The 72089-nt window shown below is 37.9% G+C and overlaps 2 protein-coding genes and 1 long non-coding RNA gene across 19 annotated transcripts in view; all 3 read left to right on the forward strand.

Moving 5' to 3' along the window:
- The first annotated feature begins 1353 nt into the window (after positions 1-1353).
- Positions 1354-49440, forward strand: zgc:85932. Of its 3 annotated transcripts, NM_212939.1 has the most exon segments (20): positions 1354-1687; positions 5879-5948; positions 8428-8546; positions 8617-8750; positions 12144-12315; positions 18697-18768; positions 21411-21502; positions 23252-23326; positions 23426-23562; positions 30418-30563; positions 31419-31618; positions 34394-34436; positions 36773-36847; positions 37142-37202; positions 37424-37488; positions 41099-41167; positions 44864-44942; positions 45414-45530; positions 47172-47230; positions 49216-49440. In NM_212939.1, coding segments are annotated over 20 exon segments (2016 nt in total). In that variant the 5' UTR covers positions 1354-1483; the 3' UTR covers positions 49243-49440.
- An 8036-nt stretch (positions 49441-57476) lies between these two features.
- Positions 57477-72089, forward strand: part of actn4 (actinin, alpha 4) — a 264894-nt gene continuing 250281 nt past the window's right edge. For 12 of the 15 annotated variants that reach the window (XR_015508353.1, XR_015508354.1, XR_015508348.1 and 9 more), the window contains exon 1: positions 57477-57820. Coding sequence is in view for 6 of the 15 variants with exons in the window: in XM_087282428.1 (XP_087138554.1) it covers positions 57689-57820 (132 nt within the window). In the remaining 9 variants the exon portion in view is untranslated. 15 annotated transcript variants of the gene reach the window in all.
- Positions 66811-71929, forward strand: LOC147840706 (uncharacterized). Its single transcript, XR_015510026.1, has 2 exons — positions 66811-67494; positions 67535-71929. It is a non-coding gene; the product is annotated as an uncharacterized LOC147840706 (long non-coding RNA).

The following is a 72089-nucleotide window of genomic DNA, read 5'->3' on the forward strand; positions in this document are numbered from 1 at the left end:
CACTCACATTCACACACACTGTCATTTTTCCCAATTCCCCTATAGCGCATGTGTTTGGACTGTGGGGGAAACCAGAGCACCCGGAGGAAACCCACGCCAACACGGGGAGAACATGCAAACTCCACACAGAAATGCCAACTGACCCAGCCGAGGCTCGAACCAGTGACCTTCTTGCTGTGAGGCAGAAATGCTACCCCCTAAGCCACCTTTTTGTATCATAATTTATTTAGTAAACAAGTTTAAAGTACATATACTGAGCTTGAGAGGTGATGCAAAAAGGCTGGATTGCACTAAAATATATATAATATTAAATACAAGCAAAACCAACCACTGGGTTATTTTAGTTTTATTAATTTAATAGGACCACATTTAACCCATTGTTTGGTTTTGTCCATATTTTTCTGACTTTAAATGCTTTAAAAAAATAATAAAATGTTTTATTGAACCCCCTGAAAAAATATTGTTAAGCTATATGTTTTATTATTTTTTTAACCCTTGTTTATTGTTCAAATTGACTACCCCTTGTTAATGTTTGTTTTGTTTTCCCCCCATTGACTTCCATTATAACGACATTTTTTATTGCAAAGGTTTTCTCTGTTGGGAAGAGATAAAATTTTCATTGTTACTGTTTATCATCAGTTAGCAGCATTAACCCGGCTTTTGCAAAATGTTTCTGACTTTTATTTAGAGTAAAACAGCAGATTATAGTGTGTGTGCATAAATAGACTTACTATGTTTACCATGTTCTGAGAGCTGAACTGCTTATGTAGATTTTCTCAGACATATAAAAAAAAAGCCAGACTCTTTGAGCCAAAAGCTTTTCAAAAAACTAGCAACAATTAAGAATATACAGTAATAATATGGTGTCATAAGTTTGCAACCAAAAATGTGATTATAATGGAAGTCAATGGGGCAAAACAGCAAGCAAAATAACGAAAGGACAATTCAATTGCAGGGTTTGTTGAGTTTTTGGAATAATTCAAAGCATTTTCCTAAAATTTGTGTCAAAGATTTATCACCAAAAATCACTCCATTTACTGAAACACAGAGAAAGTTGAGGCAAAATTAAGACTCAAATTCACCCCAGTGTGGACAAAAACTCTCAAAACAAGCATACAACAATGGATATATAATATATCAGAAAGCAAGGCTCATCATCGCTTTTCTATCATTCTATCTCTTAATCCGGGAGTGTTTATATTTGTCGCTACTGAAACACAAGTAAAAATAACCGCGCCATGTTTAAGGAAGAAAATAATATTGGCGGCGTGTGTTTGTTTTGCACAGGTGAGGGAGGAGCTGGATAAAGGTAAACGCGTTAACTTGAGGAAGCCCATTTTAACGCCCACCTCCCTTCACACCACCGACTCTTTGACAGTTTTGGCATTAGGTATTAGTTCAGTCGTGAATCTGTGCATTCATACTCAGAACTTCAGCTCACACACACACAGTGGCTCACACACTCTGACAGAAGAACCGCGCGATGAGTCGAGCCCCGAGGCAGGAGATTTTCACGCACTCCTCCGGTGAGTCCGGAAATAAGAAGCCGCAGAGCACATACTCGAACCCACGGACCGGTCTGGGCGCCCCTGCACCACCGGTTCCCGCCACCGGGCTGTACCTGGACACCAGATTCCCGGTGCAGAACATGCCAGTTCAGAACGACCTAGTTTGGAGACGACCGAAGGTGAGGCAAAGTTTACCACACACACACACACACACACACACACAAAATGTACAGCTATTTTTATGAGTAACGATTTTACACTGTCCAAACTATTCTGTCATCATACCCCTAAAAACAATCCTTATAGAAATAACCTGCATGTTTAGATTGTCAGAATACTCAATGTGTGATTTATAATGTGGAAAAAACGTCCCCACAAGGTCAACATTTACTAGTGTTGCTGTAGTAGATATAGGAATACAGTACGCTATAGGTAAGGTAACACTGTTGTGGACGCAGGGTTTTTGTGTTTTCAATGTCAATGTTTCAAGTAAAAAGTAGGCTAATTAATCAATATTTGCAATCAAAGAAAATATAGTATAAAAGCAAGTGGCATTCATTTTAATAACTCTTAATTTTGATATATATTTTTTAATTGAATTGTTTATTGAACCTTTAAAATATTCATTCGTTAATTTTTTTTCTGGCTTAGTTTTTTTTTTAATCATTTGTCGCCACAGTGGAATGACCCGCCACCTTATCTAGCTTATGTTGTATGCAGCGGATGCCCTTCCAGCTGCAACCCATCACTAGGAAACATCTATACGCACTCATACACACACATACACTACAGACAATTTAGCCTACTCAAATCACCTATACCACGTCTTTGGAGTTGGGGAAACCAGAGCACCCAGAGGAAACCCACGCGAACACGGGAGAACATGCAAACTCCACACAGAAATGCCAACTGACCCAGCCGAGGCTCGAACCAGTGACCTTGTAAAGAAAATCAATGAAGAAAAGCTGAAAAAAAATGAATGGATGTTTTAGATGTTTGGTGAGATTATTCCAGGGAGGGACTGGGACAAAAAATCAGCCCTGGCACTATAGCCACACCAACCCACATTACCATACGTACTGTTTGTTTCACATTCTTGCCAGATTTTGATTATGTCCGCGTAACCTTTGATTAAATCGGCCCCTCTTGAAACCATCACCGATTGGGCCACATGCTTAACATTTACTATTATTATTACTATTACTACCATCATCAACGTTATCATAATATTCACATGTTGCACGAGATAAAAGCTGCCTGCATGTAAAAACAATACATATAAATAAAAATAATAATAAAATAAAAATAAAAAACTGATCGGTCCACATTTAAAAAAATGGTCCAGCCCTTCTGGCATTTGCCAGAATTGCCAGATAGCCAGTCCGACCCTGGATCATTCCATCACTTATGAAAAGTGAAAATAAAGATTTAGCAATAAACATTCCTTACAAATGTTTTTGAATGCTTAGAATCTATACCAGGAAGATGGTTCCGGCTCTATGAACAGTACAATGGTCTAAAACAACTCTGTCACACTCTATAGTGCATTTAAAGCAAGATGCGTGAAGCTGGGGTGGGTGGGGAATTGTAGTTTGAAATGTCAAGGTTTTGTGTTTGTATGAATGTAAAGAACTGTCCAGGCTTGTCTCTGCAGCTGCTACACACAAACTGCCCAAAGGAAGACACAGTTTACTGGAATGTTTCCAGCTTTAAAATGATTTTTCTGACTTTTTTTAATCTTAAAAATAAAGGTTATTGGCATTGATGGATCCAGGAAGCTTTAACATCCACATAACTTTCATATCCTCAATGTTCTTCACACCAAGAAAAAAAAAAGTTTATTTTAAGAACTGTGGACTGAAAGGGTTTTTACAGAATCGGAAAGGGATCTTATTTACGCCTATGGAACTTTTACTGTTCTTGAGTCAGAATTACTTCTTCCAACACAAGTTTTTACTTTTGGGTTCTTAAAAGCACTTGCAAGTAAGTGAAGTTTATTTATAAACTAATTTCGAGAGGATCACGTGCTTATGATTGCTTGCAGCCGGTCCCACATTATTCAATTTATGATTCTCCAATCAGACAATTCCTAAGCCACTATAAACACCCTAAGTTCCATATCATAGCCATCTTCGTTTTGAAGAATCCCACCTTACACCCCTACACCTCCATTTCTAGATGGGTGGCACAGTGGCCCAGTGGTTAGCACTGTTGCCTTACAGCAAGAGCGTCACTGGTTCTAGTCACCAAGCCAGCCGACGTTTCTGTGCGGAGTTAACACATTCTCTTCATACTCACGTAGGTTTTCCCCGGTTTCCTCCCACCGTCCAAAAACATGCAACTTAAGTTAATTGACTAATTCAAATTTGCCCCATAGACATGCTCATAGTGAGTAGTTATCTCTTAAGAGCAATCACTATCTGTTCATTAGCTACTACAGCAGGGGAGTTCTCAAGATCTACCTGAGCTCAAACTCACCTCTCGTCTTGCAAATGGGAGGGAGCCCCAGGCTCGAGGATTTTATAAGCTCAGGGCTCTCACTTGGGACAGCATGCCAAGCAAGCTTTATAGTCAATCATCAGTTAAGTGTGAACTCTTGAAATGAAAAATAACACTTTATAATAAGGCCCTATGAGTAGGCCCACACGGAATCTGCGAGTGCAGAAACACAGATTTCCGCAGATTTTTAGCCCATCCTCGAGTCAATATATTTACTTGTGTAAATGTACGTAAATTTATATTTATTCAGCTTTTAAATTAATTTCAGTAATATTAACAAATATGAAAATATTCACATGATTTATTTACCATACAGTTTGTAAAGTAATATTTTCTGTCTTCCCTGCTAAAAAATCCAGCTAAAACCAACCTAGGCTGGATGGCTGGTTTTGGTTGGTTGACCAGGCTGGTTTTAGAGGGGTTTTGGCCACTTCCAGGCTGGTTTCCAGCCATTTCCAGCCTGGTCTTAGCTGGTCAGGCTGGAAAATGACCAGCCAAATCCAGCTAAAACCAGCTTGACCAGCCTGGTTTAAGCTGGATATAGCTGGTTTTGGCTGGACTCCCAGCTTGGCTAGGCTGGTCAAGCTGGTTTTAGCTGGTCATCTCCCAGCCTGACCATCTAAGACCAGGCTGGAAATGGCTGGAAACCAGCCTGGAAGTGGCCAAAACCCCTCTAAAACCAGCCTGGTTGACCAGCTAAAACCAGCCAACCAGCTTAGGCTGGTTTAAGCTGGCTTTTTTAGCAGGGTTTTGGTAGATGTATTATTTGAGAGACTTGTTTTTTTTTTAACCAAATAAGTAGATCTCATTGTAAACATTGAAGTTAAAAATTTACTTTTTTTATTTCATATTTAGTAATGATACAAAATCATTCTGCATAAATCCGCAGATTTTTTTTTACAAAATTTAGTGCAGAAATAGCTAAAAATGTCAGCAGATTCTGTCTGGTCCTACCTATGAGTTAATAATAATGTGTGACCTATAAACAAAAAACAACCGTCCCAGATGGGCTTGATCACAATTATTTCATGGCTACGTGCCACAATACATCAAAATTAGACACAAGACATTGTTCTGAGCTGTAATAGTTTATAAACTCTTTAATTAAATACGAAACTGACAGAAATGAAAATAGCTGATGGAGTATACTCTAACCTGCACAATTTTTCGTCACAAGATGGCGTCAAACAGGCAAAAAGCTGAAAGAAACAAAAACAGCTGATGGAGTATACACTAATCTGCTCATTTTTCAGTTACAAGATAGCGCCAAATAGTCAAAATCGCAAAGCAGACTGAAACGAAAACAGCTGATTGAGTATACACCAACCTGCGCATTATTCAGACACAAGATAGCGCCAAAAACTGAAAGATAACAGAAACAAAAACAGCTGATGGAGTATATACTAACCTGGGCAAGATGCACAAAATGGCGCCAAAGAATGGAAAACACAAAGCTGACACTAATGAAAACAGCTGATGGAGTATGCACTAACCTGGACATTATTCAGTCACAAGATGTGCCAAACAGTCAAAAACACAACGCTGACAGAACCAAAAATAGCTGATGGAGTATACACTAACCTGCAGATTATTCAGTCACAAGATGTGCCAAACAGTCAAAAACACAACGCTGATGGAGTATACACTAACCTGCAGATTATTCAGTCACAAGCTTTGGAAAAGTAAGTTATGTGGCTTTGAACATATTCACAGGCATAAGCAAAATGATTCAAGGATCCTGGATTAGCCTGTTTTATTTAGAGGTTGTTATCTCAAAATAACATAGCTTGGAATGTCACGACTGACCAATTAGATTATATATATATATATATATATATTTTATAATTTTATCATTTTTTTGTCTTTTGCAGGAGATCTGTCTGTTTCCCCAGTTTATTGTGGATGGAGCCACTCGTATGGACATCTGCCAGGGAGTTTTGGGTGAGATTTTATTTCGGAATCTTTTTGAACAATAATAATAATAAAGTTGTTTTACATTGCTGGTGCTTCATAAAGCAACATGTTTTTGTATCAAATAGTTTATTGTTTAGGAAATAGCTTTGGAGTAAAGCAGTGGTGCTCATCTGGGTCGCAGAATTACACAAAGGTTAATGCAAATAATACAGTGCAACACTTCCTCTATTTCTTTTGTTGTTACGGTAGACTCAATATGCACTGCACAATATGTCATCAAACTCTATAGCAGATTGAGCTGTGACTTAGAAACTCATTAAAAATCTAACATGAGGAGATTATGCTCTCTGTCCTGAGAAATATCAACAAGAACAACGTTGTTATACAGTATGTTATCATAGTAAAAATGTGTATTAGTTGGTGAGCTGTTATTATTGTCACATTAGTCTCATACTTTTGAAATAATCAAAAAACCTTGTGAATTAAATTAATTAAACAATAATTTGTAATGGTAACACCTTAATTTAAATACTATTAACTTGTAGTTTATTAACTGAGTGTTATTGAGATATGGGCAGTTTATTTGTACTTATATAGCACATATTTTGCATAATGTTATTCTATATTCCTAATTCTACCTAATACTTCAACCAACTACTGCCTTAATAACTATTATAACTATTATTAAGAAGCAAATTAGTTGTTTATTTTGGAAAAAGTAATAGTTAATGGCTTGTTAATAGCTACAATACTTAAAAACAATTTTGTTAAAACAGGAAGCAATATTGCTAAGAAACGAAATATATAAAAATAATCATTTTAAAAACTTTATTAAATCATCTTTGTAATTTCTGAAGAATCGTATGACAATGAGAACTGGAGTAATATTGCTGAAAAGTTAGCTTTGCATCACAGGAATAAATTACACCCTACAATATAGACAAACAGACAACACTTTTAAAAAACTGCGAGCTTTAGTTGTCTGTCATAAAAAAAATCCCTAATTTTAATTAAGAGTATTTTTGTTATGACTATTTTTTTGTACACATTTGATGAAATTAAGCAAAATACTTTAAAGGACCAGCGTCAACTTCTTTTAATGCAAACTATTACAACCCAACCCCCCCCAAAAAAAAATGTTTTACATGGATTAAGTTAGGGATGAAGTGCATCCTGGAGGTTATCACAGAATAAAGCTCAGCAGGATTGTTGGCAATCAGACACAAAGCACTGTTGTATAAAACTGAAAGACTGTTTCTGCAAAAACAATGTGGATGTACTTTATCCTGCCTATAACAGAACTGCTTGCCACAAAACATCAAAATTAGAAACAAATTTTTGTTCTGAGCCACAATAGTTTTATTTAAATTTTTAACTAAATGCAAATCTGACAAAAATGAAAACAGCTGATGGAGTATACACTAACCTGCACATTATTCAGACACAAGATGGCGCCAAATAGTCAAAACAGCAAAGCTGACAGAAACAAAAACAGCGGATGGAGTATATACTAACCTGCACATTATTCAGTCACTAATGAAAACAGCTGATGGAGTATACACTAACCTACGCAATATTCAGTCACAGGATGTTGCCAAACTGTCAAAACCGCAAAGCTGACAGAAACGAAAACATCTGATGGAGTATACAATAACCTGTGCATTATCCAGTCACAAACAAAAACAGCTGATGGAGTAAACACTAACCTGCACATTATCCAGTCACAAACGAAAACAGCTGATGGAGTATACACTAACTTGTGTAATATTCACACACAAGATGGCGCCAAACAGTCAAAACAGTCAAAACTGCAAAGCTAACAGAAACAAAAAAGCTGATGGAGTATACACTAACCTGCATAATATTCAGACACAAGAGTGCGCCAAACAGTAAAAACCACAAAGCTGATAGAAACTAAAACAGCTGATGGAGTATACACTAACCTGCGCATTATTCAGGCACAAGATGGCGCCAAACAGTCAAAAACACAAAGCTGACAGAAACGAAAACAGCTGATGGAGTATACACTAACCTGTGCATTATTCAGCCACAAGATGGCGCCAAACAGTCAAAACCACAAAGCTGACATTAATGAAAACAGCTGATGGAGTATACACTAACCAGCACATTATTCAGTCACAAGATGGCGCCAAACAGTTAAAAACGCAAAGCTGACGGATACAAAAACAGCTGATGGAGTATACACTAACCTGTGCATTATTTATTCGCAAAATGGCGCCAAACAGTAATAAACACAGCTGACAGAAACCAAACCAGCTGAAAAAGCATATACTAACCTACATATAATTCATTCAGATGATGAAACCGTGGGGTGACAAGACAAATTTGAACATATTCACTGACGGCCAATGTAACTTCCAGATTCATATGTTATTTAGAGGTTGTTATCTCAGAATAATATACCTTGGAATGTCTCAACTTACCAATCAGAATCAAGTATTCCAGACAGCCGTGTAAAAACTTGTTTTATCTGTCTCTCTGGCAGGTGATTGCTGGTTCTTGTCTGCGGTGGCGTCTCTTTCTCTCTATCCTGCCCTTCTGGATCGTGTGGTTCCCGCAGGCCAGGGTTTTCAGCAGGGATACAACGGCTGCTTCTGCTTTCAGGTTAACACTGTGCGCTGCTATACAGAATAAAGCAGCTAGGACGGTCCTAATGCAGTCTCTCTGTCTGTAGTTTTGGCAGTACGGCGAGTGGATAAGTGTGAAAATCGATGACCTTTTGCCGACATGCAACAATCAGCTGATCTACCTGCACTCCGCCAGCAGAGATGAGTTCTGGAGCGCGCTGCTGGAGAAAGCTTATGCCAAGTCAGTGGACTATTTGCATGTTTAAAGGGGCAGTTCACACACAATCTTTATTTTGTCATCATTTAATCTGTCTTTTGTTAGTCAAAACCCATTTGAGTTTTGTTTTCTTCTGTTACAAAATAAGAGTGGTGGGTGGCTTAGTGAGTAGCACGATCGCCTCACAGCAAGAAGGTCGCTGGTTCGAGCCCCGGCTGGCAAATTGGTATTTCTGTGTGGAGTTTGCATGTTCTCCCTGTGTTGGCGTGGGTTTCCTCCAAGTGCTCCGGTTTCCCCCACAGTCCAAACACATGTGCTATAGGGAAATTGAATAAACTAAATTGGTCGTAGTGTAAGAGTGTGAATGAGTGTGTATGGATGTTTCTCAGTACAGGGTTGCAGCTGGAAGGGCATCCACTGTGTAAAACATATGCTGGATAAGTTGGTGGTACATTCCTCTTTGGCGACCAGTGGCGGTTCTAGTTTAATAGGCATCTTGGGTGAACTACCCCATTTTTCAATAAATATAAAAATGTATTATTATTAATAATATTATACAATTATTTTTCTGAATAAATTACAGAAATCAATCCTAAAAATGACTGGAAAACATGTAACAACTGGAGTGATATGCTAAGATCACTTACGAAATATTTTGCATGAATATTAATTATGACAATTCTATAAAATACCAAAAAAAAGAAAAATGTTTTATAGAATTATCTGTTAAGACCTGACCCATGGGCAAGAATGAATGTCATGAAGTCTTACCTTCCTGACTCTTTATACCTACTTTCTGCTTTATAGCTATGCTTAGTGAAAGTAACATCATCATCATATTACATAAACTTTAGTTTTGTTGACTTGCAAAATTCGCAGCGTGCCGACACCCTTGCACAAAAGGCTGTTTTCGTGGCATGTATTTTATCTGAGTGCATGCAAACAACCGGGATTCACACAGGAGCGTGTGTGAGGCATGCGGGAATGGTTTTCTGCAGGCATGCATCAGTTTGCTTTCACCAGTATTGTTTCGATTGCACATACAGAAAAACAGTCTTGCTCGTGCAAAATATGGCAAATTTTAATGCCCCCTAACGTCTTTATTCTGGGATTGCCACACTAAATTAATACGTTTGCATAAAGTAAATCGTATCTCAATACTTGTAACTCGTGGCTGAACTATCATAGTACGATGCATCATTTGGGAAAAGAACTATGTAGTGACGAGGGTTTCCCAAAACCCATAGTTTTTAGTCGTAGATCCATCGTTTGAACCACGTTAGTTAACGTAAAACACCCATAATGATGCTCTAAACTGGGCGAAGGAACTACTTCTTTAGAGAAAAACAATATTAGATTTGTTAAAACATGCACTCGCTTTTAATTTAAATATATGTAAATGGCACATAGGGTTTGCTTTACTAATATTATTGAGAAGTTGGACATTACATATTCTGTTCTAAAACATATCACTTACAAAAGCTAACACGTATTCTAATATGATATAAATCATATAAATAAATAAATAATGAGGCTTTTTATTATAAAATGAAATGTAATATTTATTATTTATTGGAAATGAAAAAAATCATACTTTAATAATAATATTAATGATATTAATGATGATGATGATGATGATGATTATTATTATTACTATTATTATTAAGTAGGATTTTAATTTTTTTTTCAAAAGTCTACTTTTACAATTTGTAAACCACAGCAGAAAGTTCTATCCAGCAGGCCCGTGTCATATACAGTACAGTTACTTAATAAATAACCCACTGTATTTTAAAAGAATTAACGTATGCTATAAAGTTTTGTTTTCACAAGCTTTGTAGACGTAACATAAATTCCGCTTTTAAATAATTTGTTTATTTAATAATTTAATAATTTTTTAATAATTCATTTAAAATGAATTTACTTTCATGAGGCTGTGTTTAAAATGACATTAATGTTTTCAAAGTGCACTGCGAAGGGAGCACAACTGTAAACATGAAGATCGCTAAAACTGAACTGTCAAAATAGTTTGAAAGCAAATTACACCTAAGAGAGATGACCTTAAAGCTTTTTTTATTTTTAATAATTCCAGCTTTGAATGTCAGAATGTTCAAAATGAATGGGGCATAGGGGGGATAAGTGGAAATAGAACACAGCCAGGAACTATGTTTCTAACAACAGCTCCAGAGCTGTAGTTTCAAGAGCTCAAGTTTGCGACGCAGTTTGCGAATGTTCGTTGGAGCGATGGATTTGGGAAACGGCAAATCAACAAACTATGTATGTAACAATGGAACTTGCGACCTTAGTTTGCTAACGATGGTTTTGGGAAACGCACCCCTGGGCGATTACCCATATTGCCCATGACTAAATCCACCACTGGTGGCGACCCCTGATTAATAAAGAGACTAAGCTGAAAAGAAAATGAATTAATGAATTTGACCTCTTTGGCTATGATCAGGCAACAAACTTAAGACTTACGAAGTTTTGCAATTTTGTGGAAATTTAAAAGACCAGAATTAATTTTGAAAACTAAAACCCATTGTGACGTTATAAGTATCTTTATTGTCTCGTTTTATTGCATTTTTGCCAAATATTTCTTTTAAATAATCTTGCCCTCAAACTTTTGCAACACAGGCTCATTCTGAAAACGTAGTCCCATGTACGATTCTGGAGACCGCGAATTATGTAGCCAAAGGTACGTATGGCTGCATTATATTTTTTAAACGAACGCTATGGGGCGGTATGACGGCCTTCCTTTTTGCGCTTACTGTCTGACTGCTTACCTCCGTGTGGACGGCTGTCCTGCTCTAACCAGTTTGTTCAGTTAGCTCGTCATGTACGTTGGCAGACTTGAAACGCAGAGAGAAGACGACCACAACGACGGGGTTCGAGTCTAGTGAAGAACAGTTTCAGAAATCAGGTAAGACAAAAACAGAATATAAAAAATAAAAGAAACAAGTAAACAATAGGGTGAGAATGTAGTAAAATCCGAAAACGTGGTAAAAATCAGATGAGGGCTTTTCTTTTTCTGGATGGCTTTTGTAAATTGTTGGTTGGGTTTAGGGAAGGAGGAGGGTGGGTCAGTCGATTTGTCGGTCAGTCAGTCATTCAGTTAGCCAGACAGTCAGTTAACAGCGGCCTCTGGTGGGTTTACGCGAGAACAGCAGGTGCGAACAACACTCGCAAGAGAAATATGAGATATGAAAAAGCATACACAGCAGCCTCTTGTGGATTCGTAAAAACAAAAACTGCAAAAATATGTACCTCATGGGACGTATTTCGCAGTCTCCAGAAACCTACATGGGTCAACGTTTTCAGAATGAGCCAGGGTTGAACTTTGGAATAATTGCATGTCCAAGTAGCAATACGCACTCCGCTTTCCTTAGTCACTGTTATTGCTCCTGTTTTCTTATTTCACAGGCTGAAGGGAGGTTACAGTGCTCTGAATATGGGTTTCCCTCATGAGGCAATGGTGGACATGACAGGTGGGATTACGGAGGTTTTCATGGTGGCGTCTCTGCCTCGGGCACTGGGTTCATTCCTGAGGTCTTTACTGGAGAAAGGAGCTCTGATCAACTGCGCAAACTCACAGGTTTACATACTCTTCATTCATTCACTTGTTTTTCTGCTGCTTAGTCTCTATTTCAGAGATTGCCACAGCGGAATGAACCACCAACTATTCCAGCATATGTTTTACACAGCGGATGCCCTTCCAGCCCGTCTTTAAAATATTTTTTTAGCTATCAAAGTATCCTGGAAAATGCATTACATTTTCCATAGATATCTTGATAATGATGGTCAAACTACTTACTTAAAGGACACCTATTTTACCCCATTTACTAAAGGCAAGATAAGACTTTGGTGCTTCCAGAATGTGTCTGTAAAGCTTCAGTTTAAAATACTCGTCAGATCATTTATTATATCTTTCAGAATCTGTCAATTTTGCTGTCTGAGTACAGTGTAGCTGTTTTTGTAGCCTGTGGCTTTAAATGCAAATGATCTGCTTCTCCCTGCCCACCCCTCCCACGTGCGTGTCTGCTTCTCCTGCGTTACATCAGATAAACAGCCGCCAATGACAGAGACAGACATGGATGAAGCTGAAAGGCAGCTCATTAGTCAAAAATAACAAGTATGTTAATTTCATGTATTTGCATTGGAGTGTATTCAAGCCTTTCCGAAATGATGAGTCACACACAAATGTCATTTGCTAACCTATTTATTGGCCAGTTTCTACTGAGTGGTACAGTACGGTTCGGTCTACTTTTATGGCAGTTTGAACTGTCAAAAGGTATCAAAAAGTGAACCGTACCACTTTTAGGTACCCTTTTTAGAAGGAGAAGAGCAGAATCTACTCTGTGCCCTATAGTTGTTTACAAGGCCATCTAGGCGCGAGCGTCTGCGTCTACATTTGAAACAACAACTTCTTAAGCTGTTGATAATAACGTACGCATGATTATTGAAGTGCTTCTGACATCTGATCCTTTCAGAAATGGACAAATGTGAGAGTGAAGCATAAAAAAACAAGAAGCCAGACAAAAAAAACCCACATTGTTTCAGCAACCCGAATCATAATCAAACTGCAATGTTTAACTATTATCATCTCCTTTTAAACTATTATGAACTCGGAATCACTGATTTACTCTCTAACAGAGGTTACATGTGCTGGTGAAGATTAAAGACACAGATGAGAGGTTTGCACTGACTGTAGGCTATACATTGCATGTTGTTTTTGAACCCAAACAAGGACTAAATGTCTGCTGTGTGCAGTTTTTTTGTAATTGGTAACATATCGGAGACTGTAAGGGGCTGTATGTGTTCATATATGTTCATTTATTTATTTATTTTATATAATAACATGACGTTACAGTCATTGATCTGCAAATATAATTAAATAATGTTCATAGAAACGTTAGTAATAAACATTTATACACAGGTATTTATGTGTATATGAGCAACGCAGTGCAGTAGGTAGTGCTGTCGCCTCACAGCAAGAAGGACGCTTGTTCGAGCCTCGCCTGGATCAGTTGGCGTTTCTATGTGGAGTTTGCATGTTCTCCCTGCGTTCGCGTGGGTTTCCACTGGGTGCTCGGGTTTCCCCCACAGTCCAAAAGACATGCGTTACAGATGAATTGGGTAGGCTAAATTGTCCGTAGTGTATGAGTGTGTATGGATGTTTTCCAGAGATGGGTTGCAGCTGGAAGGGCATCCACTGGGTAAAACATATGCTGTATAAGTTGGCGGTTCATTCCACTGTGGCGACCCCAAATTAATAAAGGGAGTAAGCCGAAAAGAAAATAAATAAAAGAATTTATGTGTATAAGGCATCTGTTTTGTGAGAAATGCTTCTTGTATATGTGAACGACCCATATAGCTTTACTTTGAGCGAGATTTCTTCGAGCGAGAATGACGTCGACTGAAACTTTCTGTCGTACACCACGCCCACCATTGGTATCCTTTTGGCAGTGGAAATGCAAGCCTGATAAAGGTGACCCATACTGACCCGTACTGTACTGTACCACTCAGTGGAAACGGGCCACACATATGGGCGTTTACCAAGCGGCAACCTCCCGCTCTCCCTCAGGAAGCCAATACGGAAGTAACTAAAACTGCTATTCATCCGAAATTCCGCTAGTCCTGGCCGCTCCTGGCTCCAGAATAGAGCAAATTTCAATTGAGCCCACTGTTAGAATGGCCAACTTTACAGCAGAAAAAAAGGTGTTTACAGCCTGGTACAAAAAAAGATTTTGGTTAATACAGCTAATATTACCCTTCATGACAACTCTGAGGGGGGTGAATTTTTTTATAACTCATCCGTTTCCTTTATATTATACTTTATATTATACTTTATACTTGTTTCCTACAATTATTAGAGGGCATGGCATGCTGAGTGCACTTAATTGTGCTCACAAACCATTCACGTGGCCTCCGTTTTCCATGTGAGTAAAGTTATTTACTTGTATACCATCTCTATACATGTATTTGTTTTATTTAAGATCATTTATCGTTTATATTTATATTTAGAGCTGTAATGCACTCCAGAATCTGACGAATTTATTAACGTTAGCTGTAGGCTGTAGATCAGTCATCTGAAGCGTTGTTATACAGTGTTATGCTGGATTTCATCAATAGTCTTACATTAGCTAACACAGACTATTTCTGAAGTGTTTGGAAGTAATTCGCGTTTTCCTCCTGTTGAAAAACGTCATAAGAACAATGTTTAGTGGCTCAATGTATTACAGCAGTGTTTTTAAAAGTCTGAACACTTTATTGATATAGTGTACAGCCAAGCACAAGTGGTCAGAATACAACGAGTCGCAGGTGATAAAGTATTAAGCGTTCTCCCTAAGTAAAGTGTGTCTGAACCAGGTCCAAGCAAAATGCCAGCAGGTGTCTGTAGCTCCGCTCACTCTCCGCCTCTTTGCCCTTGTTTGGTATCCCGCTGTGGGTGTGATGACGCGCAAACAAAATGGCGACGGTTGGCCACGCCTACTTGTGGCTTCTTTTGCGCTCTATAGAAACCTATGGGTGACGTCACGGACACTACGTCCATATATTTTACAGTCTATGGCGTTTACTGACAACATGTGGCTGTGGTGATTATAGTTGTTACATAGCAATTTTACTTTCTTTATTACAAACAGGCCCTGTTTTAAAAACATTTTAAACTTATAAAAATCACAGAGTTGGAACAGATCTTTTAATCTCAGTTTCTTTGCAAAAAAAGTTCTGTTTACATGTTGTGTATACATGATATTATAGAAACATGCTGCCTGCCAATTAATTGCGGTCAGCCTCAAAATGGGAGGCATTTGGATCCTAGTTTAACGTCTGTTAATTTGAAACTTGTGTTTATTTTATTCCAATATGACTGTGGACATACTATACCTACACACCGTTCTGTCCAAACAGCTTACAAAAGTTGGTTTTCACCATAGGTGCGCTTTAATAAACTAATTTAATTCCATCATTTTGTTCCAACACAAATTGATTGTATGGATGCCACCATTTTTTTTACAGTCTACTATTACAAATGTCTTAACTTCTACAGGAATGTATAACTGCAATGTGGCTGTATTAAATGACATGTTTAGTACATCTGCATTGACCCCAGGCTGAGTTTCCTGCTCGAGGGGACATTAGTTACAGCTCATTGATCAAAACCTGCATGTTTGAGCCTGCAACCTTTCAGTCAGCAGTCCAGCTCTTCAACCAGCAATGTGTGTTGAGTATAATCATAAGATTGATAACGTAAGCTTCATTTTCCAACTCTTTATCAAAGTTTAAATAGCCAAAAATTACATATTCATACAGTAAACAAAAAATAACAAGGCAAGGCAAGTTTATTCATATAGCAAGCAGTGGCAATCCAAAGTGCTTTACATAAACAGGATTAAAAGAGACAACTATAAGAAAAATAAAAACAAATAATATAAAAACAGATTAAAATGTGTTAAACAGGTTATAAAGGAATGAAAAAGAAAAGAAAGACACAATAGTGCGATCTGGCGGATGTAGCACAGTGCTCATTCAGTAAAGGCACAGCTAAACAGATGTGTTTTCAGTCTTGATTTGAATGTGACTAATGTTGGAGCACATCTGATCATTTCTGGAAGCTGATTCCAGCAGCGGAATTCACCGTTTTGACTGAACTCTTGGAACTTCTAGTTTATATGATCCTAAAGATCTGAATGATCTGTTGGGTTTGTATTCAGTGAGCATATCTGTAATGTATTGAGGTCCTAGGCCATTTAGTGATTTATAGACAAGTAGTAATACTTTAAAATCTATTCTGAATGTAACTGAGAGCCAATGTAAAGACCTGAGGACAGGTGTGATGTGCTCTGATTTCCTGGTTCTGGTCAGAATCCTGGCTGCAGCGTTCTGAATGAGCTGTAAATGTCTGACTGTCTTTTTAGGAAGACCGGTGAGGAGGCCATTACAGTAATCCACCCTGCTGCTGATAAAAGCATGAACAAGTTTCTCTAAGTCCTCGCTGGAAACAAAGCATCTGATTCTTGCAATGTTTTTGTGGAAGCACTTTATTCTTTATAAATTTAGATATCTTCCACCAGAAACTTTTTGTATATTGACAATGCCAGAAAATATGATGTACTGTTTCTTATGCTGCGTTCACACCAGACGCGGCACGCACGTCAAGCGCGAGTGATTTACATGTTAAGTCAACGCAAACGACGAATAGACATCCTGCGGCGCGATACGCGCGAATGGCGCGGAGCGAATGACGCAAATTGCGCGAATGTCGCGGTGCATATACCGCGATACGCGCTAGGCGAATTGAGCGTTTTGCGCGTTTGAGCGCTTAACGAACGTTTCGCGTGAATCTCTCGAGTTCGAAAATCGGAACTTCAGCAGACATTTGCGCCGCGTTAACCTATCAGAAGCTTGCTCTTGTGGGGGCGTGATTGTGACGTAGAACCTGTTGATGGTGTCCCGGGGGAAATCCTCCAGGCGACACCGACAACAAGTCATCAAACTGGGCTTGGCTCAGTCAGAAGCAACGTTGAAAGCCTCCGTCATCCAGGTTCAGTTTTTGGAGGAGTTTATGAGCTCACAGAGCTGGATTCACCCCTGAAAGGATGTAGTGGACTCAGACACGACCCTAAACGTATCGACACTGTTTTTCAGTCTTTATAAAGCACATAAACACTGTTATTTTCTTAATAAAATCCATGTTAGCCATTTAACTATGAAGCAAGAGTCACCGGGCAGACAGAAGCCCTGCCCATCACGCGAATCCGCGTCTGTTTTGAAGTGAATTTGACAGGCGAATGAAGCGGATTTGACGCGGGAATGAAGCGGGGGTTGACGCGCGAATGAAGCGAGTAAACTCAAATGTTCACGCGGCTATTTACGCGCGAATAGCGCGATTTATACGCGCGTTCCGCGTCTGGTGTGAACACAGCATTAGTATAATGAATAGAATGAACAACTGGCATACATGTCTTCATTAAATCTGGTAGGCAAACAGTTCCTTTTCGAAGTCCGGTGTTTTCTTAAAGGGATAGCTCACCCTAATATTCAAATTTACTCACTATTTGCTCCTGCAACATGTGATTTCAAACATTTATTAGTTTATTTATTCTGATAAACACTTTTAAGCCCTGCTCACACTAAGATTTCAGCCACGATTTGAGACAAATTTGCGAAATCCTAAAAGATTCCTGAAATCCTCAGCTAAAATCTGTGATCTTTGATCGTGGGTTTGACATGTTCACTGACAGCCCGTCACGATCAGGTTTTTCCTATGATGAAGTTCTGGCAGTGTCAGAAGATTTCAGACACTTTCATTGACAACAGCTGCGATGAGCATCAATACAAGAACCAATAGGAGCGCAGAATCTGATAGCGCAATCCATGCGACAATTCAAATGAGCGAGCGGAAATGTCAAAACAGTGTTTTCTTCCTGGTTTTATTATTGAGACACTCCGCGTGCAAAATTGCCGCTACAGATTGTTTGTTTGCTGTGAGGAATCATTTCAGAACATGGGATAGTGAAAGTGTCACAGGTGGATTTCTTCATTCATTGTCGTTCACTCCGACTTTATGACAGCTGAGATCTTACAGTGTGACATGAGAGCCATGTTCATGCAGTCTGACATGCTACAATCGTTCAGGATTATAAAAAAATCACACAGTGTGAGCCGGCCTTTAAAGATATTTTGAAGTAAGCTGAAATCCTGTAACCGTAGACTGTAATTCGAAAGCGAATACTATGGAAGTCAGTGGTTACAGGTTTTTAGCATTCTTCAAAACATCTTCTTTTGTGTTCAACAGAAGAAAGGAGGTCAAGCAGGTTTGAAACATAAACGATGACGGAATTTTCAGTTTTGGGTGAACTTTCCCTTTAAGACAGGTGTTGTTTTGTGAAGGTATTTCATTGTCTTGTGTCTTTTGTGTGTTTGTGTGTGCGTGTGCGTGCGTGCGTGCGTGCGTGCGTGTGTGTGTGTGCAGGGTCCCCTTGAGAAGAGTAATGAGTTTGGGATTTTGTTCAGACATGCCTATTCTGTGACCGCTCTGGAGACGGTGAGGAGAAATATCTACCATAGTAGTTCAACACTATTTTTCTTTCCCTGTTCTTTGTCAAAGCAGCTCTTGAGTTGTAGTTAAAGGCAAACATATTAGCCCTTCTGTAAAATATGTAATCCAATTATTTCCCATGTGCCTTTTAATGGAGAGAAGATATTCCAGACACATTTTTAAACATAATATTTGCAATAAATAATTATTAATAACGCGCTTTTATACTATTTATACAAATACGAATACAAATTTTTGCTATTTCTGCAGTAGGCATGGGATGATAACCGTGTTTAAGGTATATTTTAATTTTCTGCTATACCGTTCATGAGGTATAAATAAGATTTGGTATTTACGTTTTTTTTTTTTTCTCCCAGCAGAAAAGATATCCAAAGGTACCATTTTAAATATTTAAGAAATCTGTGTTTTTGAAACTAGTAAAGACAGCCGAAGTCAATTATTGATTTGAATTATTCAGCCTGACATGTTTACTGCTCCATAATATTATGAATGTTTCTCAAAATAAAATATATTGTGTTCAAAGGGGAAAAAAGGTTTTGTTTTTTACACATACATTTAAAAAGAATATATTTTAGAGCAATATTCACAGCACCGTGATATCTTTATCTGAGGTTATCATACCATCAAAATCTTATACCGGCCCATGCCTATTCATCATTCAGCACATCGTTTTGTAAACAGAAATAAATCTGTGGATTTATGAAGAATGATTTTGGGAGTATAAAATTGTAACTAAAAACTTAAAACATGAATTAATATAATAATAAAAGTAAATAATATTAATAATATATTAATAATCATTATAATTATCTCATCTTATCTCATTTTCGTCCACTTATCCGGGGCCGGGTCGCGGGAGCAGCAGTCTTAGGAGAGAACCTCAGACTTCCATCTCCCTACTCCCTACGACAGAGCTCCTTACCCTATCTATAAAACTGGATTCATACTTTCGCCTTGCACCACATCGCGCACCTCCGCTGACTGCGCTTACGAAATGGACAAGGCTCTTATACTTGCTGCGTTCGCGGTTGTGATATTCTTTAAAACGGCAGAGAGCGATCAAAAGAAACTGACTGTAAAGTCAGACAGATAAACAGAGAAGTAGGAAGTTTCCGGAACTACGTCATATTATTAATATCATTCAAGATTTTTACATTTATTGTTTTTATTTTAGTGATTGTAAGGATTTTCGTAACCATTAAAGATTTTTTTTATTTAACTTTGATCCATCAATTGCTTTTGTTCCTGTCTTGAACAGTTTTACCTAGTATAATTTATTAAAATATTACTGACTACAGAACATGGGTTGCTCTACAAATATATGTTTATTATGGCAAGAATAAAAGCATAAAAGTAGACTTACTAAAAAATACAAATGTTTTTTTTTTTAGATTTAGCCCGCTGAGCCCCGCTCCACAATTCACACATTACTGGCTGGCAAGTTTCTGTCCTCTTCTTATGCTAAAAGGGCAATAATGGTCCAACATTCCTGACCATGATCACCAATAAAGTCTAGTAAAACAGGCCATCAGTATTGTAAAGCGACAGGTTCAGATATTCTTTTCCAGTCATCAAAGAAATTATTTGTTCCTTAATTATAGTTTTGTAAGTATTAAATTGTTTTAAATTCTAAATTAACCAAATACATCAGTGTAAAACCCATGAATGGTGGAAAAACATATTTCTGTAATTGTGTAGCTGGGTTTCCGCTTTTGTCATGGCCTCTTTTGGCTTTAACAAACTTATCCCTCAAGTTTTTTCCAAACTTTTTAACACAAGCTTTCCTCCTTTCTCACGGCTGTTGCAATTTCTTGCCAAGAGTTATTGATCATCTGGTTATCTCTATGATTACAGATCTTAAAAATGTCTGTGTACAGTCATACTATTTCACACAAAGTCTCTTCAATTATTGTTTTTTTAATTTTAGACTCTTAGTCCATATTCAAAAACATAACAAAGAAAAAAAAAACCCACACAACACACACACACACACACACACACACACACACACACACACACACACACACAATCATAAATATAATTATCATCATTTAAAAAAAAACGTGCAAATATTTTTTCCAGTGTTTCAGATACCAGGAGTGGTGTCACTTAGGTAATAAAATGAATCAAATAAACGTTTTGCATGATAGTTAATAAAGTTATTGAAATTAATATAAAAACTAATAAATAAATATTAACACTCATTTACATAAACAAATAAATAGACTCAATGATGGGCTAGAAAATCCTAAAAACTGTGGCTTATTCTGCAGCCATAATCATTTTTTCTTAAGAGGGCTAATAATATTGACCACAAATAAAATTAGTTTTGATTTTTCATTTAATTAGTTTATCAGTTAGTATCCCAGCCTATTTTTCTCCAGAAGAAAAATATAATCATTAATACCGCAAAAAATGTTCTTGCTTTGTTAAACAGCACTTGGGAAATATATTAAAAAAGGTCAAGAAAATTTACAAGCTAATAATTAAGTCTTCAACATAGTTTCAAAAAAGGTGTCTGAATAATGATTAGCGATCCACAAGAGGGCGCTATCTATCAGCTTAACCGCACTCTAGGTCTGTTTCCTGCAAAGTTAAGCTGAGTTTGATGTATGTGTGTATTTCAGGTAAAGAGCACTATTGGTCCAGTTCAGCTGGTGCGGATCAGGAACCCGTGGGGTAAAGCTGAGTGGGAAGGACCCTGGAGTGACAATAAAGGGTACGAGGACTGTGTGTAGACCCTATAGTTTGTTCATTCATTTTCATTTTGGCTTAGTCTCTTTATTGATAAGGGGTCGCCACGGCGGAATGAACCGCCAACTTATCCAGCATATGTTTTACGCAGCAGATGCCCTTCCAGTCGCAACTCAACACTAGGAAACACTCATACAGTCTCATTCACACTCATACACTACGGCCAATTTAGCTTACCCAATTCCCCTATAGCGCATCTGTTTGGACTGTGGGGGAAACCGGAGCACCCTGAGGAAACCCATGGCGACATGGTGAAAGCATTCAAACTCCACACAGAAATACCAACTGACCCGGCTCGAATCAGCGACCTTCTTGCTTTGAGTAGACAGTGCTCACCACTCCGCAATCGTGCCGCCATAACAATAATATATTACAGAATATTTCTGTTTTTTGCAGTATTTTCCGGTTAGATCAATCGAGGTTTTGCAAGTATAGAGACATTTCTAAAACAGAAACATGACATAACTTATAAATAAAAGCAAATGAACTGTTTATTTATTTAACTATTGGGAAAAAACTGTTTATGACAAAACCTCTCCAGCATTTCAGAGGAAATTGATCTTTCTTTTAATCAATAATGTTTTTTTTTTATATAAGCTAAACAAATAGTCTAAATGACTTTATTTTAAACAATAGAATCTTATGATATTTACATATAAATAGGCAAGTAAATGGCCACCTATTTATGTGTATTGCTCTTTTTATTTATACTTCCTGTATGTTTTTTTTCTGTGCATACAGTTGAAGTCAAAATTATTCGCCTCATGTGATTTATTTAATTTTTTTTTCAAATTTTTCCCACATGATGTTTAAAAGACCAGGGAATCTTTCACAGTATTTCCTTTAATGATTTCTCTTCTGGAGAAAGTCTTTGTTTTATTTCGGCTTAAATAAAAGCAGCTTTAAAAAAAATATTATTATTATTTTATTTATTTAGAGAAGAGGAAAGAAAAAGAACAGGGACAAAAGTGGTTGTCGTAAGGGTTAGAGAATCAAGCCATGATAAATTTGACATACATTATCACAAATTGTTCACAATGACATATTCAGACCATTTTTTCCCAGTATTTGGTACACTTTTTTTTTTAAATCCAATCTTAGATTAAAAGTGAGTCTCTCCATACAGTGTATTTCCTTTACATTTCCTAGCCATTGAGCCCTTGTTGGAGGATCAGCCTGAAACCATTTTCGAGGTTTGGCTTTTCTGCTACTTACCAAGAGGATTTGAATTAAGTACTTGTCAATAGTTGGAATAACTTCTGGTATTTATTTTCCCAAGATATAATGGTATAAATGAGTAGTCCAATTCTTCTCCAGTTATCTTTTTTATTTCAGTTGCTATTTCACACCAGAAGGTTTGAGTTTTTGGGCAAGCCCAAAAACATGAAAATGGTTAGCCATTGAGGTTCCACATTGTCTCCAACAAGAGCCCAAACTTTCTTCTTTAAAAACCATTTTAAGGTCAATATTATTATCCCCCTTAAGCATTATTTGTTTCAGATTGTCTTCAGAACAAACCATCATTATAAAATAACTTGCCTAATTAATAACCCTAACTAACCTAGTTGCACCTTTAAATGTGACTTTAAACTGTATACTAGTGTCTTGAAAAATATCTAGTCAAATATTATGTGCTGTCATCATGGCAAAGATCAAATAAATCAGTTATTCAGCTGTATAAGTGTATCTGTAAATGAGTGTGTTTTGTGTTCAGGATCGAGTGGCATATGGTGACCGCTGAAGAACAGCGGCGTGTGCAGAGAATCCAGCAGGAAGATGGAGAGTTCTGGTCAGACAGCTTTCTCTATTCTGATTGGCTCATTCACAATTTTGTTGTTCTCTGATTGGCCGTTCTGATATCTCCTCTGCGTGGATTCTCTCGTTTTAGGATGTCTTTGGCAGATTTCAGACAAAACTTTGAGCTGATGGAGGTTTGTCACCTGAGTGAAGATACGTTAAGTGAAGGTGATGTGAAAAAGCCATGGAAATGTACATCTCATCACGGACAGTGGACTCCTCTGCAGGGTACATGAGCATCCATATTCATCATAGGCCTCCTGCAATAATAAATCTATATCCACTAATTTTGCAACACAAAACAGAATAACTAAATATAATAATCAAATAAGCGAATTTTGCGAGATGACTTGAATAGCTCTATTTGGAAAGAATTAATCATTTTAGATTGATTGGAGTGGGAGCTAATTGATTGGATTATATGGTGCGCTTATCTGGGCACTCTCACATGCATTACACATAGTCATCCACCACCAGTGTGCAGCATCCACCTGTATGATGCGACGGCAGCCATTTTTGCACCAGACCGCACACCACACATCAGCTGATTGGTGGAGAGGAGACAGTGATGAATGAATGATATTTTGAAGAATGTTGGAAACATGTAAACTTTGGCTTACGTATTAGACAACAAAAATACTATGGTGGTCAATGGTTACAGGTTTCCAACATTCTTTAAAATATCCTCATTTGTGTTCAACAGAAAAAGGAAACTCATAAAGGTTTGAAACTAATAAAGGGGAAGTGAATGATAATTTTTGGGTGAACTATCCCTTTAAAAACACATGCAGATGATAAACCTTAACTGTTATTATGGTTAAACTTCAATGACTCCACAAATCGGATGAAATATGATATCACTGAGCAGTATAGAGTCCCTGTCACTATACTGGGGCATTAGGATCCACACAGAGCGCAGGTAGGGCGCCCCCTGCTGGCCTTACTAACACCACTTCCGGCAGCAGCCCAGCTTTCCCATGTGGTCTCCCATCCAGGTACTGGCCGGGCGCAGCCCTGCTTAGCTTCAGTAGGCGACCATGTGAGAGCTGCAAAGAGCTAGCTGTAATCACATTCTGTCATGATCATTCTCTGAGATATTTAATATGCTAATGATAACTGTATATTAACTGTAGTCATTTTTGGGTGTACTATCCCTTTATAAACATGCATATGATAAATGTTCACTGTGCTATTATGGTTAAACTCTGCAAATCTGACTGAATTCAATAGAATTAAAATGTATTAAAGCTTAAAAAGGTATAGTTTCTGTGCCTGAATGTGGCATCGGGTCCGTGATGTCATTTACTTCCAATTTTTTTTTATTTTAAAGGTCCGTAATGGCCCATTACTATACAATAAGAATAACTTTTGCATAGATAATGGTAGAGACATTTTTCTTTTTTCTTATGATAACTGACATGTGCAGGAACCAGCAACATTAACTACAGCAACCTAGACCACACAGAACCTAAAAGTACACTTTCAAATTTGAGTTTATAGAAATAAAAAAGCGCCTCTTTTTTGGAGGGGTTTATTATAAAACAGACAATATATGCAATTACTGTAATCACTTTCAACAGTGTTTTATGAAAATTCAAAGGGTTTTCTTTTAAATGATACCAAACGTTTGCATTTACATCTCTGCATGTGGATTTGGGGAGCCTTTAAATTTAGGTAGGCAAAATCCAGGTGGAAACCCCAAAATAGCACTGAAGTTTAAGAAGTGAAATTCTTTTGAAATACTTAGTCACAGGCCTTAAAGGGTTAGTTCACCTAAAAATGAACATTTACTCAATATTTGCTCTCCCTGAAGTGGTTTCAAACCAATATAAGTTTCTTTGTCTTGTTGAACACAAATGAGGACATTTTGAAGAATGTTGGAAACATGTAACCATTGACTTCCATATTAGACAACAAAAATAAGTTTCAAACAAGTAATGGGGAGTAAATGATCCTTTTTGGGTGAACTATCCCTTTATAAACATGCATATGATAAATGTTCACTGTGCTATTATGGTTAAACTCTGCAAATCTGACTTAATTCAATAGAATTAAAATGTATTAAAGCTTAAAAAGGTATAGTTTCTGTGCCTGAATGTGGCATCGGGTCCGTGATGTCATTTACTTCCAATTTTTTTTTATTTTAAAGGTCGTACTGGCCCATTACTATACAATAAGAATAACTTTTGCATAGATAATGGTAGAGACATTTTTCTTTTTTCTTATGATAACTGACATGTGCAGGAACCAGCAACATTAACTACAGCAACCTAGACCACACAGAACCTAAAAGTACACTTTCAAATTTGAGTTTACAGAAATAAAAAAGCGCCTCTTTTTTGGAGGGGTTTATTATAAAACAGACAATATATGCAATTACTGTAATCACTTTCAACAGTGTTTTATGAAAATTCAAAGGGTTTTCTTTTAAATGATACCAAACGTTTGCATTTACATCTCTGCATGTGGATTTGGGAAGCCTTTAAATTTAGGTAGGCAAAATCCAGGTGGAAACCCCAAAATAGCACTGAAGTTTAAGAAGTGAAATTCTTTTGAAATACTTAGTCACAGGCCTTAAAGGGTTAGTTCACCTAAAAACCTAAAAACATTTACTCAATATTTGCTCTCCCTGCAGTGGTTTCAAACCAATATAAGTTTCTTTGTCTTGTTGAACACAAATGAGGACATTTTGAAGAATGTTGGAAACATGTAACCATTGACTTCCATATTAGACAACAAAAATAAGTTTCAAACAAGTAATGGGGAGTAAATGATCCTTTTTGGGTGAACTATCCCTTTATAAACATGCATATGATAAATGTTCACTGTGCTATTATGGTTAAACTCTGCAAATCTGACTTAATTCAATAGAATTAATATGTATTAAAGCTTAAAATGGTATAGTTTCTGTGCCTGAATGCGGCACTGGGTCCGCGACGTCATTTCCCTGACGTGGTTTCAAACCATTATACATTTCTTTGTCTTCTTGAACAATATTAAGGACATTTTAAAGAATGTTGGAAACATGTAAACTTTGGCTTCCATATTAGACAACAAAAATACTATGGTAGCCAATGGTTATTGTATATTCTTTAAAATATCCTCATTTGTGTTCAACAGAAAAAGGAAACTCATAAAGGTTTGAAACAAATAAAGGGGAAGTGAATGTTAATTTTTGGGTGAACTATCCCTTTAAAAACACATGCAGATGATAAACCTTCACTGTGTTATTATGGTTAAACTGCAAATCTGATCAAATATGGAGCTGATCGACTATAATCCAGACTAAACATCGCACATTCTGTCTATTGCTGATGCACACACTGCGATATCGATGCTAAAAATGATATATTGTGCAGTCTTGTCACCCGTCATGTTCACTTAAAAATGAACGTCAGCACTATTTTAGCTGAATTTGAGCTCTCATCTAATCTCTGATGTAGGTGTCAGCAACCTCAACACTCTTCTTTGCTTACTCACAGTTGAAGAAAAGACCAATTTTCGCATCTTCCTGAAAAAACTGCTGACAGATTGGAAGAAGCTGTCAAAGTGACCAAGCGAAAATGATAAGATAAATACTGGGTGGTACGTTAGGATGTTTCTAAGGGCTTACGCATTTTGAGGGCCCTCAGAGATCTGCTTTTTAGTGTTAACAGTATTAGCTGAAAACGGTCTTCAATGGATCCAAATGATTCAATTTAGGAGGTGATGAAGTTTAAGTATGTAAATTTGCCATACTTACAAAGCATTTCTGTATGGAGTTTGCATGTTCTCCCTGTGTTGGTGTGGGTTTTCTCCGGGTGCTCCGTTTTTTCCCACAGTCCAAAAACATGTGCTATAGGTGAATTGATGAACTAAATTGGTCATTGTGTGTGTGTGTGTGTGTGTGAGAATGTGAGAGTGTATGGGTGTCTGGGTTGCAGCTGGAAGGGCATCCATTGTGTAAAACGTATGCAGGAATAGTTGATGGTTCATTCCGCTGTTCTGTGGTGATCTCTAATAATTAAGGGACTAAGTTGAAGGAAAATAAATGAATATAGTGCTGGAAAAGTTAGAAAATGCACATGTAAAGTGGTTCAAATAATGTTTAAGAAGCCTAAAAATGACATTAAAGCCATTTTGCTGGGATATTGAAATGAAACCGCTTGAAAATACAGTTTTGTTGAATTCAAAATAAGTCAAGTTACTGAATCATTAATAATAAAGTATTTAATTGTAATAGATTAAAGTAGAGTGATCAAGAACAGAAACAAAAATGGGTGTAGAATCCAAGTGCAGTTTTAATTGATGTATAGTGCAGAGAAGTTAAAAAAAAAAAAAAATCCAAAGTGCAAAGTAACAAAATGGTAGGGATGGCTGACGTGAAACTGACGTTTCGACACAGTGTCAAGATCCCGAAGCGCAAGTGTTTCGAAACACTGCACCGAAGCATGATCCGAAACACCCAGGTCACGTGACTAAAGTGTTTCGAAACACTTGGTCACGTGACAAAAGCGATTCAAAGCATCGATCATTTCAGAGGCGTTTCAAGACCCGGAGAATCTGCATTTGACTAGCATGATCTTCATTATAACTCTATCTAGTATGGCCTAGTGGACTGTGCGGGTGCACTATGGTGCTGAATTTCAAATTTATTTTGGGTTCGAATCTCGACTAGTACAAATACTCCAAAATCATTTTTTTATGTATTTTAATCATGTTACTGTTTTATGGTGTAGCCTAGATAGGATAGAGCTGCGGATATGCCATCAATTTAGCATCATTTTTGTAATACTGTAAAACAATAATTCATATTTTTACAGTACTGTGATGGGTTTAGGTTTTGGATAGACGTTAATAAAACACAATAGAAAATTTAATTAATAATATAAATAATTGTTGTTAACTTCTGGCCACAACTTTATCTGATCTAGTAACAACCCTGTTTTATGAACAAAACAATACAAATTTATTTACAAGGTGTTTATTCGGATGTCAGAGCAATGTTGAAACAAAACGATACAATAACAAAGCATTACCAACTGGTAATAAAGCATTTCAAAACAATTGTGTCAGCCTGGATTTGAACCCATTATTCCCACAAACTCTAACCGCTCGAATAAACCATTTCATTATTCAAGGCTACAAAGTGGAGTTTGTTACCTCAATTTGCTCAACAGTTCTTTGCTGAAGCTGCTTCAGTGCAATACAAATAAAATGACCACTAGGTGTCACCGTAGAGTGGTGTTTCGAAGCTTCGACACATTTGCTTCGATAGTTTCAGTGTTTCAGGAAGCCTCGCTTTGCCCACCACTACAAAATGGCAAACAAACAAAACAAGAAGCTAAGACAGATTAACGCGAACTAGACCATAACAAGATACAAGATCAGGTACAACATACCAAGGACAACAACGACCAACAGAGGATAAATGACTGAATATATAGTCCAGGTAATCAACGGAGAACGGAGACAGCTGTGGTTGTAAATCAGTGTAGATGACAGACCGGGTGTGTGCGCGAAAGAATGTATGGAAATGTAGTTCTATAGCCACTGTAGTTCGCTGGGGGTTGCTGGCGAACTACAGTGGCATCTGGTGGACAAACACAGTCATAACAGAAAGTTTGCGCATGTGCCTCTAGCTTGATCTGTCTTATTATTTTTTATTTCCTTTGCTAATGAATATGGGAGAATACAATAGAAACTACTTCATGAGGGAACAATGCCACGGTTTGGGGTCGAATGAGAGTTACATCATCAATAACCAGCAGGCTGAAGTTTGCTCACAGGGTTGCGAGAAAATAAACAAAAACAGTGGAGCTGCGGCAAAATAATGAATAAAAAGAGTGAGGCTATTGTCAAATAAATACATAAATGAAAAAAGTGCGACTGCTGAGAGTGCAAGCAGCTAGAGACACCAGCCCTAACGGCCAGAAAACGGACTGGCCCACCGGGAATATCCTTGTAAAATGGCTTTAATGTCATTTTTAGGCTTCATACCAGGGCCAGAGTGGGACTCCTGGAGTTTTAAGCCTGAGACCGGCCCACCTCAGTTCACGACTGACTGATATAATAATAATAATAATATTACCTTTTTTTTTGGGCGCCTTTCAAAGCACTCAAGGACACCTTACAGCAGATTACAAGTACATCATAAAAATACAAGCAGTAAAAATGACAATCAGCATAAAATTAAACCGGCAAATCATTAAAAGCTATCCTAAACAAAAACGTCTTTATCTGAGATTTAAAATTGGAAATAGAGTCCATCTGGCGAATGTGCAAAGGCAGGGAATTCCATAACTTTGGTGCTGTACAACTAAAAGCCCATTTACATTCTGTGTCACTGCTATTGGAGTTTATATCAGGCCATTTACTAATTTAACATCCAATTACTGAATACCTTTATAGAGTTAGTTCACCCAAAAATGTCAAATATTGCATGATTTTTTGTTATTCTCCAGGCATCCGAGGTACAAGTCAGAATTATTAGCCCCCCTTTGAATTTTTGTTTTCTTTTTATATATATATATATCCAAAATGATGTTTAACAGATTCAGGTAATTTTCACAGTATGTCTGATAATATTTTTTCTTCTGGAGAAAGTCTTATTTGTTTTCTTTTATCTAGTATTAAAGCAGTTTTTAATTTTTTTTAAACCATTTTAATGTCAAAATTATTAGCCCATTTAAGCTATGTATTTTTTCGATAGTCTACAGAACAAACCATCATTATACAATAACTTGCCTAATTACCCTAACCTGCCTGGTTAACCTAATTAACCTAGTTAAGCCTTTAAATGCCACATTAAGCTGTATAGAAATATCCTGAAAAATATCTAGTCAAATATTATTTACTGTCATCATGACAAAGATAAAATAAATCAGTTATTAGAAATGAGTTATTAAAACTATTATGATTAGAAATGGGTTGTAAAAATCTTGTCTCTGTTAAACAGAAATTGGTGAAAAAAATCAACGGGGGCGAATAATTCAGGGGGGCTAATAATTCTGACTTCAACTGTATATGCATATGTGTGTGTGTGTGTGTGTGTGTGTGTGTGTGTGTGTGTGTGTGTGTATGTATGTGTATGTGTGTGTGTAGGTTCACCTCAGTATAATCTGACCCTGTTGGAGGAGGACGACGACCCTAGTGACCCTGAACTAACGTGTTCATTCCTGCTGGCGCTCATGCAGAAACACACTCGGCAGAGAGGAACGCTGCTCTCCATAGCACTGCACATATACAAGGTAACACACTCCACATGTGTGTGTGTTGTTGGAGACACTCGCTGCATTCTGATTGGTTCACTTTACGCAATTTCCGTGAGGCACAGAACACGGCTTTATATCCATCCGCTGGGCAAAACTGATGTTTACAAGTTTCCGTTCTGAACTCTTTGAAGTGGTCGGTAATAAAAGTGTGATGTATTAGTACAGGCAGGTGGCTCAGTGGTTAGCACTGTCGCCTCACACCAGTAATGTTGCTGGTTCGAGTCCCAGCTGGGCCGGTTGGCATTTTTTGTGTGGAGTTGGCATGTTCTTCCCGTGTTGGCGTGGGTTTCCTTCGGGTGCTGCGGTTTCCCCTACAATTGGCTGTAGTGAATGAGGGGTCGCCACAGCGAAATTAAACGCCAACTATTCCAGCATTTGTTTTACGCTTCCAGACACAACCCAGTGCTGGGAAACACCCATACAATCTCACATTCACACACACACTCATACACTACGGCCAATTTAGTTAATCAAATTCACCTATAGCGCATGTGTTTGGACTTCTGGGGGAAACCGGAGCACCCCAGAGGAAACCCACGCCAACAGGGGGAGAACATGCAAACTCCACACAGAAATGGTCAAGCTGGGACTCGAACCAGTGACCTTCTTGCTGTGAGGCAACAGTGCTAACCACTGAGCTGCCTAATAGTTATGTGTGTGTGTGTGTGTGTGTGTGTGTGTGTGTGTGTGTGTGTGTGTGTGTGTGTGTGTGTGTGTGTGTGTGTGTGTGTGTGTGTGTGTGTGTGTGTGTGTGTGTGTGTGTGTGTGTGTGTGTGTGTGTGTGTGTGTGTGTGTGTGTGTGTGTGTGTGTGTGTGTGTGTGTGTGTTGAGGCCCGTGATCATGGTGTCTCCTCCCGGGAGTCTCCGCTGCTCAGCTCCACTAAAGATCAGGGATTTCAGCAGCGGCCGGAGCTGGTGCTGCGCGGTCGCCTGGCACCCGGCCATTACATCATCATTCCTGCCATACAAGAGACCAATCAGAGCGGAGAATTCCTGCTCAGAGTCTTGACTGAGAAAGGAAACACAACCACGTGAGTGAACACCTGACACAGCCGACTTAGTATCACCATGGTAGTCTTATAGAGGAATGTTTGTAAAATTAGAATTAGTAACACAATCAAATTTCCCCTGTCACATTTAAGCCTTAATAAATGATTTATTTGATTGTAAATTGTATATTTGTTGTATAGCGTAGCAGCTCGAGGAGAATGAATGTAAAATGTTTGAAATGTACCTGCAGTTCTGGAAAGAGCATAAGCTTATGTGCTTCAAAACAGTGGCAAAATCTGTGTGTAGAAGATATTAGCATTCAAAACTTTCAGCAATTAGAATTAATGATATTTTACACTCACCGGCCACTTTATTAGGCACACCTTACTAGTACCATGTTGGACCCCCTTTTGCTTTCAGAACTGCCTTAAACCTTTCTGGCATAGATTCAACAAGGCACTGGAAATATTCCTCAGAAATTTTGCTCCATATTGACATGACAGCATCACGCAGTTGCTGCAGATTTGTCGGCTGCACATCCATGATGTGAATCTCCCGTTCCACCACATCCCAAAGGAGCTCTATTGGATTGGGATCTGGAGGCTGTGGAGGCCATTTGAGTACAGTGAACTCATTGTCATGTTCAAGAAACCAGTCTGAGATGATTCACGCTTTATGACACAGCGTGTTATCCTGCTGGAAGTAGCCATCAGAAGATGGGTACACTGTGGTGATAAAGTGATGGACATGGTCAGCAACAATACTCAGGTAGGCTGTGGTGTTGACATGATGCTTAATTGGTACTAATGAGCCCAAAGTGTGCCAAGAAAATATCCCCCACACCATTACACCACCAGCCTGAACCATTGATACAAGGCAGGATGGATCCATGCTTTCATGTTGTTGATGCCAAATTCTGACCCTACAATCCGAATGTCGCAGCAGAAATCGAGACTCATCAGGCAACATTTCTCCAATCTTCTATTGTCCAGTTTTGGTGAGCCTGTGTGAATTGTAGCCTCAGTTTCCTGTTCTTAGCTGACAGAAGTGGCACCCGGTTTGGTCTTCTGCTGCTGTAGCCTATCTGCCTCAAGGTTGGACGTGTTGTGTGTTCAGAGATGCTCTTCTGCAGACCTCAGTTGTAACGAGTGCTTATTTGAGTTACTTTTGCCTTTCTATCAGCTAGAAACAGTCTGGCCATTCTCCTCTGACCTCTGGCATCAACAATGCATTTGCGCCCACAGAGCTGGATATTTTCTCCTTTTCTGGTCATTCCCTGTAAACCCTAGAGACGGTTGTGCATGAAAATCCCAGTAGATCAGCAGTTTCTGAAATACTCAGACCAGCCTGTCTGGCACCAACATCCATGCCACGTTCAAAGTCACTTAAATCCTCTTTCTTCCCCATTCTGATGCTCGGTTTAAACTGCAGCAGATCGTCTAGACCATGGCTGTTTCTCAATTCCAAGAACGCAGAGAACGGACTTGTGTTCTTGTGGAGACCGGTCTTGCCAGGTGTCCTCGGAAGAACGAACTCAGGAGACCGCGAGAACAGAGAACGCGTCCTGTGAGAAATGGGATGCTGCGTTCTTTCTGATGGTCACATGACCTTTACGTTTTTTAAATGGTAAATTATTTAAACATTACAGCATTCATACAACGATTTATTGTTTTTCCCCTCTTCAAAATATATACTTAGCATAAAAACATTATATATATACTCTGCACAATATAAATAAAACAAATTTTAATACGAATTTCAGCAAACACCCTTAATGTGTTTATTCTTTTATTAAGATGTCCATGTTAATGTTTACTTTCACCGTTTCATTTAGGGAAACTCCTGAGATAAATAAGTGATATCTCTGAACTTTAATAATAAATCTATATAAAATGCTGCACTTCCCACCTCCAGTCGCAATGACTTCTGGGACTTCCAGAGCGAGTTCGGTGTTCAAGTCTGCATCAGTGCGTCCTCGATATCAAGAACACATCCGGGAAGTTTCACGCGTCCTCCGTACTTGCGGTCTTGAGTACTGGAACTGAACTTAGGCAGCTGATGCTGACGTTGCACGAGAACACGAGGACGCAAGACTGCTGAAAAACGCTTATTGAGAAACAGCCCATGTCTACATGCCTAAATGCATTGAATTGCTGCCTAGTGATTGGCAGATTAGAAATGAATGCATTAACGAGCAGTTGGACAGGTGTACCTAATAAAGTGTATCACATAACTAAACACTTCAGCTTCTCATCTTGTCTTTGAATATGTAAAACCTCTTGTTCTTGTTGCATCAAATTTATAAAATTATACCAATTACCACATATTTATGTATACATTTAGCTGGAAATCAAAACCAACATTTATCACCAAAGGATTCATTGATTTTCTTTCGGCTTAGTCTCTATTTTAGAGGTCGCCACAGCGGAATAAACTGCCAACTATTCCAGCATATGTTTTGTGCAGCGAATGGCCTTCCAGCTGCAACCCAGGACTTGTAAACACCCATACCGTCACATTCATACACATACACTACGACCAATTTAGCTTAATCAATTCACCTGTATCGCATGTCTTTGGGGAAACCAGAGCACCCAGAGGAAACCCACGGCAACACAGGAAAACATGCAAACTCCACACAGAAATGCCAACTTGCCCAGCCGATACTCAAACCAGCGACCTTCTTGCTGTGAGGTGACAGTGCTAACCACTGAGCCCTACCAAAGACCTAATAAGCATAATAAATATGAGCATTACCTAAATATGAAAATAAATGTGTGTGTTTATATGTAAATATAAATGTGTGTGTGTTTCAGAGCTGCCGAGAGAGCTGGAGTAGCCACAGACTCCCTTACACAGGTAAACAACACAACCTGATGGAGCTTTGCTGCGCTGAACTCTTATTATTACTGCATCTAGTTTTAATCCTTTATGCACGTGTGTTTTTGTGTGTTGGTGTCTACGTGCTGTGTGTGTTTGTGTCTGTGTTTGTGTTGTGTCTTTGTGTGTTGTGTGTTTGTGCTTTTGTGTGTGTTTGTGTGTGTGTATGTTTGTTCTTATGTGTGAGTTTGTGTGTGTTTGCTTTTTTATGTGTGTGTTTATGTGTGTCTGTGTGTTTTGTGTGTGCTTGTTTCTCAGTCTGTGTGTGCGTGTTTGTGCTTATATGTCTGTGTGTGTTTGTGTTTATGTGTGTGCTTGTTCTTATGCGTGTTTTTGTTTATGTGTGTGTGTTTGCTTTTTCTCTGTGTGTGTTTATGTGTGTCTGTGTGTTTTGTGTGTGCTTGTTTCTCAGTCTGTGTGTGCGTGTTTGTGCTTATTTGTGTGTGTGTGTTTGTGTTTATGTGTGTGTTTGTTCTTATGCGTGTTTGTGTTTATATGTTTGTGTTTGCTTTTTCTCTGTGTGTGTTCATGTGTGTCTGTGTGTTTTGTGTGCGCTTGTTTCTCAGTCTGTGTGTGCTTGTTTGTGCTTATATGTGTGTGTGTTTGTGTTTATGTATGTGTTTGTTCTTATGCGTGTTTGTGTTTATGTGTGTGTGTGTTTGCTTTTTCTCTGTGTGTGTTTATGTGTATCTGTGTGTTTTTTGTGTGTTTGATTTTCTAAATATGTGCTTGTTTCTCTGTTTGTGCGTGTTGTGCTTATATGTGTGTGTTTGTGCTTATGGGTGTGTTTATGTGTAAGTGTGTTGGTGTTTATGTGTGTCTGTGCGTGTGTTATGTGTTTGTTAGTATGCGTGTATGTCTGTGTGTTGTGTGTTTGTTTTACTGTGTGTGTTGGTGTGTGTGTGTGTGTCTGTGTTTGCATGTGCTTATGTGTGTACGTGTTTGTGCTTATATGTATGTGTATGTTTATGCTTACGTGTGTGTGCTGCGAGTTTGCCTGTGTGTGTGTGTGTTTGCATGCGTTTATGTCGTTGTGTGTTTGTGCATATGTGTGTATTTGTGCATATGTGTGTGTTTGTGTGAGTGTGTTTGTGTGTCTGTGTGTGTGTGTGTTGTATGTTTGTTTGTATGCATGAATTTCTGTGTGTTTGTTTTTCTATGTGTGTGCGTGTGTCTGTGTTTGCATGCGTTTATGTGTGTGCATATTTATGCTTATGTGTGCGTGTGTGTTTGTGTGTGCATGCTTGTACTGCTTGTGTGTGTGTGTGTCTGTATTTGTTTATGGGCGTGTGTACATGTGTGTTTGTATATACAGTATTTGTTTGTTTATATTTGTGTGTATATATTTGTGCATTTATCTTTGTGTGTATATATTTTTGCTCATTTCTTTGTGGGTATATACTTTTGCGTATATGTTTGTGCATATATAATTGTGCATATATCTTTGTGCGTATATAATTGTGTGTGTATATTTGTGCGCATATTTTTGTGTGTATATTTTTGCGTATATCTTTGTGCGTATATCTTTAAGGGTATATATTAGTGTGTATGTATTTGTGCATATATCTTTGTGCGTATAAATTTGTGTGTATATCTTTGCATATATCTTTGAGGGTATATATTTGTGCATATATGTTTGTGCGTATAAATATGTGCGTATATCTTTGTTCGCAAATATCTTTGGGTGTATATCTTTCTGCATATATATTTGTTGTTTGTATATATTGGCATATATCTTTGAGGGTATATATTTGTGCATATATATTTGTGCGTATATCTTTGAGGGCATATATTTGTGCATATATATTTGTGCGTATATCTGTCCGTATATCTTTGAGGGTATATATTTGTGCATATATATTTGTGCGTATATCTGTCCGTATATCTTTGAGGGTATATATTTGTGCATATATATTTGTGCGGATATCTTTGCAAATATCTTTGAGGGTATATATTTGTGCATATATATTTGTGCGTATATCTGTCCGTATATCTTTGAGGGTATATATTTGTGCATATATATTTGTGCGGATATCTTTGCAAATATCTTTGAGGGTATATATTTGTGCGTATATCTTTGAGGGTATATATTTGTTTGTATATCTTTGCTTATATCTTTAGGGGTATATAATTGTGCGTATTTCTTTGACGGTATATATTTGTGCATATATCTTTGAGGGTATATATTTGTTCGTATATCTTTGCTTATATCTTTAAGGGTATATAAGTGTGCGTATATCTTTGACGGTATATATTTGTGCGTATAACTTTGTGCGTATATATTTGTGTGTATCTTTGTGTGTGATTGTGTGTAGCCACTGTCTCCAAGACTTACTGGCTTGCCGTCTACAAATGAAGCAAGAGATCTGTTTGTGAAACACTGTGCAAAGGTAAAACACACACACACACATAACACTCAGACAAATGCGCACACATTAACACAAACAGACACACACACACACAGATTTACATGCACACGAATAGAAACCAAACATATGTATTGCATGTGGAACTGTACTGTGTGAGTTGACCTAGTATTTGTGAGTGCTGCAATGTTTGTTTACTGTGTGTGTGTGTGTGTGTGTGTGTGTGTGTGTGTGTGTGTGTGTGTGTGTGTGTGTGTGTGTGTGTGTGTGTGTGTGTGTGTGTGTGTGTGTGTGTGTGTGTGTGTGTGGTCTATGTAGGGCCCTTACTGTCGGCCTCTGGATCTCTATAACCTGCTGACCGAAGCCATCTCAAAGGGAGGTGCGCACATGTTTATTCACGAGCTGTTTCTCAGTCATTTCTCTTTTCCAACATTTGCATTTCAATGCAAAGCACAGTAGCGCAGCAGAAGTGCTGTTTACTGTTCCTCTGCGCTACCGTTATATTCATAATGCAAGGCGAGTTGAACAACATGCAGGATGTGATGCTGTAACCAGTGAGGAAGTGAGCTGGAAGATATTGTTTCTGCTTCCTGTTTTCAGTCTTTGCAGGGAGCGAGAAGATGCTGAGTCTGGAGCACTGCAAGAGCTTCGTAGTGCTCATGGATGTATCCTGCCTATCTAGTGCACTTAGAAGTCAAAAACGATTTAGAATAATTCAGTTTTTGTTTTTAAATCTCTTTTGCTCACAAAGACTAGATTAGTTTGATTATGAATACAGTAAAAGCAGTGATGTTAATTATTATTGCTATTTAAAACTAGCTGTTTTCTGTGTGGTTAGAGCAAAATGTATAAATAATAATTACAGAATTGGACGACACAGTGGCTCAGTCTCTGCACAGTAAGAAGGTTGCTGGTTTGAGTCCCAGCTGGGGCAGTTGGCATTTCTCTGTGGAGTTTGCATGTTCTCCCCGGGTTTGGCGTGGGTTTACTGTGGGTGCTCTAGTTTCCCCCACAAACTAACACATGTTCTATAGGTGAATTAAATAAACTAGATTGTCCATAGTGTATGAGTGTGTGTGCGTGAATGAGAGTGTATGGGTGTTTCCCAGTACGGCAAATGAATGAAAGGAAAATGAATGAATTACAGAATAACAGAATTTTTCCACACAATTACCCAATTCTCCAGTGTCACGCGATCCTTCTGAAATTAATCTAATAATTAAATGGAATACATTTAAGTTGAACCAACTCAAAAACTTAAATTGAATTAACAGTATTGTACATTCATTCATTTTCTTTTCAGCTTAGTCCCTTTATTAATCAGGGGTCGCCACAGCGGCATGAACTGCCAACTTATCCAGCAAATGTTTTATGCAGTGGATGCCCTTTCAGCCTTTTCAGTCTCCACCAACACGGGGAGAACATGCAAACTTCACACAGAAAGGCCAAATGACAACTGTGAAAAGTCTTGGTGTCATCTTTGACTCTGAGCTCAAATTTGATCGGCAAATTAATGCGGTTGTAAAACTTTTTTTCTATTTTAGATATATTGCCAAGCTGAAGTCTGTCCTCTCTTTCAGTGATTTGGAGAAGGTTGTTCATGCTTTTATCTCTTCTCGTCTGGACAATTGTAACGCATTGTATCTGGGTGTGAGTCAGGGCTCTCTCTCTCTGGTCCAGAACGCAGCTGCTAGGCTCTCAACAGGCACAAAAAAACGAGAACATATTACACCTTTACTGGTTTCTCTACACTGGCTGTCAATCCAGTTTAGAATACAGTGCAACGTTCTGTTGTGTTGTATGTTTTTAAATCCCTCCATGGCCTGGCCCCTGACACTATTTCTGAGCTAATTATTATACACCAACCTGTGAGATCTCTTTGCTCTAAGGATCGTCTCTACTTGCAAGTTCCTAGATCACGTTTAAAATGTTGAGGTGATAGAGCTTTCTCAGTAGCAGCTCTAAGACTTTGGAACGATCTTACACTCTCTTTATGAACAGCTCAAACTTTTAAGTCTTTTCAGAGGTCACTGAAAACACACTTCTTTTCTTTAGCTTTTAATCATGTGATGTGAGTTTATGTATTTTGGTTTTGTGGATATTTGCATGTGTTTTATATGTTTTATGTACAGCACTTTGGTACACATTGTGGTTTGTTGAAAGTGCTATAGAAATAAAGTTGAGTTGAGTTGAGAACTGACCCAGCCAAGACTCAAACTCGCAACCTTCTTGCTGTGAGGCGATCGTGTTACCCACTGCGCCACCTTGACCCCCAACAGTATAATAATGTGAAATTAAAATATTTTAAAAATGAATGACAAAACAAATTGAATACAAATATAAAAAAATAATAAATTATATATATATATATATATATATATATATATATATATATATATATATATATATATATATATATATATATATATATACACGTGTGTGTATGTGTGTGTGTGTATACAGTATATGTATATATATATATATATATATATATATATATATATATATATATATATATATATATATATATATATATATATATATATATATATATATATATATAAAATAAAATCTGATATACATTTACATCTGGAGCTGTGTATATTGGTATTTTGGAATAATTCATCTTTTTTTATGATTTAAAAGAAATATCAAAGGCTGCATCGATTTTCGGAAATACAGTAAAACTGTAATTATGTATTTCGGATGAGACGTTAAACCGAGGTCCTGACTCTCTGTGGTCATTAAAAATCCCATGGCACTTCTTGTAACAATCAATAATTTATATTTGTTAATTTGAACATTTCCAGCATAGTTACTTTAATAATCAGTTACACATGAAATATATATAACTGAAATTATTTTAAAATATTAAAATTAATATTTGAAAATAGGTGTTTGAATGGTGGCGTGGTGGTGCAATGGGTAGTGCTCCGGTTTCCGCCAAACACATGTGCTATAGGTGAATTGGACAAGCTAAATTGTCTGTAGCGTATGTGTGTAAATGAGAGTGTATGAGTGTTTCCCAGTGATAGGTTGCAGCTGGAAGGGCATCCGCTGCGTAAAACAAATGCTGGATAAATTGGCGGTTCATTCTGCTGTAGCAACCAACCCCTGATTATAGATTTATGGTTTGTTTTCAAGATTCTGAATTAATAGCTGCATTAATTTAAAGTTTTTATTAAGTTTAATCATGTATTGACAGTCAGTTTTGATTAATTTAATGCAACTTACTAGTACCGGGTTGGACCCACTTTTTCAGAACTGCCTTAATCCTTTGTGGCATAGATTCAACAAGGTACTGGAAATATTTCTCAGATTTTGCTCCATACTGACATAATAGCATCACACAGTTGCTGCAGATTTGTCGGCTGCACATCCATGATGTGAATCTTCCGTTCCACCACAACCCAAAGGTGCTCTATTGGATTGAGATCTGGTGATTGTGGAGGCCATTTGAGTACAGTGAACTCATTGTCATGTTCAAGAAAACAGTCTGAGATGATTCGCGCATTATGACATGGTGAGTTAACTTGCTGGAAGTAGCCATCAGAATATGGGTTCACTGGTCATATAAGTATGGACATGGTGAGCAACAATACTAGGCCAGGATGTGGCATTGACACAATGCTCAATTGGTACTAATGCACCCAAAGTGTGCCAAGAAAATATCCCCCACACCATTACACCACCAGCCTGAACCATTGATACAAGGCAGGATGGGTCCATGCTTTCATGCTGTTGATGCCAAAATTCTCACCCTACAATCTGAATGTCACAGCCAAAATCGACTCTCATCAGACCAGGCAACGGTTTTTCAGTCTTTTATTGTCCAATTTTGGTTGAGCCTGTGCGAATTGTAGCCTCAAAGACCTTAATAACTTTGATCTTAAAATATCTTACGACAGAAAACATCTTTATAAATTGTATTAATATTAAACATCAGTTAGAGTTTTACTGTATTTCTGTCATGAAAAACAATACAGCCTCTATGAGCAAACGTTTTCGAATGTTTTCAAAACATTTCAAACATGATAATCATTTCAAGCATTTGTCTGCTGGTATACATAGCATGCAACCATTTGTTTCACATTCTATTTCTAAGAATAGTATGCAATATGTTAAGCTAAAATTTATGCATGCTAGTATGTCATTCTCCACATAGTCCAAGTCTTATCTCAGTGTCGCGGGTGGGTGTGGCACTTTATGGTGTGTTTCAAAAGAATGCATCAGATTGGGTGGAGATTGGAATGTCACCTTAACTGCACCAATCAGAGCCAAGGAATGGGGCGACTCGACCTGACTGAGTTCCAGGCATTGTGGGACAAACTCAGGAAGTGGACGGTGAGGATATGTGGCTGTTTTTAATGAATGCTGGGTATGCCTGAACACAATGGGGGCAGTGTGAAGTTGTGTCACATGACCAATGACATCAGTGTAAAAATATTTTTTCAACAAATATTTCAGATTTCAAAATGTATTTTCATTTACACCTAGTTTTGAATGAAGTATTGCTATGATTAACAATGTGAAGGCTGACATATAGAGTAATACTTAATTATTTATATAGTTTAATTATTGCAAGTTTTTGATATTTACAGTAAATTACCTATTAAGGTCTGATGTAGTGAGTGTGAGGTACTGTAAATCAATGAGATTATGACAGTATAACATGCATAAAATCGTTAATTGCACATTTCAATGTTGACTGTAGACAATACTAAAATAACCATAATATTTAAAGGCTTAATTTTGTAGCTATAAAAGAAATTTAATGTAAGAAATGTATGAAACGTAAAAAATGTAATGCAAACCTATGTGAAAATAAAAGGTTTGATTTTAGATGTTTGAAATGCTTGACAAAATCATTTCACCGCTGAGGAACAGCAAGCATAAAGGTTCTGGAAAGAAATGTTCATCAAAAGATGACATTCCTTATGTTTTAGACACTTGTAAATATCATTCCACATCTGGGAAACAGTGAAAGTAAAGGTTCTTGAGATAAACATTCCTCAAAAGATGAGATTTTAACTTCTTTAGAAACTTGTAACTATTATTCCACCTCTGAGGTGCAGTGAACATAAAGGTTCTGGAAATAAATGTTGCTCAAAAGATAAAATTGTAGATTCTAAAATTTAAAACTTCATTTTTTTGAAAAACATTTATTTCCAGAACCTTTATGTTTATTGTTCCTCAAAGGTTAAATGATATTTACAGGTCTCTAAATCATCTAAAACAGGGGTGTCCAAACTCGGTCGTGGAGGGCTGGTGTTCTGCATAGTCTAACTCCCACTTCCTACAACACAACTGCCTGGAAGTTTCTAGTATACCTAAAAAGAGCTTAATTAGCTGGTTTAGGTGTGTTTAATTGGGGTTGAAATGAAAATAGGCTGGACATCAGACCTCCAGGAGTTTGGATAACCCTGATCTAAAACAACTAAAATCTCATCTCTTGAGATACATATATATATATTTTGCAAAACCTTTATATTCTCTATTCCTCAGTGAAGAAATTATCTCATTAAAACTATTAAACATCTAAAAACTCACCTTTTGAGCAATATTTATTTCCAGAACCTTTACTTTTGCTGTTTCGGAGGTTGAATGCTATTTACAAGTTTCTTAATTATGTAAAATTTCATCTTTTGAGCAACATTTATTTCCAGAACCTTTACTTTCACTGTTTTATTGATCCATGAAGGTGGAATGATATTTACACGTACAGTATAACAAACATCTAAAAAAAAATTTTTTTGAGGAATGTTTGTCTCCAGAACCTTCACTTTCACTGTTTCACTTTTCATCAGAGGTGAAATGATTTTTATAAGTCACTAAAACAACAAAAAATCTCATGTTTTGAGAAACATTTATTTCCAGAACCTTTACGTTCACTGTTCAGCAGAGGTGTAATTATATTTACAAGTCTCTAAATCAATAAAAATTCATCTTTTGAGGAACATTTATTTCCAGAACCTTTATATGTTTACTGTTCCTCAAAGGTGAAATGATATTTACAAGTCTATAAATCATCTAAAACAGGGATGTCCAAACTCGATCCTGGAGGGCTGGTGTCCTCCATTGTTTAACTCCCACTTCCTACAACACAACTGCCTGGTAGTTTCTAGTAAACCTAGAAAGAGCTTGATTAGCTGGTTTAGGTGTGTTTAATTGGGGTTGGAAGTAAAATATTCAGGACACCAGCCCTGCAGGACCGAGTTTGGACATGCCTGTTTTAGATGATTTGGAGCAGGGTTGTCCAAACTTGGAGGTCCTGGAGGGCTAGTGTCCTGGAGAGTTTATCTTCAACTCGCTTCAACACACCTGCCAGGAAGTTTGTTGTATATCTAGTAAAGCTGCGGTCACACTTGACTTTTCTCCCCATAGACTTCCATTCATCCGCACGCGAATGCGTCAGACCGGAAGCCAAGGTCATGCGTTAAGTTTCGCAGTTCGCTGTGGCAAAGTTCAAGTTTGGTGACCTCTGACCTGTGAAATCGCGTCATTTGACTACGTGAGACCAATCGAGGAACAAAACATGACCTCTCTGGACAGAAATTTAAAACATGGAGCAATCGCTCGCTTTTTAATGTCTAATAATCTTGTTTAATCCCGCCCCTTTTCGCAGCGACATACGATAGAATTTCGCACACACAAACTCTAGTGTGACCATAGCTTAAGAGCTTGATTATCTCGTTCAGGTGTGATTGATGAGGGTTGGAGCTAAACTCTCCAGGACACCGGCCCTCCAGGACCGAGTTTGCCCACCCCTGATTTAGAGACTTGTAAATATCATTTCACCTTTGAGGAACAGTAAACATAAAGGTTCTGGAAATAAATGCTCCTCAAAAGAAGCAATTTTAGTTGTTTTAGACATTTGTAAATATCATTCTACCTCTGAAACAGCAAAAGTAAAGGTTCTGGAAATAAATATTGCTCAAAAGGTGAGTTTTTAGATGTTTAATAGTTTAATAGGAGATCATTTCACCACTGGGAAATAGTGACTATAAAGGTTTTGGAAATAAATATTTCTCAAGAGATGAGATTTTAGATGATTTAGAGACTTTTAAAATATCATTCCACCTCTGAGGAACAGCGAACATAAAGGTTCTGGAAGTAAAGGTTTCTTAAAAGAAGAGATTTTAGTTGTTTTAGACAATTATGAATATCATTCGACCTCCGCTGAACAGTGGAAAAAGTAGGTAAAGGTAAAAGGTAAAGGTTTTGGAGATAATCATTCCTCAGAAGATGAGGTTTTAGATGTTTTTGAGACTTCTAAATATCATGCCATCTTTGATGGACAGTAAAAAAGTGAAAATAAAGGTTTTGGAAATAAACATTTATCAGAAGGTGAGATTTAAATGCGTTAGAGCAGGGGTTCCCAAACTTTTCAGGCGACGACCCCCAATATAACAATGCCAACCACTCGCGACCCCCAATATCCTCTGAGGTGGTTATAAATACACACATACCAATAGACCCAAGTCTATTCTTCATTTAATTTTTTTTTATGTATGCGAGTGCTGTAAATGGGCCAGAAAGTTTAACCTGGTGTTATAAAATCAATCTGCTGCAGCTGACGCTATTGCTGTGTCTTTAATACAATGTAATTACCCCAGGGATCGCAATCCAATAGAACTAGTAACTATAAGCTACTATAGTAACTATGCAGTATATATAACTATAAACGACTATTTTACTCTTCATTCTTACGGTTAAATAAAAATCAATAGATTTTTTGGAAATCACCAGGTGACCCCCCTTCATTGTCCTGCGACCTCTCGGGGGGTCCCGACCCCCACTTTGAGAACCACTGCGTTAGAGAACTATAAATATAATTTCACTGCTGAGGAACAGTGAAACGGTGAAAGTAAAGGTTCTGGAAATTAAGCCTGATCTTTACATTTGACACACGTAAGACTGATTAAATATCAAACTCCGCACAGTAGGCTTTATTAGGTTAATCTTCATGAAATCATGGTGTTTTAGATGACACAATGCTGCTTCCTGTGATTATTCACCCTTCTGCCTCTTCTGTTATAGAGTATTTTTATCATGTTTGACAAAAACAAGAACCAGGCGCTGGATTATCTAGAAATCTCCCCCGCTCTTTCAGCAGCAGGTGAAACCTATGACACACACTTACTCACACGCGCACACACACTTACTCACATGCACACTTGCTCACACACATAATTGTTTTTATGAATTGTGGGGACATTCAATAGACTTATTGGCTTTTATACCTACATCTAACCCAACACCTTAAAGAAAACTGTGCACTTTACTTGAGCAATGTCCTCATAAGTCACCTTCTCCCTCTAATTCCTGTCATAAACATGTCATCATACAAATTTGTCCTGATATGTCATAAAAACATACACACACACACACACACATACAAGTATGAGCAATACTTTACACACCCTGTTCACGCATTCACTGACGCAACAGTTGATTGAATACACATTAGGAGTGAATCTCTCTCTCACTCGTCAGGTTGTAACACACCCAGCTAACACACAAACCTGTTCATTCATCTGCTGTGTGAGTCTGGCAGGAATCTGATCTGTGCTCGTCTGATCTGGTCTAGGCATAAAGGTGGACGAGTTCATCCTGCAGCTGATCAGCCTGCGCTACACGGAGCCAGACATGACCCTCAGTTTCCCAGGATTCCTCTTCCTGCTCATGAAACTGGACTGCATGATGCGTGAGGAAACACAAAGATGCAAATTTGGCTGCTTCTAATAGATGTTTTGCTCCTTTTTTTCACAAAATAAATAAAGGTCTTTATTAGCAATTATAATAAACATTAATATATACACTCACTGGCCACTTTATAAGGTACACCTGTCTAACTGCTCGTTAATGCAGATTTCGAATCAGCCAATCACATGGCAGCAACCCAATTAGGCATGTAGACATGGTCGAGACGATCTGCTGCAGTTCAAACTGAGCATCAGAATGGGGAAGAAAGGGTATTTAAGTGACTTTTAATGTGGCATGGTTGTTGGTGCAAGACGGACTGGTCTGAGTATTTCAGAAACTGCTGATCTTTTGGGATTTTCACGCACAACCATCTCTAAGGTTTGCAGGGAATGGCCAGAAAAAGAGACAATATCCAGAGAATGGCAGTTCTGTGGGTGCAAATACCTTGCTGATGCCAGAGGTCAGAGGAGAATGGCCAGACTGGTTCCAGCTGATAGAAAGGCAACAGTAACTCAAATAAGCACTCGTTACAACTGAGATCTGCAGAAGAGCATCTCTGAACACACAACACATCCAACCTTGAGGCGGATGGGCTACAGCTGCAGAAGACCAAACTGGGTGCCGCTCCTGTCAGCTAGGAACAGAAAACTGAGTCTACAATTCACACAGGCTCACCAAAACTGGACAATAGAAGATTGGAGAAACATTGCCTGATGAGTCTCGATTTCTGTTGCAACATTTGGATGGTGGGGTCAGAATTTTGGCATCAAAAACATGAAAGCATGGATCCATCCTGCCTTGTATCAACGGTTCAGGCTGGTGGTGGTGGTGGTGGTGGTGTAATGGTGTGGGGGATATTTTCTTGGCACTTTTTGGGCCCATTAGTACCAATTAAGCATCATGTCAACACCACAGCCTACCTGAGTATTGTTGCTGACCATGTCCATCTCTTTATGACCACAGTGTACACATATTCTGATGGCTACTTCCAGCAGGATAACGCACCATGTCATAAAGTGTGAATCAGACTGTTTTTTTGAACATGCCAATGAGTTCACTGTACTCAAATAGCCTCCACAGTCACCAGATCTCAATCCAATAGAGCACCTTTGGGATGTGGTGGAACGGGAGATTCACATCATGGATGTGCAGCCGACAAATCTGCAGCAACTGTGTGATGCTGCTAAGTCAATATGGAGAAGAATCTCTGAGGAATATTTCCAGTATGTTGTTGAATCTATGCCACGAAGGATTTAGGCAGTTCTGAAGGCAAAATTGGGTCTAACCCGGTACTAGTAAGTTGTACCTAATAAAGTGGCCAGTGAGTGTATGTGTAAAAGTATGTGGAACATTCATTCATCTTTTTTTTGGTTTTAGTCTCTTTATTAATCTGGGGTCGCCACAGCGGAATGATCCGCCAATTTATCCAGCATATGTTTTACGCAGCGAATGCCCTTCCAGCTGCAACCCAGCACTGGGAAACACCCATACACACTTATTCACACACACACACACAATACGGCCAATATAGCTTATTCAATTCACCTTTAGTGCATGTGTTTGGACTGAAAATGTTTTGCACCCCATTGACGTCACAAATGTTTGAGTGAGTGTTGATGTGTGTGTTTGCGTTTGTTTTCAGGCAAGTTTCAGTCCTTTGACGTGACGGGAACGGGAATGATTTCAGTGAACTGCAGACAGGTAAGAACATGAAAGAAGTGAGAACACACGTGAACACACATGCACACACGCACAGAAATGTACATGTACTGTGGACATATCGCACTCAAACACATGTGCATTCATACACACACATCACATGCACACAAACTCACATACTTACACTGAAATACACACTCAAGCATACTCACTCACACACCAACACATGCACATCACAGCACAAACAGAAACACATCATAACACATACAGAAATGCACTAACAGACACACACACACACACTAAAACACACACAAATGCACACATACACACACACACAATACATACAGATCACAAATTTACAAATAAACACGCACTTTAACACACACACACACACACAAAGACAAGCACACACATACACACACTATAACACACACAATAAATCTCACATATGCACTCACAAGCACTATATACAGTACACACAGGCACATACAAACACACAGACACACACACATATATATATATATATATATATATATATATATATATATATATATATAATCACAAACACATTAAAAACACTAACACACACAACATTAGCACACCCTAAAATGCATATATACACACACACTCACAAACTTACATATGTACACTCATATTTACACACAAACATGCATGCACATACACACACACACACACACAAACACTCACATACACTCTCTCTTACATACACATTACAGCACAACACACAGACACACAGTAAAACACACACAAATGCAATTATACATACACACACACACACACACACACACACACACACACTTCATACTGTACACAAACTCAAACACTTACACACAGAAACACACTATAATATATATATATACCCACGTGCATGCACACAGACAAGCACACACACATACACTCACTATAACACACTAAATTGCACATATGCACACACGAACACACACTTACACACAGCCACACTATAACACATACACACTAAATATACACAGACAACCACAGACACATGCAACATATGCACACACAAACGCACTACATACAGTACACAAACTCTCTCTCACACACACACACACACACACTCTCTCTCTCTCTCTCTCTCTCTCACACATAAACATCACAACACACACTAACCCTAACACCCACATAACAACACACAGACACAGTAAAACACACACAAATGCAATTATACACACACACACACACACACACACACACACACACACACACTTCATACTGTACACAAACTCAAACACTTACACACAGAAACACACTATAATATATATATATATACCCACGTGCATGCACACAGACAAGCACACACACATACACTCACTATAACACACTAAATTGCACATATGTACACACACACACACACAAACACACACACACAGCCACACTATAACACATACACACTAAATACACACAGACACACACAGCATATACACACACACAATCGCACTACATACAGTACAAAACCCTCTCTCTCTCACACACACACACACACAAACACACATTTACACACAGCCACACTATAACACATATACACTAAATACACACAGACAACGACACATACACAGACAAACACAACATATACACACACAAACGCACTATAAACAGTACACAAACCCTCACACACACACACACACACACACAATAAAACATATACACAGACATGCACACACTTACAGACACACTAACATATACACCCTCAAATACACACTAAAACACGCAAACATACTCTTACACACAGATACACACTATAATGCTCTCTCTCACACACCCTCAGTAATTCCTCCTCTGAATGTGTGCGTGTGTGTGTGTGTGTGTGTGTGTGTGTGTGTGTGTGTGTGTGTGTGTGTGTGTGTGATCTGTCTTCTTCCTTCTGCCTCCTGACTGACAGTTATTGCGTGAGTCAGAGATGAACTCATTATCTTGTGATGATTGTGATTCATTTACTGTTGAGCTCATGAATATGCATGAGTGTTTGTAACTCTTCTCTTGATTTGTAGTTCCTGCACATGACGTTGTACAACTGATCCCGGAGCAGCGAGAAGCTCCACATCTGCTGTAACTGTAACTGCTGTATGTGTGTGTGCGTGTGGTCAGTGCTGTAACACACGGACATGGCGAGGAGCAGCTACTGTAAATAACACACTGCACTGGGGAACACTGCAGGTTTAGTGTACTGCAGACAGTGGACGGGTGATTGCTGAATAAACAGATATTTTAAAGAACATCAGCAAAATTGATGTAATATTTTTATTAGCCAACATATCAAATTTATTATTAATAATGAATAATTTCTGAGGGGTCACATGGTGGCTCAGTGGTTAGCACTGTGTCCTTACAGCAGGAAGGTCACTGGTTTGAGCCCCGGCTAGGCCAGTTGTGATTTCTGTGTGGAGTTTGCATGTTCTCCCCGTGTTTTTGTGGGTTTCCTCTGGGTGCTCCCCCATAGTCCAAACACATGTGCTATAGGTGAATTGAATAAGCTACATTGGCCGTTTTGTGTGTGTGTGTGTTTGTGAATGAGCGTGTATGGGTGTTTCCCAGTGCTGGTTTGCAGCTGGAAGGGCATCCACTGCGCAAAACATACGCTGGAAAAGTTGGTGGTTCGTTGCACTGTGGCAAGCACAGATTAATAAAGGGACTAAGCCGAAAAGAAAATGAATGAATGAATGTTACACATACACTCACCGGCCACTTTATTAGGTACACCTTACTAGAACCGGGTTGGACCCCATTTTGCCTTCAGATCTGCCTTAATCCTTCGTTGCATAGATTCAAAAAGGTACTGGAAATATTCCTCAGAGATTTTTCTCCATATCGACATGATTGCATCACGCAGTCGCTGCAGATTTGTCAGCAATTTGTCATGCAAACTTCACACAGAAAATGCAACTAACCCAGCCGAGGCTCGAAGCAGCGGCCTTCTTGCTGTGAGGTGAACGTGCTACCCACTGTGCCACTGTGCAGCCCTAAATTAAACCAAATGTGCCTAATTTTGGTGATTCGAACTTTAAAACTTCTCTTTAAAAAAACATTCATCTTGTCTCTGGAGGCATGCGCTGTTAATATTTATGACAGTGGGAACTTCTGAGAGCACAAATACCTTCAGAAATATGCCAGATAGTGAAGTATGTGTGGATTGAATGAGTTTAAAGCTCTGGCTCTGTCAAATGTCCAAGCAGCAGTGGTGGAAAGAGTACTGAAAAATAATACTCAAGTAAAAGTACCACTACTTGCCTGAAAATGTAGTGCGAGTAAAAGTATCTGTTGTAAATATTACTCAAAGTAAGAGTAAAAAGTAGACCTTTAAAAGTACTCAAGAGTAGTGAGTATTACGCTGTGAAAAGCGGATGTGTTTACATGCAGTTTGTGGATGTGTGTAAACGTAACATTCTGTAGTGCGTGTAGTTATTGCCCAGCAGGCACACAACATTAATATTAGGTTAGATTTAGGTTGTAATGTCAAGTGACCAAAACTCAATGTCTTGCCAGCATCTAAGGATAACGTTATTTTGATGTCTAATAACAACGTTAAATGACGTTGATATTTGGTCGATTTTTAGTTGTTAGAAAGTAGCCAAAATCCAACGTCGAGCCAACATCTTAAACCAACATCATATTGACGTCAAATACTGACATTTATTCATCAGGTATGGCAACCAAAATCCAACATCTGATAGACGTCATAGTGGTAACGTTCACACAACTTCAAGCTGTGGCATCATTAGACGTTGATATTTGGTTGGTTTTCGGTTGGACATTGACGTTGGTCTGACTTTGAGTTCTGACGTCAACCCGATTTTCGTTTCAATTTAATTCACCTTTATTTATATAGCACTTTTACTATGTAAATTGTGTCAAAGCAGCTTTAAATAGAAGATCATAGTAAATACCAAACAAAATGCAACAACCCCATGACATTGGGTACAACGTCAATCTGACATCATGTTGATGTCTTGTGCTTGCTGGGTGTTTAAGTCCATTTCGGTCCCCATACATGCATCCAAACAGTGTCTGGGTCAACGCGTGTAAAGATTTTAGACATTTTGGACACTTTTAATGCTTCCAAACAGTTTGCTGCATTTATAAATCACGCATGTCTTGAGGTAGTTCATTATGTGGTGATTTACTTTCTATGGGCCCTATCATACACCCATACATTTGGCGCAAGGTGCGGTGCAATACTCTTTTGCTACTTTCACCTCGGCGCAAGGGTCATTTTGAAGTGTTTCGCCACACTGTTTAAATAGCAAATGCATTTGCGCTCATATGTGCGCCCATAGGCGTTCTGGTCTAAAAAAGCAGGCGTGTTTTGGCGCGTTGCTATTTTGAGAAACTGTAAATAGTCTGATCTTTAGACCAGAACAAAGTCGGTCTATTGTCTGGCGCAAAGTGCGCCTGGCTTACACACTACACACAAGATGCAGAGCAATACGCAAATATCTTTACATATGAAAAATATATAATATCTTAAGGATATATATAATAAGGATATATATAGGATACAAATATAAATGATTAAAATATTACAAAACGTATTAATTTCTAGCCTACATTAATTTAAAAACCACTGCCTTCATACTTTCTTCATCTCGGGAGGCTTTTTCAGTTCATTTAATTTGCTTTTGTATAATGTTATTATTATTAGCAGTATTATTTATTATATCCATATTTATATTTTATTAAAAACAAGCTTAGATTTGTCCACCTGTCAGGTTTTAGATATGGGGCATGGCAGGTGTATTTAGAAATAACTCAGTATTTTGACCACACTTTGTTATTATTGTTTATTTATTCATTTGCTGGAAATTAGAACTGAATTGAGAAATAGTTTTGAAACAAATCTTTGCGCTTAACAAACGAAATTAATTATTTATAGGCTAATTGATGTCTGTGCGGTAAGGTTCCCCTATCCACGAGAGCAAAAGCGAAAGTGAACTTACTTTACGTCATGTTAATAGCAAATGCACGTATGGCGCGACGCAGCTGGCTCTTAAAGGTAATGGGAGATGAGACTCTAATTGGTTTATTCTCAAAACACACCTATAACTCATTAAGAAAATAAACTCAACCCCTTTAGACCATGCGCCACGTCGCAAAGCGGATTTTCCCGTCCTTAAATTAGCAAAAATGCGTTCTGACACGCCCTGAAAGCGTTTGCGCCCTGCGTTTTGTGTTCTGCGCATGGACCGTCAAAATAGAGCCCTATGTGTGATTTGATTGGGCAGGAATTACAGGACTGATTTTACTAATCCCCATACACAAGACAAAATAAACTAATGACTGCAGGGTGAAAGAAAGTAGTGGAGTAAAAGTACAGATACTGCACTATAAATGTACTCAAAAGAGAGTAAAAGCACTCATTTTTAAAACAACTCCGTAAATTACAATTCCTAAGAAAAAGTCATTAATTACAGTAATTTGAGCATTTGTAATTAGTTACTTTACACCACTGCCAAGCAGTGATCTTTAACACACAAACACACTCCATAATAAGCGGCTGATAGAGCTTTTAGAGCTCACACATCTCGGGATCAGTTTTTTCAGCTCACCATAGCTGCATTTATTTGATCAAAAACACAGTATAATTCATTCATTCATTCATTTTCCTTTAGCTTAGTCTCTATTTCAAAGGTATTTCACAGCGGAATGAACCACCAACTATTCCACCATAAGTTTTACACTGCGGATGCCCTTCCAGCTGCAACCCAGTTCTGGTAAACACCCATACACACTCATTCACACTCATACACTAAGGCCAATTTAGTTTATTCAATTCACCTATAGTGGGTAGCACATTCGCCTCACAGCAAGAAGGTCGCTGGGTTGCTGGTTCGAACCTCGGCTCAGTTGGCATTTCTGTGTGGAGTTTGCATGTTCTCCCTGCGTTCCTCCGGGTGCTCCAGTTTCCCCCACAGTCCAAAGACATGCGGTACAGGTGAATTGGGTAAGCTAAATTGTCCGTAGTGTATGAGTGTGTGAATGACTGTGTGTGGATGTTTCCCAGAGATGGGTTGTGGCTGGAAGGGCATCCGCTGTGTAAAAACTTGCTGGATAAGTTGGCGGTTCATTCCGCTGTGGCGACCCCGGATTAATAAAGGGACTAAGGCGAGAAGAAAATTAATGAATGAAATGAGCGCATGTGTTCAGGCTGTGGGGGAAACCGGAGCACCCGGAGGAAACCCATGCCAACATGGGGAGAACATGCAAACTCCACACAGAAATGCCAATTGACCCAGCTGGGACTCGAACCAGTGACCTTCTTGCTGTGAGGTGACAGTGCTAACCACTGAGCCAGAATACACATATTTTAAAACAACTTTCTCATCCTAATATGTTGACTGGTAGTTTCTAACAGAACACACACCCTAAAAAGCGTGAGAAGTGTGTGTGAAGCAGGTTAAGCGTGTGTTGTGGAGAATGTAAACAGCAGCGTATGGTGGATGTGCTCATCTGTGCAGTGTTGACCCACTTCGGGCCCCTTTGACAGACGATATGAATTTTTAATGTCAGGTTTAAGCAGCTTATATCTGCCAGAGTAACAGACTGCTTTAACAAATATATTCATTTTGAGTCCATTCACAGTCAACTGTTTTTATTCCAGCTATGTGTGCTGTTAGTACTGTATACAGAGCCATTCAGAGGAAGAGCAGGAAAACAACACAAGCAGCTGCGGAGGGCTTCGTGGAAAATCTATGAATTATAGATCAACTCTTTCTGTCTCTGTGTGTGTGTTAGAAGAGACAGGTTACACTGTTCTACAGACACAAATATAAATTTTATTTAATTTCAGTTGCTTTATAACAATATATACATTTTTCATTGCTTTTGCTAAAATAAAACTTAAATTTTAAATAAAAAAATGTTAATTATAAATTTTAGTATATTAAGTAATATCGAAATGTCACTGTTGAAAAATGTAAATGAATCATTCATTCATTTTCCTTCGGCTTAGTCCCTTTATTCAACTGGTGTCACCACAGCGGAATGAACCGCCAACTATTCCATCATTTGTTTTACACATCGGATGCCCTTCCAGCTGGTAAACACACACACACACTCATATTCATTCATTCATTTTCTTGTCGGCTTAGTCCCTTTATTAATCCGGGGTCGCCACAGCGGAATGAACCACCAACTTATCCAGCAAGTTTTTACACAGCGGATGCCCTTCCAGCCGCAACCCATCTCTGGGAAACATTCACACAAACATTCACACACACTCATACACTACGGACAATTTAGCCTACCCAATTCACCTGTACCGCATGTCTTTGGACTGTGGGGGAAACCGGAGGACCCGGAGGAAACCCACACGAAGGCAGGGAGAACATTCAAACTCCACACAGAAACGCCAACTGAGCCAAACCAGCGACCCAGCGACCTTCTTGCTGTGAGGCGACAGCACTACCTACTGCGCCACTGCCTCGCCATACACACTCATATGCTACGGCCAATTTAGTTTCTTCAATTCACCTGTAAGGCATGTGTTTGGACTGTGGGGTAAACCGGAGCACCCGGAGAGAACCCACGCCAACATGGGGAGAACATGCAAACTCCACACAGAAATGCCAACTGGCCCAGCTGGGACTCGAACCAGTGACCTTCTTGCTGTGAGGCGACAGTGCTAACCCCTGAGCCACCATGTCACCTTGTAAAATAATCTTTTTTTAAAATATATATTATTATCAAACATATAATACAGAGGCTTAGTCTGAGATTAAACGTGATTTATTTTATTAGTAAACTAGAAGTTGTGAGGATAATTGAATGAATAAATAAATACTACATATTTTGAATTATAGGTGGTGGAATTAGTTCATAATCTTTCAGTTTTCATTTAATTCATGTTGTTAAATGAAAATATATGCAATAAATATAGTTAAAACCTTAATCATGACTAATTATACAATATAATACAAAATAAACATTTGTTTTCATAATTTTATAAGTTTAAAAAAAAATATATATATATATATATATATATATATAAATATATATATATATATATATATATATATATATATATAAATAAATATATGTATATATATATATATATATATATATATATATATATATATATATATATATATATATATATATATATATATATATATATATATATATGAAATACAGTTGAAGTCAGAATTATTGGCCCACCTGTGTTTATTCCCAAATTCTGTTTAACATGGAGAAGGTTTTTTTCAACACTTTTCTAAACATAATAGTTTTAATAACTCATTTCTAATAACAGATTTATTTTATCTATGCCATGATGACAGTAGATAATATTTGACTAGATATTGTTTAAAACACTTCTATACAGCTTAAAGTGACATTTAAAGACTTAATTAGGTTAACTAGGTAGGTAAGAGCTATTGTATAACGATGGTTTGTTCTGTAGACTATCGAAAAAAATAAATAGCATAAAGGGGCTAATAATATTGCCCCTAAAATGGTGTTTAAAAAAATTAAAAGCTGCTTTTATTCTAGCCAAAATAAAACAAATAAGACTTTCTCCAAAAGAAAAAATATAATAGGAAATACAGTGAAAATTTCCTTGGTCTGTTAAACATGATTTGGGAAATAATCTATATATTTTTGGAAAAAAAATCAAAGGGGGGCTAAAATTTCTGACTTCAAATGTGAGTATTTATATATAAGGGGGGTGAGAATGGATGTTTCCCAGAGATGGGTTGTGGCTTGAAGTGTAAAACATAGACTGGCCAAGTTGGCGGTTGATTCCGCTGTGGCGACCCCTGATTAATAAAGGGACTAAGTCTACATTAAAGGCCCTAATTAATTAAAAAGTAAAATGATAATTATTATGATGGACAAGGAAGTGAAACGCATTTTAAAATGCACTAGGTTTACAAATAAGGGTTAAAAAAATAACATATACTATAATGTAGCCTAAAATGAGGCTTTTTGGTGGGTTTTAAACAGACATTTAGGCTACATGGAACACAAAATTGTTGTTTCTGTTTTAAACTAAAACACACATTAAACAATTTACACTGAACAAAAACTTATTCAAGGATGATTTCTTGGATTTACTACATTTTTTAAGGTAAGTGGCTGTAGTCTGAGGCCATGGTGCTCCACCGGAAAAAGGTGGTTTGCCATCTCCAGGTTGGAGGAAAGTCCTTACCCCGGGTGGAGGAGTTAAAGTATCTCTGGGTTTTGTTCACTAGTGAGGGAAGGATGGAGCGTGGGATTGACAGGCGGATTGGTGCAGCGGCGGCAGTAATGTGGTTGATGTACCGGTCCGTTGTGGTAAAGAAGGAGCTGAGCCAAGAGGCAAAGCTTTCGATTTACGTTCCTACTCTCCCCTATGGTCATGAGCTTTGGGTCATGACCAAAAGGACAAGATCTTGAATACAAGCGGCTGAAATTAGTTTTTTTTTCTAAGGGTGGCAGGGCGCACTCTTATGAGGAGCTCTGACACTCGGGAAGAGCTCAGAGTAGAGCCGCTGCTCCTCCACATCGACAGAAGTCAGCTGAAGTGGCTTCGGATGCCTCGATACTTACCTAGGGAGGTGTTTCAGGCATATCCCACCGGGAGGACACTTCGGAGAAGACCCAGGACACGCTGGAGGGACTATGTCTCTCGGCTGGCCTGGGAACGCCTCGGGATCCCCCCGGAGGAGCTGGAGGAAGTGTCTAGGAAGAGGAAGTCTCTTCTAAGACTGCTGCCCCCGCGACCCGGCCCCGGAAAAGCAGCAAAAATAAAAAAATTCATGAATGAATAAGTGGTTGTAATCAGTTTTTGGGGGCTGGATTTAAGCAAACAAAATAAGTTGAACATTACTAAATTTAATTCGTTTAAATTCAACACAAATAAATTGCTTGAAACAATGTGGCAGACAACTATTTTTTCAGTGATACTTAATCTCATCAGTATTGCGTTTAAAGTCAATATATTTATTTATACATCTTCTGTAAGAGAAGAGTTGCATGAAACTCACCTCATCACGCTCATTAGTGTCCCAACTCTATTATTATTATTATTATTATTATTTCATCAATTTCAGAGGGGTGCATTTTACGGCAGGGGTGCGCCTGCCGGCACAACACCGGTTTATATTTTAAACATCAACTTTTCAAGCTTTTCCATTAATCACACAAAAAATCCACATCTTCCAATCTAAAAATACCACCTTCCTCTGATCCACCCAATCACCGCAGCCCAGCCAATCCTGTGGGCGGAGCCAAGATCGAATAACTTCTGAATAAGTAAAGCATGCTTTTAAATATTCATGAGTTTCCCGGGCCTACCTCCTCGGTGGGAGCGGCGCGTCTCTCCTACTCCATTTTTGTGAGACGGGTGTAGGAGAGCACTCTCGGCGGGGAGACTGTCAGTCCACGCAGCGGATACTGCACACCGAGCGACAAAGGCGAGCACCGGAGCCCGTTTTCTTTTCATTTCTGCTATAGGAAGAGTCTAGAAGTTTCAGCCCTCAGGGTTTTGACATGGTAGATTATCACGCCGTTAATAATCAAGGCCAGTATTCAGCGGGCGGGCCACCGACCTACATGGAGCAAGAGAACGACTGGGACCGGGACCTGCTGCTGGACCCGGCCTGGGAGAAGCAGCAGAGGAAGGTAAGAGGCCTCATTTGGAGACTATTCCCGCTTTAGTGACGACTGCGGCAGTCTTTAATGTCTGGGATTCTTTTAGAACGCCGGCACGCTTCGAATGGTACAATGTTTCGCGGGTTTCGAACGTTACGGTGTTACAATGTTTCAGTCGTGCGCGCGCGTGAGAGTGAGTGATACATTGTAACGGCTGAACCTGTTTTACTAGAGCGAGTTTCATTCGCCTTCTGCTGTTTTTCTCCCTTCTCTCTCTGTTCTTTCTCAAAGACTCCTGGTTACAGCCAGACATCCGGATTTAAAATGGCAGTAGCGCTAGATATCACAGCACAGGAGCTTAAAATAGCTGCTGAAATGTGTTTCTGGACTTTATCTGCTCTTCTGGAACGGAAAGATTAGCTTGTACGTGGAGGGAAATGAACAGTTTTAGTTTTAGTCATCTCTGTGGGGTTTTATCGTTGGATTGATGTGTGTGTGTGTGTGTGTGTGTGTGTGTGTGTGTGTGTGTGTGCGTGTGCGTGCGTGGTGTTGGATAATAGTATTGAGGAATGCACTGGGGTTGTTGGATTGACGTTTTTGGGTGTGTGTCGTTTGGGGCAAAGACAGGCTTGGCTGATTTGCATTTTTTTGGTGTGACAGAGAGAGTTTGAGAAAGGAGGGTCAAAGTTTGATTGAGTAAGTAATTAATATTTAACTCCCTGAAACCCCTTCTGCAAACACACACACTCTCTTTCCCTTTCACACACACACACACACACACACACACACACACACTCAAATATATCACATATATGTGGACAAAGTCATTGGCCTTCAGACCCCAGAGGTGTGACAGACCCATAAACAGGACGTTCACTGGAGAAAGTCAAATGGAGGAGGAGATTGGCTGAATTCTTGAGAGCTCCTCCTGCTTTTCTACTTGTTTTGTCAAAGTTATGTAGCCAGATTTCTATAACTGTGCCTATCAAATAAATCACAATCATAAAACCCTTGCGAATTCTTTGATATTACCTCTAAATCAAGCCATTCATCTTTTGTAAATCGTTATTTTAAACCTCTTTCACTCCAAGGCATGCATAATATATCTGTACTACCTGGCCTATGTTGGGAAAATGTCACATCTGCCTCCTTTACAGTATTATACTGTAAACAGCACAAAAACTCAAGGGTGTGACTCAAAGTTTATTAGCCAATCAGTAACGCCCACTGCCTTCGAGCTATCTGATTGGAGGTAGTCTTTTAGAAAGGTGGAGTTTTTTTGCTTGGGGGATGGGGTTGCCTAATTGTTATGTTTGCTGTTGCATACTAACATTCTGCTCTTGCTCCACTGTAAAACGAAGGTTGCAAGAGTAAGCTTTACTACCTTAAAATTTCATGTTGTGTTTAATGTTTCTTTACTAAGAACTAGCGGGGTTTTTTTACCGCAGTACTGCATTATGTAGTATGCATCATAGATAACATTGGCTCTGTGCAAAAAAAAAAAAAAATCATACATTAATTTCTCGAGGGCCGCAGCCCTGTAGAGTGTACTTCCAGCCCTGCTTCAACACACCAACCTGGAGGTATCAAACAAGCCTAAAGCACTCAATTAGTTTGATCAGGTGTGCTTAATGAGGTTTGGAACTAAACTGCAGAGCTGCGGCCCTCCAGGAATCGAGTTTGAGTATGCCATATCTTAACTTACCCTCTGGAAGTAGTTGAAAATATTGAATGCCATGGAAAATATGCATGAATAAATCAAAAGTAGTGCTGTGCACCTAATTATACTGCAATGATTAGGAGTGCTTGTGAATTTTGGACTGCAAAAAGGCTTATAAATGTGACTCTTGAATGTCAGGATTTAATTTCCTACACTGTAAAACTCAAAGTTAAGATAACTCAAACCATTTGAGGAAACGGATTGCAGCAAATCATTTCAGTTCAAAAACTAATCCAAATGAGTGCTGTGAACTTAATCAATTTGAGTAAACAAAGCAGTTTGAGCACAGTAAAACCCAATAAATGAAGAGAACTCAAACCAACTGAGTACTGTAAAACCCAATAGGTTAAGTCAACTCAAACCGTTAGAGAAAACCGATTGCTACAAACCGCTTGAGTTAATTCAAGATTTAAGATTCATTAAAAATTAATCTATACGAGTACTATTCACCTTATTCCCCGTCGACGAGTGGGTGCTGCCATTTGAATCTTTTTGGCTTGAGACTTCCGGTCTCATTCACTTCCATTCATTTTTTTGACGTTAAAAACTGCTCATTACGCTGCTTGATGTTGCAATTCGATATTTTCTTATATTATTCTGCTTGGTCTGTATAGTCATGCAAACATTTGTTTTTAGAGCAAGTAGTTTGATCGTTTTCTGCCGTTTATTATTCCTAGTCATTTCTCCCATAGGCGACTGTATCGGAAGTTCTTGGACAATCGCGAAAACAGGCGCACTTCCGCATTTTAGAATAAGGTCAATACTTACTCCATTTAAGTTGAAGCAATGAGATATTCAATTAACTCATTTCCTTCAGCAATGAGTTCAAGACTCTATTCAAATGTGTAGAATTAACTTTCAGTAAATTGAGTTAACTACACTCGTTTCATTTGATAAAGTTGACTGTTGGGTTTTACAGTGTACACAAATACTTGAACACACTGAGTAGTGTTGCGGAAAAAATTGCTGTTATCAAACAGGTTTCACTTTCCCTACTATTGGTTTGTCAATAAGACCAATACAAACACTCTTCAGCTCTGATTGCTGCATATAGTTGTGTGGGGAAAAATTGATGGACTGTAAAAAAATCCTGGTTGCCTTAAATGTTTAAGCTGAATCAAATAACCTTGAGTCTATTGAACTTATATTATGTTTATCTGATCTAAAACAGCTTGTGTAATTTATAAAATAAGTTTGCACATGAATAGCTTAGTTTAATAAGTTACAATGACTTAACATACGCTGTCAGGACTAATTGATCATATAATTTTTTGCAGTGTACAACACAGTATTGCAGTATCTTAAATTAGCCCGCATCCAATATAGCAAGCTGATTTTAGAGGAACAATGAGGTTTTGAGTTCCGAAACTTAGAGGATGTTTCATGATATTACTGTGACTTCTTTTAGACCAAAAGAACAAGGGAGTTTTGGTTTCTCAGTTCATGATTCCTAAAATCTCTAAAGAAGCTACAAATTGTAAGTATGACATAACCAAAAGGATATTCAATACAGTCTTATATGAACAATCAGGGCGTACTCGCACTATGCTATCCGAACCGTGCCCAGGCCCGTTTGCCGGATCATTTGAGAAGTGTGAGTGCTCTGAATCGGGCTTAGGCACAGTTCACTTGGCCGGCCCTGGCCCGGTTGGAGCGCGGTTCACTTGGGCTTTGGCACGGTATGCTTGTGTGTGAGTGCAAAACGCACCTAAGCCCGAAACTGAAAGCAAGGGGTGACTTTTAAGGGACTGTTTCATATGGATTAATTGATCATTCTTACTCTTGAATGAATGCAAACTGTCGTAGCTCATTAAAGACACAAACCCCTCACTGCACCACAGCTGCACCTTGAGCAAACCTCCTAATTCCTGCAGCACGAGGACTTCATGATTGTTTATGAGCGTCAAAAGTGGCTGATCTGTTCGGAGAATTATTTGACTGCGTGTTACTGCATATCAAACGACTAAAACAATATAACTAAAGAAATCTCCACTGTGCTGAGCGAGAGCGCTTACTGAACAGCACATCATCGATGATGAAGCGTGCCCAGGCCCGAATGTAATGTGAGTTCGGGCCATCGGGGGAGACTGGAAGGGGGACAAGCGTGCTTTGGCCTGGTTCAAGGCAACTGTACATATTGTGAGTACGGCCTCAGAATGGTCGCTATGACCATTCTATTAGTTGACGAATTCTGGTAGTTCTAGTGTGAAGATGTGGGTCAGTTTGTCTGCTTGACTGTCCCATTTTTCATTGTAACATTAAATTTAGTGAAACTGAGAAAGGTTTCTGTTTAGTTAGAAGAGTTGTTGCCAAATTGACTTGCTTTTCTTTTGAGGATATAGTTTAAAGGGCCATGAAACCCCCTCGTTTCAGCAGGGTGTTTTCACACCTCTACTTTGGAAAAGTCAGAAAAGTGGGCGTGTCCAGCTCTGTTTAGGGGGGAGTGTCGGAGGAAGAAAAGTGGGATGGTGTGGGAGTGTCTATTTGGGCGCGCTGAATTTCAGAGTCAAAACACACAACCACAGCGGACAATGTGACTGTGTTTACATGGACATCTGTTTGTCGAATTATTTGCCAAATTATTAAATGGTGGACTTTAACTGCAGTTTGGCTCTCTCATTCAGGGAATTCATTCATGCCCCTCCCGACAAACAAGATATTTGATTCGAGGATCTGCTCTAAGCGTGTATTTTTCATGCAATGTTTGATACCGCACGGCGAATGAGAGAAAAAAAACTCAGCATTTCCCGGAAACTTAGATGCACACGGCAGGTAGTGTCAGAAAGCCGCGTGTGTTATTCCGGTCACAAAATCCAACACAAGGTTATAGTTTGGTTGTAACTGTTAGTGCTAACTTGTTTACACTCAATAGTTTGTTGGATACGAATAAAATACGAACTGAATAAACAAAGAGCACTGGTCGCTCACTTACCAAATCTGTAGAGACAGGACAATCACCAGCAAGAGCTGCGTCTTTATTTAGAGGAGACTACAAGCGAATCCGGATCTCAGCGTTTGCAGATGAGAACAGCTCTCAGGTAAACAATAATCCTCCTTAGACACGTAAGTTATTGTTGTCGCACGTCGCGTACACTGTTAATCCACGCGTGAGTCTGAGCTCTCACAGAGAGAAAATGAAAACAAAACTTAACGGCAGCAAACTATAAAAGCAACACTTCACGCTTGTTTTGCCAACACAACGTGGCGTCTCTGCCGTATAAACACGGTGACAGTAATGAATATTAATGAAGTTGCACAATAGAGCGCACTGATTGGTTTGAACCAAGCCTTACTCGTGCATTAATGCATCACACTGTCAGATGTAATAAGACACACTCTGGCACAGACGTCCAGTCTGCACGCTGGAATACACGCTATTATGTCATGACCGTGACGCAGCTTCAAAAATTAGTTTCAAACCGGAAGTACGAATTGGTATGAAATAACGCAAAAACAACCAATTTACACTTTTTAGTGAAATATAGGTGTCCTAATAGTGTTTTTAGCAGTGTGGGACACATATACGACTGTCAACAGCTCAAAAAATGTGTTTTGGTGTTTCGTGACCCTTTAAATGTGCAAAAAAGGTCATAAATTTGCAATGTATCACAATATAAATCGCAATAACATTGTATTGTGATAAGTATCGTATCATGGATGATTCCCACCTATTACCAGTCTTTTACCAAAAACATTGATGTTCAAGATCCTCAAAGTACATGCACATCCAACAAGTGTGTAAGAAACTTTAGCAAACATCCTTTGAACTTGCGTTGGTCATAAAGTGATGTTGTAGCTCTGGAATTTCTATTGCATGGATATTCCACGCAGACCGAAGTTCACTTGTGATTACCAAACCAATGCATCTCTACTAAAACCCCACACTGAGTTTCATTAGAGTCTCCATGCACCGTTGCCTATTCCGCTTGACCGAAACAAGGCGTGTGGAATTATACCGATGTCATCCCCTTATCCGTGACAGACATGAAATTACACCCCAACAAATGCCAAACGCCCTGCGACCGGCTACGACTTGCCTTTCTCCCCTCCACCCCAAGTGTCTGAAAGGTCATTGAAGTGTTCCAGTCTCCCTTTTGAGCAGCTTGTTTGGGCAGATATGAATTCAAATAAGAGGCGGTGATTTTCACCAGGCTTTGTTCTTGTTTTGTAGATAAGCACATTTGAATCCGGCAGCGTTTGATAAGAGAGACGGCTGTAAACCTCGTGCCCTTGTGCACCGAGGTTATTTTGGTGTACTTTCATTGACATTGAAAACATATTATCAAGATTTGAAGATCGTGACTTTTGGTGTAGATGGGGAAGTTGATGTTTATTTATGGTTCCAGCAGTTTATCATGATTTGTAGTTTCTAAGAGTTGCTGGTAGTCTTAGGTCTGTGCCCCATCAAACACTTCCAGATGTTTATGATGAGCGTAATTGTCAGTGGTATATTATAAACAGATGATTGTGCTGCTGGCTTTGCTTTCTGATTGGACGAACCGCATTCTAATCCGCCAAATTCTTCTGTCGCTTAGCAACAGTAAACAGAATAGTTACTTTTGTATTAGAGGGGAACAATATATCTATCGCGGTGTGTGTATCTGCAATAGTCACATTGCAGGATTAGATTATTTATTAAAAGGTAATGATATAATCATTTTAAATAATTTATACAGACCATATTATTTTATATTTAATTGTGCAAAACACTTGAATACTGTTAGACTCTCCACAAAAAACAATGCACTGTTTATTTATATCTCCTTGTAATTTATTATAATTCATGCAGATGCACTGTATAGATCATCCCAGTCCATCTAAAGTGAAGTCTTCCCAAATAGAGCTATTCAAATCACAGTATATTCACATCATTTCAGAGTTTTCAAATATAGTGCAGCCCTATTTTGTATCATTGAGAAACTTTGGAGTTTTTATTAAATTGTAACTATATTTTGCTGTAATTAGAATTGTAAATAAATAAAATTTTAGGTCAGTTATGATTTTTTGACTAAAAATATCCATTAATTGTGTTTCTGTATTTAGTGATTTCACTTTTTTTTTTCTTTTTTTTTTTTTCTGAATTGCATTTTAGGACCTTGATCTCTGCTCTGTTGACTTTTGATGTTGAAAATTCAACTCTAGAGTATGCTAAGAGAATTGTATTGTTTATTTTAGTACACAGTAAGTTAAAGTTAATGAGACAATGATGAGTTTGATTAAGTGTCTGTTTCTGTTAATAAGCAGAAACAGAAGAGAAGCAGCAGAAGCTTCGCTCATTGCTTACCTGATTGACTTTATTTCTGTCAGATGTTCACAAAAGTCCATATGAGGTTTATTGAGAATTAACTGTTTTAGTTATTTACATTTTACAAAAAAACATGTTTTTTTCCCCTGATGTCACCATCATGGAGAAAAGTGGTTGATTTACTTGGACTCGATTTCTAATGTTAATTTTTCTTTGCTTGCTATGACAAGTATAAAGAAAGAACAATTGATCAAGTTGACTGATCCTGACCAAACCTAACAGGTTGTTAATAAGTAAAGCTGCTGTTTGTGGAGTTCCTTAATGATCCTTTGCTGAGATTTTGAGAGATTTGATGTTTTATTTAGTTTATTTTATGTACGGCTGTGACTGAAGGTAGATGTAGTTTTGTGTTTCTGTTCTCTGTTTCTACTAATTAACAGCAGGTGTTCATCATCAGTCCTCAATCATCACTTAATTAACCCCATCATTGTCTCATTAACTTTAACTCTGCTGCTGAGTAAATTTTACTCAATTTAGAGAGGGACCAAATGTTCTCTGAACTGAGTAAATTTTACTCTGAAGATTATACTGTGATTTGAAGTGATATATTGTGTAAGAGATCATGTGTTTATGGAAATAAGTTGATAAAAACTGTACAAATAACAGACAGCTCAATCAGTTTCTTACCAACTTATACCAATATATCACTTCAAACTATTAAAAATGTCAATAAAAGTAACTTTTTTTTTAGAAAGTATGTTAAAGGATAGATCAAAGATCCATAACGCAAATTTGGAGTTAATTGGGTACTCCCACTAAGCTATTCAAACCGTCCCTGTATGCATTTGACCCCCATTTCCTGACTCGTTTAAGAAGTGGGAGTCCTCCATACCGTAACTGTGCATGATTTTGGTTGTGCTTTGGTGCGGTACGCTTGTAGCGTGAGTGCAAAAGGCTCCTGAAGACATGACGTCACTTTTAAGGGACTGTTTCATATGGATTTATTAATTATTCTGAATCTTCAATGATCTTGAACTGTTGTAGTTTATCAAAGACTCACTCAAACCTCTCTCTGCACCTTCGGGAAACCTCCTGATACCTTTAGCACAATGAATTTTATGATAATTTATGAACATCAAAAGTTGTGGATCTGATCAGCAAAAGATTTAACTGTGTGTCACTGACGAAATAAAATAATGCAAAACTAAAATATGCAGGGCACTGGCCCTCCAGGACCGAGTTTGAACCCCTGGTTTAAGGCAACTGTACCCAGCTAGTGCATCCTTAATTTCCTTTTTTTCAGCATATATAATTTAAATGTGTTTTAGTAAATTAAGATAAAAAATGCTTTCTAATATTAGTGTAAACTACATGATGTATTAAACATTTATCATTTTATTTCAGCCAGTTGCTTATATTTAAATAACATTTAATCTAAATAATTGTAGTTCTGTTTTTCATTTTGGTCACCTTCAATTACTAGACAATATTCCCTTCGAAAAGAATTCAGCATACTATCTCTTACTCCATTGCTGTTGGCATCAGATTAATAAAGCACTCAAGTCTTTGTGCATATTAGGGATATTTTTATTTCCCCACACTTAAGAATCTCGAGGGTACAAAATTTAGACCATTTTTTGCATGTAAAAGATTCAGTACTGCATGTCCTCGAATGTCTCTTCTTTACAGCACTGTTACAGATCACAAAATAAAGAGTCCAGAAAGCCAATAACAGGCCAAATAAAAAGCCTTGAGTCATGAGGACTTGTTGTTTGTGGATTCGGTGCAAGTTTGGCTCTGTATGAAGGTCTCGCTCTCCATCTTTTATGTCTGTTTACAGTGAAATGAACACGGCAGCGAGTGAAATCCAATCACATGCTTCTAGAATGAACATTGACTGGACTGTAGACTAAACTAGACACTCGCTACCGATCCCGAGTCTCGCTCCTCTATTAAACAGTGGGATTCATTCTGAAAAGTTCAGCACATTGGCTGCGCTCCAAACACCTAGTGAGCTGCTGCGCTGTCTGCTGCCTAAATAGGCAGTTGTCTTCTCGGGCAGCTTTTTAATGGAAAGGTAACCTCATAAGTGACTCATTTTGGAGTGCTTTACAAATGAAGAACCTTATGAGTGACTCATTTTAAATGGTCAATTCGTGTTTCTCATACTAATATGGTTAAGTAAAAAAACAAGTTGTAAATTTTAGTGCATTTAAATTTTTTATTTCAAAGCAAGTTCATTGAAATGCTCAATTGACTAAAGTTTAATTGTAATGTTGCAAAGGCCATTTTTAGTACTTTGTACTTCTCGATAGTCTAGTATAAATACAAATATGAAGCACAAAAGTTTTTTTTTTTTTTTTTACTTTTGTTTTGGTATTCCATAAAATAATATTTACATGTCACTATATTTTATTAATTTATAAGCTTTATTTAATGAATAAACATTAATTTGTGACAACATTTGGACAAAATGGACTTTTATTTCATATTTAGTATATTATGTAATATATTTACATTATAAATTGTTAATAATGCCATTTAATTCTTGGAAAGTGGAAAGAAATAATGGTTTTGAAATTTTTTACTATGGTATTATTGCATTTACCACTTTTTAATCAACTAATAATTTAAAGTAATTTAAAATAACAAACATCACTGGAAAAAAAAAAGTCTATTAGGGCTGCACAGTATATCATTTCGGCATCAATATCACAATGTGTGTGTGTGTGTGTGTGTGTGTCTGCAATAGTCACAACGCAGGATATGCAATGTTAAGTTGGGATTGTAGTTGATTAACTATTGAGAATACATGAGATTTGTGGAATCATTTCAATCTTTAACCATAACATAAGAGTGAAACTTTATTATTGCGTGTGTTTTAAAGGCATTTCAAGAAAGTGTACAGCATTCAAGCACAATAATGTAAAACATAAAGAAAACTACTGGTTTATTAAAACAATGAAGACTACACAGTGTTATTTTACATTACTAAATTTCTGTATCTGAATACAGTTTGGCTCTGCGGAAACCGTAATAAAACTGTTTATTCACTTTATTTTCTGCTCTATTGTTATTATTCATGCAATTTTATTTTTATACATGATTCAATTTTACATCCTAAAGCAGGGGTGGGCAAACTCAGTCCTGGAGGGCCGATGTCCTGCATAGCTTAGCTCCAACTCTAATCAAGCACACCTGAACATGCTAATCAGTGTCTGAAAGATCACTAATTATCTATAAGCAGGTGTGTTTGGTCAGAGTTGGAGCTAAACTGTGCAGGAGTTTGCCCACCCCTGCCTTAACCGCTTGTTAAGTGGTGACGTGTTAGTGACGTATGTAATACTGTTTCCAGGTCCAAGCCGCCACTCATTTGAGTGGAGAAATCATTCGTTTATGATCACGTTTTATTTCTATCGCACATTAAAGTTAATTTTATATAAAATCATAGTGTACACAACAATCTCTGGGCTTGCTGCATAACAAATACCAAAAATGTAACAATTTATAAAAAATTAATCACTTTCTGGCCATCGGATATTAGGCATGGACATATATACTGCCATCGTGATTTTCGAAAGCATTAAATCGCTTTGTAAACGTTTATTATTACAATTTCATGAGTCTCCCCATTCAGTTGAATAGAGCGCTTGGACCCGAAAGCCGCTTCGCGTGACGTCACACTTAACAAGCGGAAAGGCTGGTTTATACTTCTGTGTCGAGTGACCGGTGTGACCCACTGCGCCTGCCTTGCGCGTAGCTGTGCATTTATACTTCAGCGTGCTGTTTGTGTTGCTCTGCTATAACACTTCTGAAATGCTAGCTGGCAGTGAGGTTTTTATCTGTTTCGAGTTTCTATACAGGTGTTTTTTTTTTTTTTTTTTTCTGAACGTTACCTTAATGTACAAGTAGCAAAAATTGGCTTATTCAAAGGTGGGAACTGGCGGACGTGCAACAACTTTAATCATAAGGTAAACACAAAATGAAAGTTTCCATCTGGAGCTTCTTCGTGAAAATCGACACTTGTAAACGCTCGGCCCCGCTCATGCTCGTCACAGCTACCAAGTCGACCAATCACAGAGCTTGCGATACATGTTGTTGTGACGTGTGTCTTTTGAGAAGTGCGCATCGGCGTCAGCCACGGCGAGGGCTTTGCGACTGTGCGAAGGCTGCGCCGGAGCATACGCTTGCCCTTGATGCAGAAGTATGAATCAACCCAACCAATATAAATTAATGATTTTTCACAAATAGAGCTATTCAAGCCATCTAGCAAAATTGTTTTCATATTGCAATATATATCGCAGCAAAACAAAATATCGCAATACCCAATACAATCTCAGGCAATTCGTAACTTTTTGACTTTGTGGCTAATTTGTATGAATTCGTACAATCTAATTCGTACAATTTAGTATGATTTGCTCATCACCCAATAACGGTTGGGGTTAGGGGTGAGGTTGGGTGCCACGCCTACTTGAAAATGGTACATTTTCGTACGACTAAACTCGTACGAATTAGCCACTAAACTGACAAAACGTAATATACGTTTCCTCGAGATCAGGCTGCAATACCAAATTTTTCCAATCGTGCAACCCTAGTGTATTTATATATGAGAAATTAAAATAAGCCGTACAAATGCCAAATCTATACATTTTAAAAGTTATTTATCAAACGTTTTGACACGAACATTTTTGATAATATGCTTCCTGTGTTTAAAATGACCCAAACAATTTGTTTAGCGTTCTTTTAAACAATTATATAAAACTTAAATCATCATCTAACACTTGATAATCTAACAATCTATCTAACAATTTCAGTTATCTAAAATACTATGCTCATTATTTTGGAAATTGTTGTGTCCCCCTTCGCAGTCAAAATTGATTTAAACGTGTTCTGATGATTAAAAAAAGGCTAATAAAAGCTTGAGAATAATTTTTTCATGTTGATTAATGCATGTGGAACCTTGCGGTAAATGTTTGCTCATTTCAGTTTCAGTAAAGATGTTTAAAAGTGGATGCGTTTACTAAGTGTGACTATACTTGCGAGTTCCATTAGTGTGTGTGTGTGTGGTTTATTTATGCGCTCTTTCACCTCTTCAAATTGCTATATTTGGTGTGAGACGGCGTCTTGTGGTATTTCAGTAGCCTCAGCCTCTGTCATGTTTGGTCAATGAGTGCATGTGAGTGAGTCGGTGTGTTTCCATGCTCTGCTTGCTGGAGACTTTTTTTTTAATCTTTCATTTTATGCAGACTCACAGATAGTGTCCCAGTGGGCAGACGGCCATGTCTTCTAAAGGGAGTTTGAGTTATTGAATAACCATTGCAGATATACTGTATGTTGAGCAGAAAAGCATCAATGCAGTTACAAATACACTCTTTTAATTTAGACATCTTGAAGTGAAGAGTTCATTTGCATAAGCTGATTACTCATTTTACATTGATTTAAATCATGCATCGAGTTCATTAGCAAAAAAAAAATACTGATTTATTACAATAAGAAAGGAGTTATTTGTGCTTATTAACTCTTTAAGTGTTGCAGTAATGTTATTTTCTAAGTTTTATGTTCAATCCTCTTAAATTTGTTAGAACAATTAAGTAAACTTAAGCGATTTGTGTTGGGACAACATGAAGGAATTGTGTGGAACCCAGAGTTTTCTACAGGGTAAAAAATTACTTTTGCTGCTTGTTCAAACTACTTATTTAAAATAAGTAGTTAAAACTCACACATCTTATTTTTTGGGACAATTTAGTAGTTTTATGTTCAACCTAATTAAATTTGTGAAAAACAAAACAATGAAGTAATTTCAAGTTAAAACTACTTCCAGTATTTAAAATGAGTTAAACACAATTATTGTTTTTTTTTTTTTGGGACAACTCAAATAGTTTTATGTTCAATCCACTTAAATTTGTGAAAATAAGTAAGTTAAGTGATTTTGTGATGGGACGACTTGACCTTACTCCAACAGTTTGCATTACTTGTTTTATTTATTTATTTTTTTCTAAACCTTGATTATTATTATTTTTGCCCTTTTGGTTTGCCGCCACAAAGAGTGAAGATGTGCAATTATTAAAGAGAATTTTGATATTTAATCGCATACTTTAATAGATTGTATGTTATAAGAGAGAGTTTTTATTCAGGAAATCTATTAAAAAGCTGTTTTTTGGAGGAATTTTATGATCTACATCACTGATCAAACTGAAATAACTTTTTACCATTGTTATTTGTGGTATTGTAGGGGATTGTAAATTGAAATAATAAATGTTTTATACAAGTGTCATGAATTAGGGCTGCATGATATTGGAAAAAAATGGACATTGCAATATTTTGTTTATATTGCGATATGAATATGATTTTAGATGTTCATTTTAGTAACTCTATCTGGAAGTAATTCACCATTTTGAGATGTAATAGGTGAGTGCATGTGCATAAAAATATACTAAATTACGCCAAGATACATAAACTTAACTAAAGCATGCAGGAGAACAATGATACAAAAAAATAAATAGCGCTCTGGTTTTCGGTGGAGTTTAACAGTTTTGAGGTAGAGAAATTCAATAATCAAATGAAAAATAACATTGCATCGCTTCATTATTTCTTTGTTAAAGGGGCGAACTTTATCATTGTGCTCAAATGGTTTAAATTCACTTGAAACCTTAGTCACAGAAAGGGATGGCCAGTATTTTTGATCCATGCATTTCAAATATGTATTTTAAATCCAAAATAGTGTTTTGTAAATTGTGTTGAATAGGGTTGATGAAAGTGGGTTAATCTTTTGTATCAAAATACTTTAGTGTCTTGTATTTTTGTATTTTTAAAATACTGTAAAATTCTTTGTAAGAAATCTACATCATATAAATGCACCCTCTGATTGCACCCTACATTTAAAGCAGAATTGAAAGACTCTTAGGAGTAATAATAGTAGTTTTGGATGCATTGCTGATGCCAAATGCTTGTCGTTAAAGCAAACAACATAAAAAGAAGTCCCACAGTGGCCATTCCTACAATACTTCATTGGCTGTTTCAAATGCCAGTAGTTGATCAGTAAGTGCACTGTTTAGTTAATTAACAGGAAAGATGTAAGTCTTAAGATGTCACAATATATGAAACGCATATTAAATAATCAAACTCCTAGATACTATTTCTACATTGAGTATTGAGTTTAATAGCAAAACAAAAACGGAAAAATTCTGTGAACAAATTTTACATACAAATTTTACATTTTAACTCTTCAACACCTTTGTAATATATTAATAGGTTGAATAATCATTGTACAAGGATGATGGCAATTTTATTGGCTATATTAGCTATCAAACATTGTTTACTTCACTAAGTCAGTT

The sequence above is a fragment of the Danio rerio genome, chromosome 15 (genome assembly GCF_052040795.2).
Source record: "Danio rerio strain M-AB ecotype USA chromosome 15, GRCz13ab, whole genome shotgun sequence".
NCBI lineage: Eukaryota > Metazoa > Chordata > Actinopteri > Cypriniformes > Danionidae > Danio > Danio rerio.

Bases quoted from the DNA above. Each gene is read 5' to 3' on its own strand.
- zgc:85932 (XM_087282650.1), top strand. From the start codon at position 12,172: ATGGGTTTCCCTCATGAGGCAATGGTGGACATGACAGGTGGGATTACG. The intron at 30,564-31,418 runs GTAACACACTCC...GTGTGTGTTGAG, and splicing joins TAGCACTGCACATATACAAG to GCCCGTGATCATGGTGTCTC. The intron at 37,489-41,098 runs GTATCCTGCCTA...TGCACCAATCAG, and splicing joins GCTTCGTAGTGCTCATGGAT to AGCCAAGGAATGGGGCGACT.